The sequence below is a fragment of the Populus nigra genome, chromosome 4 (assembly GCF_951802175.1).
Source record: "Populus nigra chromosome 4, ddPopNigr1.1, whole genome shotgun sequence".
In the NCBI taxonomy this organism is placed as follows: domain Eukaryota; kingdom Viridiplantae; phylum Streptophyta; class Magnoliopsida; order Malpighiales; family Salicaceae; genus Populus; species Populus nigra.
The window spans coordinates 1612516-1683617 of NC_084855.1; the positions used below are offsets into that span (position 1 = coordinate 1612516).

General features: G+C 33.7%; 7 protein-coding genes across 12 annotated transcripts; 2 read left to right on the forward strand and 5 right to left on the reverse strand.

Moving 5' to 3' along the window:
• Positions 1–5647: 5647 nt before the first annotated feature.
• LOC133691945 (auxin response factor 5-like) lies at positions 5648–11771 on the forward strand. 2 transcript variants are annotated; one of them, XM_062112571.1, is made up of 14 exons: positions 5648–6379; positions 6585–6697; positions 7063–7161; positions 7278–7334; positions 7428–7580; positions 7663–7747; positions 7987–8077; positions 8389–8553; positions 8657–8779; positions 9046–9121; positions 9243–9378; positions 9461–10725; positions 10981–11171; positions 11295–11771. In XM_062112571.1, exons 1-14 carry the CDS (start codon positions 6274–6276, stop codon positions 11434–11436), a joined length of 2802 nt encoding a protein of 933 aa, XP_061968555.1. In that variant the 5' UTR covers positions 5648–6273; the 3' UTR covers positions 11437–11771. The 2 variants fall into 2 exon arrangements, with proteins under 2 accessions (XP_061968555.1, XP_061968557.1); XM_062112573.1 differs by lacking the exons at positions 5648–6379; positions 6585–6697 and having other exon boundaries at positions 7282–7334.
• Positions 9459–15015, reverse strand: LOC133691946 (probable methyltransferase At1g29790). 5 transcript variants are annotated; one of them, XR_009841766.1, is made up of 4 exons: positions 13597–15015; positions 12260–12403; positions 10855–11641; positions 9459–10768 (listed from the first exon to the last, which is right to left on the reverse strand). XR_009841766.1 is itself a non-coding variant. In XM_062112576.1 (2 exons), the coding sequence occupies exon 1, from the start codon at positions 14891–14893 to the stop codon at positions 13631–13633; it is 1263 nt and encodes a 420-aa protein (XP_061968560.1). In that variant the 5' UTR covers positions 14894–15015; the 3' UTR covers positions 9459–10768; positions 13597–13630. The 5 variants fall into 5 exon arrangements, 3 of the variants coding, with proteins under 3 accessions (XP_061968560.1, XP_061968558.1, XP_061968559.1); XR_009841767.1 differs by lacking the exon at positions 12260–12403; XM_062112576.1 differs by lacking the exons at positions 10855–11641; positions 12260–12403.
• A 2649-nt stretch (positions 15016–17664) lies between these two features.
• Positions 17665–18725, reverse strand: LOC133691386 (uncharacterized). The gene is made up of 3 exons (XM_062111869.1): positions 18488–18725; positions 18351–18416; positions 17665–17976 (listed from the first exon to the last, which is right to left on the reverse strand). The coding sequence occupies exons 1-3, from the start codon at positions 18533–18535 to the stop codon at positions 17929–17931; spliced, it is 162 nt and encodes a 53-aa protein (XP_061967853.1). The 5' UTR covers positions 18536–18725; the 3' UTR covers positions 17665–17928.
• Positions 18726–22038: 3313 nt separating this feature from the next.
• Positions 22039–25511, forward strand: LOC133690716 (uncharacterized). Its single transcript, XM_062110982.1, has 7 exons — positions 22039–22397; positions 22542–23156; positions 23383–23573; positions 23818–24053; positions 24199–24398; positions 24938–25063; positions 25162–25511. The coding sequence occupies exons 1-7, from the start codon at positions 22242–22244 to the stop codon at positions 25258–25260; spliced, it is 1623 nt and encodes a 540-aa protein (XP_061966966.1). The 5' UTR covers positions 22039–22241; the 3' UTR covers positions 25261–25511.
• Positions 25512–28306: 2795 nt separating this feature from the next.
• LOC133692142 (zinc finger CCCH domain-containing protein 6-like) lies at positions 28307–33179 on the reverse strand. The gene is made up of 4 exons (XM_062112861.1): positions 32833–33179; positions 29741–29944; positions 29530–29654; positions 28307–29451 (listed from the first exon to the last, which is right to left on the reverse strand). The coding sequence occupies exons 1-4, from the start codon at positions 32890–32892 to the stop codon at positions 28539–28541; spliced, it is 1302 nt and encodes a 433-aa protein (XP_061968845.1). The 5' UTR covers positions 32893–33179; the 3' UTR covers positions 28307–28538.
• A 2164-nt stretch (positions 33180–35343) lies between these two features.
• Positions 35344–40630, reverse strand: LOC133691164 (protein IQ-DOMAIN 32-like). The gene is made up of 6 exons (XM_062111536.1): positions 40202–40630; positions 39002–39388; positions 38687–38908; positions 38029–38109; positions 36269–37931; positions 35344–35762 (listed from the first exon to the last, which is right to left on the reverse strand). The coding sequence occupies exons 1-6, from the start codon at positions 40280–40282 to the stop codon at positions 35743–35745; spliced, it is 2454 nt and encodes an 817-aa protein (XP_061967520.1). The 5' UTR covers positions 40283–40630; the 3' UTR covers positions 35344–35742.
• A 19892-nt stretch (positions 40631–60522) lies between these two features.
• LOC133692007 (cytochrome P450 83B1-like) lies at positions 60523–62288 on the reverse strand. The gene is made up of 2 exons (XM_062112650.1): positions 61402–62288; positions 60523–61272 (listed from the first exon to the last, which is right to left on the reverse strand). The coding sequence occupies exons 1-2, from the start codon at positions 62284–62286 to the stop codon at positions 60643–60645; spliced, it is 1515 nt and encodes a 504-aa protein (XP_061968634.1). The 5' UTR covers positions 62287–62288; the 3' UTR covers positions 60523–60642.
• Between the last annotated feature and the right edge of the window lie 8814 nt (positions 62289–71102).

The following is a 71102-nucleotide window of genomic DNA, read 5'->3' on the forward strand; positions in this document are numbered from 1 at the left end:
GTTTGGCATTATATTTTCTACGTGATTTTTTTTAAAAAATTATTTTTTTTAAATTAATATATTTTTTAATATTTTTATATTATTTTAATGTATTTTAAAATAAAATTCTTCAAAAAAATCCATGCTCCAATCTCAAAAACATTATTTTTGATGTTTCCCTGGTGCTAGCAATTCATGAACATGGCATGGCCTTCTTTTTTTTCCTTTTAGGATTCACTTCGGTGCTTTCATTTCTCAGCCAGCTAATTTCATTTATATATGTTTGAAAGTGTAATTATGATTATTTTTTAAATATTTATTATTTAAAAAAATATATTAATAATATTTTTTTTAATTTTTAAAAATTATTTTTAAAATCAGCACATTAAAATAATTTAAAGATATTAAAAATATATTAATTTAAAATAAAAAAAAATTAAATTTTTTTAAAAACATTATAAAAGGACAGAGATACCTTGCAATTCCAATTGCTATGCAGTCAAATGTTCACTTCTGTCTTTTCGGTCAGGATTTCATTGCGTGGTTTGTCGCGTAAACAAACAAACACGCCCTAACATGTTATATTTTTTTATATAATTAATGTATTTAGATCATTTAAATCCTAACGCTGCTCGTAAATTTTGTATAAGGTCTGGGTTGTTTTTTATATTCAGATTAACTTTGATGTTTTGATTTAATGTTTAACATATGCTAATCCGTGATGATGATGATTTTTTTTAAAGGTGAATATATTTTTTATAATTTTATTTAAAAATCAATTATTCTGAGTAATATATTCACTTCAATTAAATCTATCAATCTATTAGTACCATTCATCTTCTAAATCATGGGGAAATAAATTATTTTACAGCTCTTATCGTCTTTTTCTTTTCTTGGAGGATCTCGGCATCACAGTCCAATTTTTTCATCCCTGCGTGAAATTTCATCAACCAACCAACCATTTTTTTTTTTTTGATTTACTATAAGTATTGTTGACACGTTTCTTAAAAAAAAAAATCTTGATATTGAATTTAAAATCAATTGCATAATAAAATGATATTTTTATTTTATACTGGGATGTAAATGTACTTGATTTATTCGAGTTGACATGTAAAACTTATAAAAATAATATTAAAATAAAAAATAAATTAAAAAGTTAAATCTCTAATTAATTCAATGTTCAATGATGAAAATAGTAAAAAAACAACACAAAATTAAAAAAAACACCATGCTATTTCGGGTGAGCCAACCAAACTTGCGACACTAGTTATGCATGCAATCTCCACATCACAATATTTTTTATCTTGTATATTATTATTTTCTATCTTGTATATTATTATTTTCATTTAATAGATTTATATGGAAATAAATTGTTTGCCAGTTTTTTTACAAGAAACATTTTTTAAAAGGAAATAAACCATGGTGGCAAGGACAAATCATCAATAAAAATAATAAAATTGTATTTTTTTTAGTTTCGAGTTAAAAAAAAATCATATCATCGATAACAAATAGATAGATTATATTTCTTTAAAAGCAAAGGACAAAAAAATAAATAAAAAATTAAAATAATAGCTCAGGCGATGTGGTTTAACCCATCGAAGTTGCGATTCTAATCATAAACCTGATCAACTTCAATAGAAAAAAATATATAAAAATTTATATACAACTTTAATATATTCTAAACAAAAAAGATAGAAAATGAGCCTAGTAGCTTGGCACAATGGCCAAGTGCCCAAGGCCTTTCAAATGAAAAATCGAGGCACGCGGGCTTTCAAGCTAAGCCCGCATGTCTAGGCCAGCTGTTTTTTCATTTAAAAGGGCATGCGATATCTACTAGAAAAAAAAAGATAAGTGACACGTTACTTATTATAGCAAATAATGTATTGTCTACCAGATCATTTCAACCAAAAAAACACAATACAAGCACCCTTATAATATTAAGAAATCAACCTCTCAATTTAGTAAACCAAAAAAAAGATCCAAACACAAAATCAAACCAAATAAAATATCTTATCATCGACTTAGATCTTATTTTCTCATGTTATATTAAGGCCTAAAACAACAATCACAAAACTCTATTCACCCAATGGAACCTATTAATGTTAATTTTAACCATTTTGATGGTCAAAATAGGTGTCAACAATGAGCTTCATTTCTCTACGTTGGAATTTAATAAGCTCTCTCCGTCATCTCACAAAAAAAGAAATGAAAATGATGGGGGGGGGGGGGGTTTGGCATGAAAATTGAATTTCAAAAAACTTAAAGGATTGGTCACCTGCTAAATTAAAAAGATGGGGTGCTAAACTATTTTGTTTATGCTTTTTACTTTGGTTATTTGTTTTTCAATTTCACCGTCTCTTAAAAAAAAGAACCAACTGGCTATTGTCTTGGACTTAAAAGGATTTCGATTGTGCATAACAAAAAACTAAAGACTAAATTGAAGTTTTTAAATACTATTTAATAATTGAGAGAGTGAATATTAAATAAGTGCATGGTAAAACCGCTTATCCCTTTTAGTTTATTTTATTTTAATTAATACAATCCTCAAGGATTTCATGACTTTACATGTGGTTTCACATACAATAACAAATATAAACAACAAAAAGGATTGTAAATAAACCTTGAAGTCGAATGACGCTGTGCACCAATGGAGAACAAGGACAGATCATTAATAACAAATAGTTAAACTGTATTTTTTTTTAGTTTCAAGTAAAAAAAAACATCATAAATAACAAATAGATAGATTATATTTTCTTAAAAAAATGCATAAAAAAATAAAATAATAGCTCAGGTGATGTGGCTTAACTCATTGAAGCTGTGATTCTGATCATAGACCTGATCGACTTCAATACATTTTTTTTATAAATTTATATACAACTTTAATGTATTCTAAACAAAAAGGGTAGAAAAATGAGCATGGTAGCTTACACACAATGGCCAAGTGCCCCGAGCCTTTGAAATGAAAAGTCGATGCACGTGGGCCTTCAAGCCAAGCTCGCATATCTAGGCCAACTGTTTTTTCATTTAAAAGGGCATGCTATCTCTGTTAGAAAAAAAAATAGATAGGCGACATGTTACATGTTATAGCAAATGATGTATAGTCTACCGACTCATTTCAACAAAAAAAAAACACAATACAAACACTCTTATAACATCAAGAAATCAACCTCTCAATTTAGAAAGCAAAAAAAAAAAAAATTCCAAACACAAAATCAAACCAAATAAAATATCTTATCCTCGATTTAGATCTTGTTTTCTTAGGTTGTATCGAGGCCTAAAACAACAACCATAAAACTCTCTTCACATAATGGTTAATGTTAATTTTAACCATTTTGATAGTCAAAATAGGTGCCATGAGCTTCATTTCTCTACATCGAAATTCGATGAGCTCTCTCCATCATCTCACAAAAAAAAAAAACTGAAAAATGATGGAAAAAAAAAGTTTGGCATGAAAATTGAATTTAAAAAACTTAAGGGACTGGTCACCTGCTAAATTGAAAAGATGGGGTGCTAAACTATTTTCTTCGTGTTTTTTACTTTGGTTATTTGTTTTTCAATTTCATCATCTCTTAAAAAAAGAAACTCGCTAGCTATTGTTTTGGGCTTAAAAGGAGTTTGATTGTGCATAACAAGAACCTAAGGACTAAATTAATTTTTTTAAATACTATTTAAATCTATAGTGATTATTGAGAGAGTGAATATTAAATATGCGCATGGTAAAACCGTTATTCTTTTTAATTTATATATTTTTTAATACAATCTTCGAGGATTTCATAACTTTACAAGTGGTTTCACAAACAAAAACAAATACATAAAACAAAAGGATTGTAAATAAACCTTGAAGTCAAACGACGTCGTGCACCAATGAATGCAAGGATATGACATATATATCGCTTAATGTTATGATGTGCCTTCCCTTATAAATTAAAGGATTATATAAATCATATTATAATGCCTCACCTTATAACTTGAGCTTTTAAATTAAGATAATTATCTGACATGATATAAGAGTATTATTGATCAATAAATCACGAATTTAAATCTACTACTATTCATTCTATTTAATAAAAATTAAACACAATATAACATAAATTTATACAAAATTCATCCATAATTTTTTTTTATCTCGCATGCGTGAGCAGTGGTCAAGACAATCAAACTCTAAAAGCATACATGGATGTAAAAGCACTTCCCTGTTCCTACCTTTTGAATTTCCAAACAATCAAGATTCCATAAACACATAATAAACAGACCAAAATTTGCCCTGATAGAATAGGTGAAATGTAAAGGTGATCAAAAAGCACGACAAGATCCATATAGTAAAAAGCCAAAATCCAAGGTTTAAAGGAGAGGAATGGAGTCTAGTACCCAAATTAGCCACCAATTATTAATTATTTAGGTTTCCAAACTAAGAATTTTATCAATCAAGTCATTATACTTAATCAAGGCTATTTGAGCGAGAACAAAAATATCTTGTAGTATGAATTTGCTGAAAGAAATATATACAACAACTAGCTTCTACATTAAGAAATAAGATACTGGATATTTATATAATCATTAACTTTAGGATTCATGAGATTAGTTGAGATATACGTAAATTAACTCAGACATTCGTATTAAAAGAAAAAAAAATCAGACAACAACATCACAAAGCTAAAAAATTCAAAACTCTCCATTGAACCTTAAATTAAGGGTCTATTTGGTAAAGTGATGAGATGTGGTTTAAAGTTGAAACAATGTTTTACTCAAAGTATATTTTTAAAAGTGTTTTGGACTATATTTATGCAGTCTTATTAAATATTATTTTTTAAAATATATTTTTAAATTATAATTATAAAAATCATCGCAATACCAAAATATATCTTAAATGTTTTATCCATGAAACCGTGTAAATGTTAAACTTCTCTCAAGAAAATATGATGCTGATTGCAAATAGAATAAAAATCACATTACTAATCCTAAATATATATCAACACAATCAATAAAAATATACATAAAATTTGTTTGGAAGTGTAGCCATGGTTATTTTTTAAAGTATTTTTCAAGTTAAAATACATCAAAATGATATATTTTTTTTAAAAATTATTTTTAAAATTAGTTTATTAAAATGATCAAAAACATATAAAAAATTTAATTTTTAACAATTTTTTTTTTAAAAAAACACGAATACTCTACCATACCATAGCAATAAACGTTCAATTAAGAGGTAAAGTCCCGTCATTTCATAACTCTGAGCTAATAACATAACATCTTTTGTTCATATTTTTCTATTCCTTGCACGTATAAAATATCACTATCTTGAAGAAAATTAAAAGTTCCACGTTACAAATCTGTGTTGATCGATAGGTGAAGGACTCAATTGATAAAATAGTTTGCTTGAGGACTACATTAAGAATCAATTAAACGTAGAGAGATTACTTTAAGGTTCTCCCCAGAAGAATACCCCTCGTAAATCCTTGTATTCACGTGCTAAAATGCGCCACCTTCACATTCTTTCTTCTCTCCCTCCTCTTTAAAAAAACTATTATTTCTTGTCGCTATCACTCTCTGCTGTAATTGATTTCGTGTTCTCCTCTTACTGTGATTTATTTTTATTTTATTTATTGCATCTTTTACTTTCGTTTTAACTTGGTCTTCCTTAAAACAGTTTAAAGCTGCGAAGAGAGAGCCATTTCCGGAAAGTTGGAGTGCAGGCTAATAGCATGCACCCTCTTTTTACTTTCAAGCAAATACGGCTGCCACTGCTTCACATTTACAGAGATATAAATTTTCTTTTTCTTTTTTGAATTTCTTGATGATGATAGATGGAGATCAGTGGTTTCAATGAAAAGTCGAATGAATAATAGCTACAAGACCACCACCACACTCATGCTTTTCTTCGCGTGCTTTGATGCATAAAAGCTTTCGGTTTTTGCCGTGTCAATAAAAAGCTCTCCTTTTCTGCCCCCACAACTTTAAAAAACTCTATCTAGTCTAGTGAATACCTTTTTGCTGCTGTCTTCCTTGATTTTGGATTATCAAGGACTCCCCACAAGAAGGTGTTTGTTTCTATCTTTTGCCCAATTGGATTGGTCGTTTTAGTGAATTTAAGATTCCTTGACATGGGCTGGTCTTAAAAGTTTAGCTTCTTTTGGAGGAACACAGGCTTGTGATTTTAATGCTGTACTTTTTTGTTGTTTGATGGGGTTCCTGTAATCAAGGGGTTTGAGTTGTTGAGGTAAAGATGGAATTTTTCTATTGAGGTGCTCTGGCTGTGTGGTAGACAGTACTTACCAACACAAAGAGAAGCAGAAGATGGGTTCTGCTGAAGAGAAAATCAAAACAGGAGGGATTATTAATGGAGCTCAAACAAATCTGCTCGAGGAAATGAAGTTGTTGAAAGAATTTCAAGACCAGTCTGGTTTGTTTCATGTCACTGAAATCCTTGTTTCTCAGAAGAGTTTTGACTTTTTATAATTGTTATCGCTTACGGGCTGAAATGATCCGGTAAAGGATGAGTCTTTAACACGAAGGCTTAACTTTCTGCATAAGTACATGTCCAAAAACAGTGCTCTTTTGTCCAAGTATGTGTCTTATGTTTTTGATTTTGTTGTGCATGATTTCAGGGACACGGAAGGCAATAAACTCGGAGCTGTGGTACGCTTGTGCAGGCCCGCTAGTTTCCTTGCCCCAGGTTGGAAGTCTGGTGTATTATTTCCCTCAAGGACACAGTGAGCAGGTTTGAATTTATCTCTTTCAATCTTGACCCTTTCTCCCCTTATGATTATTTATCGATACGAAGCACGTTCATAAGAGGTTTCTACTGTACTAAATTGCGTTATGGAGGTTGATCTCTTGTTAAGTGTGATGATTTTTCTTTTTTGACGAACCGGGTGACTTTTCATTTGCAGTGTATCAACCATACAATTCCAAAACACCAACTGATAGTAAATTAGGACTTTATTCTGGGAAGAGTGGGACCATGGTGGTTTTAAAAGAAATTGAAGTTAAACCATGATTCCAAGGTTATGGAAGCCTTGTTATGCTGCTGATTATTCAATCTTTGATTTGCTGAACTGAGGGGCATTTTATTTCCATGTATAGGTGGCCGTTTCCACTAAGAGATCAGCTACTTCACAGATCCCCAACTACCCAAATCTCCCTTCTCAGTTACTGTGCCAAGTTCACAATGTTACCCTTCATGTATGCCATTTTTTCTTCTGATTCTTCTATGCTTTTCTTTTGATAAATATGTACCAGTGTACACTCTGCCTGTTAGAAGATCAGTTTTTTACCTGTGATTTACCTTTTCCTGATAGGCAGACAAAGATACAGATGAAATCCATGCTCAAATGAGTCTTCAACCAGTGAACTCTGTAAAGCTTAAACACTGTCAATTCATCGAACTTCTTCCCATTTGCTTATCCCTTCATCCAGCCTCAAAACAAATGAATCTGACCTTCATGTAGGAAAAAGACGTCTTCCCTGTACCAGATTTTGGGCTAAAGCCCAGCAAGCATCCGAGTGAATTTTTCTGCAAAGCTTTGACCGCTAGTGATACAAGTACACATGGTGGGTTCTCAGTGCCACGCAGGGCAGCAGAAAAGCTCTTCCCTCCATTGGTAAGCTAATCTTGCTAATTTGAAATTACTTGCAAGCCCCGATGAAATAGGGAGCTGTTATATTAAATTTTGCTTGTCTCAGGACTACTCAATGCAACCACCATCTCAGGAGCTTGTTGTCAGGGACTTGCATGATAATACCTGGACATTTCGCCATATATACCGCGGTGAGGAGCTATCTGCATTGTAGTTGTAAACTTGTAATTTATTTGACGAAGACCTTATATTTAGAGAACCAGAAGTATGAATATCTTTGTTCAGTGGAAACTTTGGCCTAGAAGATGTTCTTCACCCCTAAAATCTAGTAAAATTAGCCCATAAAAATGATGGCATTTTTTTTTGTTTTACCTTAGCATTGAACTTGTTCTGGCTATGCTTCATCCTCCTTTCCCTTCCTTTTATGCAGGGCAGCCAAAGCGACACCTTCTTACAACTGGGTGGAGCTTATTTGTCGGTTCAAAAAGGCTTAAAGCAGGTGATTCTGTTCTGTTTATCAGGTAAGTTATACCATTCGAATTCAGATTTTCCTTGGATGCTGCAGAAACTTGTCTTCTTAAATTAGCTTTACAAAAATAACCAATAATTTATCAGATAAGTTCATTATTTTTATTTTTGAATGAATTCTCAATAGAAAAGAAGCTTCGGTTTTTATTCCAAGTGTTGAGAAGCTCTGCTATGCTATTTGACCGCATTTAATTGCATTTAATTGTTAAGAAAATTGTGTTAAACAATAGGTAATAGGTAATCTTCATGGATTTTGACAACTCACCATAATGATCTTAAAGCAACCCATCCTCTGTAATTTCAGGAATGAAAAGTCCCACTTGATGGTGGGTGTGAGGCATGCAAACCGTCAACAAACAACATTACCATCATCAGTTCTATCTGCTGATAGCATGCACATTGGTGTCCTTGCTGCTGCAGCTCATGCTGCTGGCAATCGAAGCCCATTCACCATTTTTTACAATCCAAGGTTTGTTAAATTTACAATCAAATCCTACTTGTCTTTGCCCTTTGCCCTTTTTATTTTGATTTCTGACTCTAATTAGTGGTTACCTGCTTTCTACAATTCACAGGGCATGCCCTTCAGACTTTGTCATTCCATTGATTAAATTCCGGAAAACTGTATTTGGGACTCAAGTCTCAGTTGGTATGAGATTTGGAATGATGTTTGAGACAGAAGAGTCTGGAAAACGCAGGTCATATTCTGAGTTCTGAGTCCTCTTATATCTTTAATTATGCGGGTATAGGTAATGCATCTGCACGGATGACAATCATGAATTTCAATCAACTGCTTAATTCATTAAGTAACCCCATTTAGTTTTCTGCATCGTGACAAGGACAGAAGCACATTCTATTTTTTCTGTGAAGTTCAAAGTCATCTATGTTTTAATTCCATGCTCAGGGCTCTGAACATTTATCTGTCTTAATGTATATTATTAACTGTCTGTAATCTATTCCACAGATATATGGGCACAATAGTTGGTATTAGTGACTTAGATCCACTGAGGTGGCCTGGTTCCAAGTGGCGGAATCTTCAGGTAGATTAGGCTACTTGTTGATCTGACCAAATCATTTTCTCTTGCAGTGATATTAGTATTATGTTATTGTTTCTCTGCTTTGCCAATTTGCAATTGATTTTCATATCTGTCTTACAAACAGGTAGAGTGGGATGAGCCTGGGTGTTCTGATAAGCAGAATAGGGTTAGTTCATGGGAAATTGAGACTCCTGAAAGTCTCTTTATTTTTCCCTCTCTGACTTCTGGTCTCAAACGACCCTTGCAGTCTGGATTTTTAGGTGAGCATTTTGCAAGTTTTTTTTTTTTTTTTCGGTTAGGAAAATTTGTTGAAAATTCATTTTATGCTGTTTGTCCTTCCAGGAGATACTGAATGGGGGGGTTTGGTAAAAAAGCCTCTTGCATTGCTTCCAGGGAGTGGAAATGCAAGTCTTCCATGTGCTTCAATGTCAAACATATATTCTGAACAACTGATTAACATGCTAATGAAACCTCAAGCTGTTAACTATCCTGGAATCTGTGGAACTGCACTACCAGAAGTATCTGCTGTGAAGGTGGCTTCATTAGATGTTAATAACATGCAGGCAGCAATTAATCAGACGCCTCAGCTAAACCAGTCAGGAATTACGCCCATAGAAAACCAAAACTATTCCCAGATCTGTCTAGACCAATCCAATGCCATGAACTCATCTTCATCAAAAGCAAATGTAGCTGGGAAGTCACTTTCTTTGAGCAAAGTTGAAAATCAAGCGTCAGTTGGAGTTGTTGATGGGAAATTCAAAGCAAAACCTGAGCATTTGCCAGATCAGTTAAGCCAACCAGCCTCAACAAGAGAGTGCATTGTGCAAAAACCAATCTCGTGTCCTATGACTCAGCAGAATGCCACAAATCATCTGGTGTTCCAAAATCAGAATCAGGGCCAGTCACAATTACAAGCCAGCCTCTGGCCAGTGCAGGCACTTACAGAGTCATCGCTACTTAATTCCCAGCAGATCCGTGCATCTCTAGCTGATGCCACTACACCAAACTGTTCTCTTCCATTTCTAGATGCAGGCGAATGGATATCACATCCAATGTCTATTGACAGTATGTATAGATCAGGACCGTTGTCTATGTTTGGATTACAAGATCCCTCTTTACCTTTTATGCATCAAGATGCGTGGGATCATCAGATGAGCAATTTGAGAATTTTATCCGAAGCAAACCAATTGATTCCTTTGGCTCAGCAAGAGCCATGTAGCTTCAACTCAGGTGCAGTGAAGGATTCATCTGACGAGAGCAATGATCAAAGTGGAATATATGGTTCTCTTAACATTGATGCTAGCAATGGTGGTGGTTCTGTGTATGATCGGTCTGTCTCAAGTGCTATTCTAGATGAGTTCTGCACATTAAAGGATGCTGATTTGCAGAATGCTTCAGATTGTCTAGTTGGCAACCTCAGCTCAAGCCAGGATGTTCAGTCTCAGATTACCTCAGCAAGCCTAGCAGATTCCCAAGCTTTCTCACGGCAAGACTTTCCTGACAACTCAGGTGGCACATCTTCAAGCAACATTGAATTTGATAATAGCAATCTGCTCCAGAATAACTCATGGCAGCAAGTAGCCCCACGTGTGCGCACATATACCAAGGTATGCATGATTGTGTTGTAAATAAAAGATCTTTGGTAACAATCTGCTTGGGTCATATACATCAGATTATTAGCATAATTATTCCAAAATGGAAGACTTTATCTAGTAAAATCATACCTTAAACGTTACCTTTGTTCAGGTTTTTAGTCTCTCTGCATGTTTGTGAGTGAGATTGAGGGCATTTGGATGTTTTTTTCCCATGATTTTATTACATTTCATCGAATGGTGGGTGCTAACATTGTTTATGGTTTACAGGTTCAGAAGACAGGGTCTGTTGGGAGGTCAATTGATGTCTCAAGTTTCAAAAATTATGAAGAACTATGCTCCGCTATTGAATGCATGTTTGGACTTGATGGGCTGCTAAATAACCCTAAAGGTTCTGGGTGGAAATTAGTATATGTGGACTACGAGAATGATGTTCTACTCATAGGTGATGATCCTTGGGAGTAAGTGTCCTTTTGCCCTTTCCAATTTCTTGCTGGTTTGCTTGTGGTTATATACATTCTTTGTGTGTAGATAGCAAAGAAGTCCTTTCTAATTCAAGGCCTAAGTTTGATGTGCTTGTGCAGGGAATTCGTTGGCTGTGTTCGCTGCATTAGGATTCTGTCACCTTCAGAAGTTCAGCAGATGAGTGAGGAGGGAATGAAGCTTCTCAACAGCGCCAACATCCAAGGCATCAATGCCCCCATCACAGAGGGTATCCATGCTTGATAAAACTTCTTCAGCCAAGTCATGCCCCCTCGCAACTAAATGGACGTTTTCCCACCTGGTGGAGAAGAACGTTATCGGAATGGTTCCTCCCCTGTTCAAACCTAAAGCAAGCTTTCCCGGCGAACTTATTTCATATCTCACCCTAGCGGTGAGGGTGAGTCATGTGGGCACATCCAATTCAGCCTCCACTTTGTCAAGGTCTATCCTGATATATGATTAGATATGTATGTTAGTTGAACTTATTATAATTAATGGGATGATGGATTATACATTCTTCTACAGAAGCCTAAGACATTACTACTAGCTTATAATATATTAACATGGTAATTAAGAGACATGTCTGTGTTGCTTTGCTTAATACATCACTTGAGTTATAGTAACTCGGGCTAGGTCCTGGAAGTTTCCAAAAAATTAACTCTTTTTTGGTGTGAAAAATAGGATGCTTACAGGCCATTGCAAACTCTGGACACGGTATGGCACGGTTGATTTAGTTAAGATTTTGTTTGATTTTAAGAAGAATTTTAAAACTGTTTTAATTAATCAAAATTAACCTGAGTTAATTATGACTGGAGTATTGAATTAGGTTAGGTTTAGAGCCTAACAATAGGCTATTAGGTGGGCCTAGGACTGCCGAACCAGTTGGAAATCGAAGTATTTTCCCTGACAGGACAGTAGCAGTTAATATCTTGCAGATAAGGTATTAAATTATCAAGTTGGAGGAGCTTCAAAATTTCTAAAAAGTCCCACCGTCGATTCATACATTGGCAGAAGAAAATTAAAGCAAAGCAAGGAAAAGAACCATGCAGCATTGATTATACATCACCTCGACGTTTGAAACCACTTGTGATGGACGGTGAAAAGGAGTAAATATAGTAAAACTCCTACGTCCCTCCCCTTATGGAGAAGCCAGCAAATTATGTCCAAAAAGCCAGCTCCAGCTGCCATCTGCCCACAGCATCTTTTTAACCTACCAAGAGATACCAGACTCGGAGGGTTCACAGATGATTTAGTAAATTTCATTCATTACAGGACACCTGAGAATTAATGGTCTTCCTAGAATAGTTAGCTTGCAGGGCCATGTTTTTTATTCTGTTCATGTATTCCATTGCTATATATTCAACTGCAATGGACAAGTGCACTTATCCAAGGGATTGCCCAAAAGCGCCGGACCATCGTACCCAATCTAGAAGAGGGAAACACAAATATTTGAATCGGGATAATGGCCTGTTTAGAAACGAGGTTGCAGCAACCGGTCGTTCCTAAATGAATTATGTTTTTCATTTGGAAACACATGAGAATAAGAGGTCAAGTTCAAGTTAAGCCCCTAACTTTTACTTCCTCTTTCCTTACAAAATTATCAAACGAGGCTAAGGGAGGTTAATTGTTAAAGAATTTACCATTTAGCTCGCTTTAACTCTGAAGCCAAACACAACTCAGAAATGAAGGGAACAGCTTGTGCACATACAAGAATGCAATGCCACTACCACAAAGATGAATTGGAATATTGTCAATATCCGTTTGCGAAAGGATACCAAAATCTTCCCTACGAATCAATATCTTAAAAGTGATTATCATGTTTCCCTATAACTAAAATCTAGAACTAGTACTTCCTAGTTCCAAGCATTATTACATTCATATGCTCTTGACTTCCCACATGAACTCTGGTACTCACATATCAAGTAGTCGGTGTGCTAAAGAGAAAAGTAGAAGGTAGAGAACAAGCCAGAAACTAGGTGAACGCAAGTCAAGACTTGTAACCACCGGTTACGCCACTCCCTTATCATTACCTAAGACAGTTTCCCAATTAGAACCCATGAAGATGGATAGTTATCAAATTCAAACTTGGAACTGCAATGTGAATGGAAAGAAACATCACGAACTTGCACTTTAAAGATGGATAGTTATTATACACTATGAATTTTCCATTTCCTAACATTTCTTTTAGCTTGGATAGTTAACTCCCCTAAAATACAGTAAAAGATAAACCAGTTACTAGATTACAAAGCACAAACATCATCTCCTAATGCTGGTTTACAGTTGAGAGAAGTAATAATTGATGCACTTATTGCATGTTGAAACGAATTTAAGAAAATGTTTGAGTCGATGAACTCACACAAAATGCTGTGTGAACAAAGCTAGAAATGGAAGCAAAACTCTCACCTCTTTCAGTTTCCTGTGAAAACTCCAGTAATCATCACACTCTTGCTGGCTTTTGTAGTACGGCAGACAAATAAACTTCTGATTTCCCTGACCCAGCTGTGTCTATCTTCTCTCCCACAACCCATTTCAGCTTCTTATACCCAAACCGCTCAATCAGTCGAGTCAAAGCTGTCTTCTTCTCATCATCTGCGCAGTAGAAGTTATCCAACCAAAACAATCCACCAGCCCTCAGAATTCGATCGATGTCAAACATTAGGAACTCCAGTTTTTCAGGTTTGTCCCCTCCATCCAATCCACTAGAAGCATGAATTAAATCGAAAACATTGTCATAGAAAGGGAACCTGTGATCTAAACTCAAATACAAAGGGAAAAGCCCTCTTGCTGCAATAAATTCACTAAATGGAGCATCCACATTCAAAGTATTAGTAATCACAGTCACATTTCTCTCTGCCATCCTAGCAGCAAAAGTCCCAGACCCACCACCAATATCAAATCCAATTCTAATTCCCCCACTTGCTAAAGCTAACACATCATCAATGATAAAATCATTCTTGCCTCGAGCTTTAACAAACCTTTGAGTCTCATAACCACTAGTAATATTAAAGCAACCAACACAATCCCTGCTCAACTTCTTTCTATTCAAGCACTCAAGATTCTTGCAACCAAGACCACTCCAAGTTAAAATCTTTTCACTAACAGGTTTCCAAAGAGAAACAGGAAAACGATAAAGACCCACCTTTTGAACAGACTTTGCAAAGCATCTCCTTCTGGGCAAAGGCTCGCATCCACGCAAAATCAACTTCTGGCCAAGGCTCCAATCACCAGGACAGGGCCCAGAAACCTTGTAAGCCATATACTGAGACAACAAGTCTGCAGATTTCTCACAAGAATGACCCACAGAAGCCACCATTTCAGTGATCCCAGTTCTTGAATCTTTGCCAAGAGGGAGTTGATGGTGTTGCAAAAACAATTTGAGCTCACTTGCAATATTCGGCCTTGAAATATCCATAGTTTCATAGCCCAAAAGCTCTTTCTCCATCCCGGCAAGCTTTTTTTGAGAAGCAGCGATCTCTCTTAGTATTAAAGAGACATGCTCAGAGATCAAAGATATATTTTTATGGGGATTGTGAAAGAGGTGAGTTTGATGGTCTTTTGGAGAAGATGTGAAGGCATATAATGCAAAAAGATTAGTGGTTAGTACAGAGAAGAGCATGAGAATGTTCACTGCTGATGAACAGAAACTTGCTCTCTTGAATCTGGCTGTTCCATCTCCTATTTTCAGCGACACTGATCCCATATTAGCCTCTTCTTCACAGAAAGAGAGGGAGGGAGGGAGGGAGTGTCGTTGTAAGTACTCGGAGATTGATGTTTGTGAAGTGAAGAAAGTTGTGAGATTTTTTAGTGCTTGATTAGTGAGGACAAAGCGGCTTTGGGGAGCAGGTTGTCGGTTGCAGTTATTATTTTATGTGTTTGTTAACTGTGAACATGTTTTTTAAAAATATTTTTTTATTAAAATAATATTATAAACCATTTAAAAACAGAAACTATATAACCAAAACTGCCACTGAGGATTTTAAAAAGTGTTATTATAATTATTTTTTAAAATATTATTTGTATTAAAATATATTAAAATGATATTTTTTATTTTATAAAATTATTTTTAAAATCAATTATTAAAACGATTCAAAATATAAAAAAATTAATTTTTTTTATAAAAATAATAATAATTTGAATTCCCAAGTGGAGTCTTTATCAATGATCTCGATATTTTTGGACTGGTTTTCCTAAGCCAAAATTAATTGATTTTTTTTTTTATTTAAGATTTTAGGACATTTGAATTCATGAATTCTTTTTAACACTTTCTTTCTACATTTGAACAGGGTAATGATGTGAAAAACAGATCTATCTTTATTGCTTAAAAAAGTGTTTAATTAGTTCTCTATTTGCAGTTGGTGACTTTAATTAATGAGGGCAAATGAAGATTAATCTTAATCTGATTTGAATGAATCCACTAATTTTTTTAAACAAAAGCAATCATTTTGTATATCATTGGCTGATTTTTTTCTACTTTGGTAAATGTTAAAAGATGGCATTGTTAAAAGAAGGGAAAGGTGTGGGAGTGGTCTAAACTAAGAGTTAAGGGGGACAAAAGATGATTTAGATCTGAGCATTAAGGTAAGGAGTAGAACTGGTCGGGATCTGTAAAGAGATTCCTTTTTCATTGGGCAATCTGGGCCCTCCACGTGTTCACACAAGGGATGGAATGCTCTCACTCAGGAGCTTATCACAGTCCGTAGAACAGCCTCGGTAAAGGAACGTTATGATACCATGGTCAAGGTCATCGACCTCGCTCTATTTCTTTAATTGTCAAATACAATCCATGTTTGTTGTTACAGTAATAATTTAATTATTTTTTAAAGTATTTTTTATTTAAAAATATTTTTTATTTTATAAAATATATTTTTAACATATAAAAATATGAAAAAATAATTTTAAATAAAAAAATTCAGAAATTTGGGAACACGGCTAGTCACGTTCCCATAGACGAACAATTGGGCCGAGGTATTATCGTAGTGCATCTTGGAACGACACGTCACCCCCAGCTAATTCATTTGTAAACGACCTCGCTGCAGTTAAAACGGTAGAAACTGCCTATTTAAATTCATCTAACTGTTCGTTTACTTGCTAAAAAAAAGTAATTTTTTTTTAAAAATAAATTTTAAAAACATAAATTCTAGAAAAATAAAATTATTTTTTTGATATATAATAATGTAATAGAAAATAAATTGAAAAACACTTTCCAGTATTTGATTATGTCATTAAAAATAAGCTGGAAAATAACTTATTAATGTTTTATTTTTTTCAAGTTTATTACAATAATAAGAAACAAATCTTACAAATTAAAAAGTCGAATGAGAATGCAATTGAAAAAAATAATTTCATAAATTATTTCAAATAAAATAAACAATAATAAAAATAATAGAGATCAAATCTAAAAAATAAAAAAATTGAAAGATGAAGAAATTAAAATAATAATAATTAACATTTCATAAATTACTTCAAATAAAATAAGTAACAATCAAAATAATGATTCTAAATTTGATAGATAAAAAATTTCAACTAAAAATAATAAGAGAAAAATAAATAACAATTATAAAAATAAAGACCAAAATCAATATAAAAATTAAATTCTAAGGGATGAAACTAAAAAACAAATACTTTGAGAACTAAATTTAATATAATCAGCAAATAATACGATATTTCTAAAATTTTTACAATTTCCGGAAAGTATTTTCCACCCAAAATAAAAGAAAAATACTTTTCTAGAATCAACCCAAATTTTTCTTTGACTGGAAAGTGTTTTCCAGTGACCGGAAAGTGTTTTCCATTAACCAACTTTTTCTAATGGCAAACAAACACAGCAAAATTTAAAAAATAGTTTCCTGAAAATTACTTTTCAATAAAACAAACCCAGCCTTAATTATAACTTAAAGGCCAAACCCATAATCAAGGAGAAAAAAAGTGCAATCGACATTGGGTTTTCCAAAACTGCTCACAAAATATGTTTAGATTACCGATAAAAAAGAAAATAAATAAATGATCAGCACCACTGAGCATCACAACCATTGTGAATAAACAACACTAACATTTCTAAGAGACCTCAAGCTAATTGTACGACTGGGATGATCCAGGCGAGAATGCTGATTCATGAATATGAAGGCTCACTTGATCTAGCAATGAATAGGTTATGAACAAAAAGGCGATCAAAATAGATACACTGTAAACATACAGGGAAGAGCAGAGTATCCAAAATCTTGAATCTTGATACATGCCCTTCCAAAAACCATTAAAAAAAAAGAGAAGGGGAAAACCTATCGAAAAAACTTGTTTCTGCCATTTACTTGGGCGTCAACTGGTAGAACAAAACCTTGAAACAGAAAAGGCCAAGTTCTTTGAAATACTTGCTTCAATAAGACAGCATAACTATAGAGCTTAAAGACGTGGTAATGAACAATAATTATCGAGGTAGGAATCACCAAGCACAACTGTTCTGTATTAAAAAGAAGATTGTAAAAGCCTCGAGATATGGTATATGAATCCAGAAATCTGCAAAACAATTGTTCTTCTACATGTTCAATTCATAGAAAACTATGTCTCACTTCCTCAGAAATGAAAATTAACAGCAGCCATTCTCGTGATTCATAAAAAAATTAATTGAAAAAACTCCAGATTCTCTAAATCAAGAGTCTCTTTTGCATACGAGTAATCCTATCCAATGTCAACCATTTGAAAGATCCATGATCATTTATTTCATCATTCAACACTATCTCCTCAGTGATGTGCCTTAGCTTCCGCCTTGTTACGCGAATTCACTTTCATCTGATAATCAAAGAAATCAATTTTTTTCTCTCAGAAATTAACAATCAGTCCCAACAAATCCTCAAAAGATGAATTCTCTTAACGAAATCGACAGAATGTAACAACAAACGGCTGCATCCAAGTTTCATCACGAATCAAATTTGAATCGAAACGTTAATAACTTACATACAACAAAATTTGCCAGATCAAGGCCAATTTAATCAAAATTTTCGCATAATTAGCTTATTGATTTGTTAGTGAATAAAATCTATTCATTTATTACTCCATGAAAACAACTTAATCAAATTGACAAGTATAAAATAAAACTGATAACAGAAATAGATCTGCCTAGCAAATGATCAATAAAATTAAGAAAGCTTAAACAAGTTAAGTACCTTGAGAATCTTGAGCTTCACACTTCCATAAACCAAGCCAAAACTGAATGCCGATGCACGCGCCACCTACACATAAATCAACTTTTTAAAGGTCAGGAATCGACCAGAAGGAAGAGAGTGGAGAGAGAGTTGCTCACCAGAGCGAGAGTGCTGGCGCCGGAGTAAGGACCTGGAGGTGGAGTCATTTGATTAGTTGGAGATATGATCAAGAAAGCCTTTCGAGAAAACCCTAGATCAGAACTCCGGTGAAGCTAGGTGGAAGGTGGACTTGTCGCTTCTGATTTTTTCTTCTGCGCGATCCCAATATCCAAATCTTCCTCTCGAATCGCTTTTTCAAGGGTCGGGTTGCCAACCTCAATGTCAAGTCACCCCCGCAAACATCAAACGCAGCGTTCCGATTTTTATATTTTTGCTACTTTATCTATCAATTAAGTGTCTTTGTTTTTGCGGTATTTTTAAATTTTACATTTTTTAAAAATTTAAATTATTTATTTATATTTTTAGATGTGCTAATATAAAAAATAAATAAATATATATAATATTTTAATGACGGATGAAATATTTTATATATATAAAAATATTTATTCTACACAATTCTTATAACAAGTGTAAAAAATAAAATTTAAAAGGCATAATTGAAAATAAAAATATTGAATTTAAAAAACGATAAGAAAAGGAGACCCAGGATCTAATAACTTGATAAATGTGCAAACTATGTCATGAACATTATTGGATGAAATAAGTTTTTATTTCTGTAATTTTTTTTATTTAATTATACACCAACTAGATGCAGGAGACTTTCTTTATATCAAACATCAATTTTTCTCTCAAAAAAATAAGATTGATGCCATGGTTTGAAATAAAAAATAGTTATATTTTAAAAAGAAAAATAACAACAAAAGAAGGGTTTTTTTAAAGTCAAATAAAAAAATACCTTCAAAAAAACAAACAATGAAATGATTTATTTTGAAAGAAATATTAAGGGGTTAAGAATACATCAAATTAAGAATAAAAAACAGAGCCATGCACTGAATTAAATAATATTCTATAAAATATCATAAAAGATTGTTAAAGATGTTATTTAAAAAAAACAACAAAAAAATTCAATGAAAAACCAAAATTTGAATGCTGGAATTGAAAGGAAAAAAGTTAAAGGACATAAAACAAACTTTAGGCATGTGTGCCTACCTTGGATGGCCCGCATACTTAGGTTAACTTTTTTTTCAAGGGGCGAACAATCCTTTTATTTTCAGACAACTCGTCATCTACTTTGATAAATGACACATTGCTTGTTTCTCCTTAAATTCTAGTATCATTGTAATTAGAAAGCTAGGGGAGTTTTATCTCCCTTAAAAACCTATTTTTCAACCAATATCTTATCCATAAATATATAGAAGACACCCTTAACATATCAATAAATTCATTCATGACCTAAAAAATTGCCAAAAAACTCGAAAGCAACATGAAATAAAAATATATATATTTTCGAGTCCATATCTTTTTTTAAGCATTTTCAAGGTGAAAAACACTTAAGTGAAACTATTCCTACAAATGAAACTCGTTGATATTAGAATCGATTGTTTTAGTGGTTGAGATCCATGTTAATGAAAATTTTCTTTCTCTATAGTCAAAATCCAACAACTTTTTATATTCTCTTTCAAATTAGAAACTGAAAAAACAAAGAAAATGAAGTTTTCATAGTTTTATATTATATTTTTTTAACGTATAAAAAAAGGATTGTCTTTTTATTAGAGAGGAGATAAAAGGTAACTATAATTTAATGGTGGTGCAATGTATGAAAGTTAGACATAACATTAGAGGTCTGTCTCTAAATGCGAATCCATTAAAATTGGTAATATAAGCTCAACATGTAAATATCTATAATATCAATAAAAAAAATTAGTCTAATCTAATATATCAAACTTACTAGGGTTTAAAACAAAAATAAATAGTCAATTTTATAATTTATAAAATATAAAATATTAAATTGGATATACTCGTGAACCAAAACCTAACAACCAAGTATAAAACTAAAACTCAAGGGTTTTCCAATAACTAGAATTGTCTACACACTCACATGATACTATAAACCTCCTGTGTTTTTTTTAGTTCTTCTTTTTAGTTCTCTAAGTTTAATTTTAAGTGATTTAATCTTAATTGAAAGCAAATTACTTTGAATTTCTTACCCAGTTGTGAAATTGGAACAAGAGGGATCGTAATGAAAAAGACGTGAAATATAGATGATGTGTAATAGATATTAGAAAAAATATACTTATATCCTCAAACTTTCAAGATAACATAAATTATACAATTTAGATCCCTTTAAATTTTTAAATTTATTTTTGATACACAAATTTATTTGTATTATTTTTAGTCCTTAATTAGAGACGAGAAAAAGAGGGGTTGTTGAATTCTAGTGACGAGAGAGAAAATCACCATTCAAGCCATTTTTTACCACAAAAATGATTTTTTTTTGTTTCCACGAGTTTCATGAGACGAGAAGAGTTTCATAGTGGTTTTTTGATACCTCAATATTTATTGAAAAAATAGTTATAGATCAAAAAAGATAAATCTAAACCGGTTTGATCTTGAGTTTTTAGACCATGTTTTTGGTATTTTGAGTTGATGCATTGGCTTGTGGGTGTTCTAAGGGTGTTAACGAGATGTGTTTTGAGTTTAAATGATTTAAAAATTATGTTTTTTGACCAAGAGAATCGTTGCACTGACTTTTTGGCCATGATTATGGTGGCAAAAAACTAGGCTTGCAAGCGATGTGTTACCCATGTATTTTTTTTTAAATAGTAAAGATGAACGATAAATCATCTATTCATTTCAAAAATAAATAAAAAAGGAACCATACCCAAGCCCACGAGCTTGGGCTTTAAAGCCCATCCCTGCACTTAAGTTTTTATTTTATTTTAATATAAGTATAAATTTATGATAAAAGGTTATTTAACTCGTTTGGGTCCACAATACTTGGGCTATTATTATTTTTTATTTTGATTGATATTTTTTTAATATGCATATTTTTAAAATAATTTTTAAATTTATATTTCAATTAATATCGCAAATTTGTGATGTTTTTATTTTCTTATTTAATCATTTTTTATTGAGATTTTTATAAGATTATTTCATATTTGTTTAATTTTTGAAGTGATTTTTCTAATTTTTCTATATATATTTTTTTATCTTTTATATAGATGAACTTTATTCTTGAAAATAAAAAAATATTTATTTCTAGATAATATTTATAATATGTGTAGTTTTGCATAATATATTTTTTATGTTTTTATTTAATTCAAACAATTTAATGTGTGTGTCTATTTATATTATTATTTTACTAAATACAAAAAATTATTTTTACTAACAAAATTTAGCAAACACAACACAATTGAATAAATATTCTGTTTTGCGAAATTAAATATCTTGATCTACACCTGATTCTTGATTTTTTCAGTTTGTTTTTAGTTATTGTTATTTTTTTAATTTATTAACAAACATAATTTTCAATTTATTTTATTATATGTATACATAATTTTTTTGATTTGTATTTAAAATTTTTTAACTAAAGAAATATATTGAAAAATAGCTGTATATATAACCTTTTTATATATATATATATATATATATACAAGATAAAAATAAGGGTAGCGCGGTTGACTTAAATAGTATTATTCAACAACATGAGCACTGGCAGGGTGATTCACACGCGACGTGGCAAGCAGCAAACAGATGATATGGATGCTTTTGCTTGCCGCTTAAAAATCAGAAATCGAGAAATACTATCACTCAGTTTTTCTAGACAACCAAACGGAAAGAGAAGAAAATCCACTCGTATTCTCACTTTAGAGAAACAAAATCTCAGTTGTTGTTTGCTTGCTTGCTGCCAGAATGGGAGCATCGTCTTCTACGGAGCAGAACGTATCACGTGAACAAAGGGAAGTGGAAAGTCTAGCAGCTTCCACCGGATCAATCTCCTTGCTTCAAAATGCTTTCTCTAAGCTTGCCGATCCACAAACAAATGCAATCCCTCTTCAATCTCTACAGGTACTTACAAAAACACCAAGAATAAATTATGGGTTCTAAATTATCTTGATAAAGAACCCAGCTTTTCTCTTTAAAAGCTGTATTTTTTTTCCCCTGTATTGCCCAATAATTTTTGGATAGTCATGTAATTTTAATTTGTTGCAGAAATGCTTCTCTTTGAATTATAAAAACAAAGAATGTGAAGCACTTAAAATTCCTGATTGCCATTTGGGATTATTGGATCATTTGGGTCCATCAATGGTAGATCTGTTTTTTGTTACTGATAAAGGAGGGGTCAATTGGGTTGAGTTTGTAAGAGGTTATTTGAAATGCTGTGGGAGGATGCCTGTCTCAGCATTACTTAAGACATTGTTGAGACTGTTTGCTGCAGCGGGAGTGAAAGCAGGAATTCCTTTGAAACTGGAGTTTGAAGCTATTGATGATGGTGATTATAAGGTAAGTGGGTTGCTGTTACCTATTGATGTGCTTATGTTTCTTTGGATGTGTTGGACTATGCTGTGGAATTCAAGAACTTGGAGAGTTTTGAAAGAGAGAGAGTATCTATATCTTCCGGATATTAGTCCTTTGGTGCTATCAGCAGTTGTTTCTTGTGCTGAGGGTGGCAGTGGATTGGAATTGTGGGATTGTGATATTTCAAGTTTAGGTGTACAACTTCCTGCAGGAAAGTTTCTTACATGGATGTTGACAACAGTGCCTAACCTCACGGAGTGTTTTACACAATTTGTCAATGCAAGACTGCAAAACTTCGCTATTTCAGAGGTATGTAATATTAACCAAATCACAAATTTTTTTGCTTTGATGTCATTTAAAGATTAAGGGGTTAGCCAGCCACTTATGATTTTTTTCCTGCTTAGATTATAAACAAGCAACTTGATCTTGCTTTCTGCTCATATGACATTTTACTAGCTCTATCCTATTTGACTTAAAAGTTTATGACTGGTTATGAGAGCTCATATGTGATATGATTTTCCTTCTCAATCAACAGCAAGATGTGCTGGAATCTTCAAACTCATCATCAAGAGAAATCTCTCCAGAAAAGGAGTGCAGCTCCTACCTTCTAACCTGTGGAAGAGCGTGGGGAATTTCCCTTACTATCAGGGGTACAATAAGTGAAGAAATTTTGAAACCGTACTTTCCTAGTGACGGTGATGCTAAAGATGAAAATCTTCTTTATCGGTTTGTCATCTTCCCTTCTGATCTTTTTTAGACCTAATTGCCTGTATTTTATGCTGCTTATCCTGCTGATGCCCTAAATAAATTTAATGACCAGTAAAATTGCTCGTAATGCTTCAGTTGCTACCACCAACCCATTCTCTCCCCTCCCCACTTTCTTTCAGGGTATCATGTGTCAGTTTTAGTTATTAATTTGCTTGCTACTGTATCAAATTTCACTCAGCATTTGTTTTCCAACGACTCTTAGGTCATCTCTCCATGGGAAGGGCTTGAACAGATTTTGGTCTAACATTGAAGGTTATCTTGGTCCGTTGCTCCTTCTAATTTCTGCTACTGGAGATGCACAAGAAGATAACACCAATATTAGGAAATGGATCATATGTGCACTCACGCACCAGGGTTTTGAAAACAGGGATATGTTCTATGGAAATTCTGGAACCCTATATGCTATATGTCCAGTCTTTCATGCATTCTCACCTTCTGGTATGTGATTTAAATGATTGAGGGGAGAGAGAGTCACAAATTCTCTTAAATTATTTCTTTTGTGAAAGTTGATAGGCCCAATTGGAATCCATGAAAAATGCTTCCATTTTGAGACCTTAGTGGCCAATTGTAAAACCATTGGCAGGGAAGGAGAGAAACTTTGTTTACAGCCACTTGCATCCTACTGGTAGAGTTTATGAGCCACATCCAAAGCCCGTGGGCATTGCATTTGGGGGAACCAATGGGAATGAGAGAGTTTATATGGATGAAGACTTTGCCAAAGCTACCGTGCGTCATCACGCTATTGACAAAACATACCATCATGGGCCCCTTTTCCCAAATCAGGTACCAGTGTGTTTGGCTAACCACATTACCACTATTGGTGAGCTTTTGGCTCCCAAATCTTAGTATTTGAAGAATGTGATCTGGCAGAGGAAGACAGCATTAGCTATTCTAATAGTGGAAATCTACCTTGCTTTTTGCCATGACCTTAGTTTGTGCGCCGTTTGTGGTTTCGAGTAATTTGTTCCTTTTTGATTTTCTGTTTTAAATTAACTTGTCTTGGTCTCTGAGTGCGTGCATGCATGCATCAGTAAGTATTCTTTATCAATAATTTTGTTAACCATTTTGTTTCTTTGATTGATTTGTGTTTTTCACTGTGGAATTTCTGAAATTTTTTTCTCACGGAAGGCAATCTCTAATCTAATTGTTTGTCATCTTCATGGAGATGATTTTGATCATATAAGATTGCCTGTTAGACAATATATGGATTGAATAGCAATGACAATAACATGCGTATGAACACTGGAAAATCCATATTAATAGTCTATGAACACGTTTAAAGGCTAACAACTTTGTTTCCAAATTATAAATCTGTACCGTAGGGGTTTCTCCCGGTTGAAGCTTTGATTTTAGAGGTTGAAGTTTGGGGTCTAGGTGGGAGGAAAGCAAGGGAGATTCAACTTTCATATAAGAAGAGAGAGGACCTTTTCACTGAACAAAGACGCAAGGTAATTAACCTGCCATACATAGAAGGCCTATGTTGATATTCAAATTCAAGAGTTGAATCTGACATATGAAAAAACCATATAACTTGTATTTTCGGCAGGTTGACTTGAAAACTTTTGCAAGTTGGGAGGACTCACCTGAGAAGATGATGATGGATATTATGGCTGACCCTAACAGAGTTCAAAGGGAAGACCGCTGAAGAAAGTGGACAGGAAGTTTTGATGGTGGCGAGGTTGTTACAATCATGTAGAAGTTAGATCTGGTACCTATACTATTCACATTTCTTGTTGTATAAATGTTGGTTGCACAAATGGTTAATAATGACGTAATGCATGAGTGCGGGTTGTGTTCCTGCCATCTTTGCCTCAAAGCATCATTTAGTAACCCATTAAAAAGTTATTTGCCATGAGAATATTTAAGGCAGAGTGACATTGCTATAATGTCTTTTTACATGGGATATCTCTGGACTAAAAATAAACTTATAGTTCAAATTCCATTTTCAAATTATAACATGAGCATTACTAACAAAAACTTGAAAAACTCGCAAAAACTTTAAAGGGGTTTGAGTTATAAGAACATTTTGCACCATTTATGCTTGCATTTTTGGTTGATTTATAGATTTCGGGGTTTCGTGTTTTTGTTTCTTAATTTAGATTTCAAAACTTAATCTTTTTTAGATTCGGTACTGATACTCTTCACATTTCTTGTTCTAAGTTGTATAAATGTCGTATGTCGTGATAGACTGGTTGTACACATCGTTGATGATGAATTAATGTTCGAGTACGGGTTACGTTCCTGCCATTTTTGGCTGGGCTTCAAAGCTTCATTTAGTAACAAATTAAAAAAAGTTATTTGCCATGAGAACATTTAAGAGGGTGACATTGCTATAATTTGTTTACACGGCATCTCCCTCAATTAAAAAAAAAAAAAAACTTCTGAGTTCAAATACCATTTTCAAATTATAGCTCAAGCATTACAAACAAAAATTTGAAAAACTCACCATGATTTAGAGAACTCTGTGAAAATTAGATTTAGATGTATTATTAATGTTATTTTACAAGTTTGGTTTCATTCAATCACTTTTCAACAATTTTTCAATTAATTCGTTTATTAGTAGAAAAACTATTTTTATAATTTTATTTCATTATTTATTAATTACATCTGGGGAATTTAAATTATGCTTTGGGTTGGCAAGAAAATAAAAAAAGGGTGCAAAATACTTAAAAGCACACCAAGCTATCACTATCAAATCAGTTAACAACGATATGCTAAAGCAATAACTACACATATCTCCTCAAATTCCCATTGCTTTTATCTCTACAAAATCCTTAGCACATACGGTGTCGAATATTACTAGAAGTGCATGTGAAGTTTTAGTTAGATTGGAAGATATAAGAACATTTTGCACCCTATATACTTATATATTTTTTGTTGATTTATAAGTTTATAGATTTATTGGTTTCTCGTTTTTATTTCTTAATTTAGATTTCAACTTAATCTTTTATCATCTTTGTAACAATTTGAATATTTAAAGATTAGTTCTCCAATTTGAATATTTCTTTTGAAAGATGAATAAGTGGAGCAACTTCTAACAACATGTAAACTAATGTTTTATTATACCATTAGTTTCCTCCAACATTTTATAATTATTTATTATTATCTAGCAACACAATTCTGTATAAGAAGTAAAGTTATAAACATGTTTTTAGTCATTAATTTAACATGTTAGTGATGATAATTAACGAGTTAATTTTTTGGTTAAAATTTATATAAATAAAAATCATTTTAAATAAAATGGATTTGACGAATATACCAAACTCAAAGAACTTAAACTTGATAATCAATCAAGTTCAAGGTAATGTAGGTTTGATGAATATACCGGACCCAAAGAACTTAAATATTATCAAGTTCTAAGGCTATATGCATAATCATGGACAATCCTCTATAATAAAAGTATTAAAGACATGATAAATAACCATATCTATACTCATGGATGTATACTAAATTTTTTAAGGAACTTACCATACTTACTATCTTATTAATGATATATAAAAAATATTTATCTCCCATTAATATCACCGAAAACAAAGAACTTTTCAGTCCTTCTTTTCTTTGAAAATGACAAGGTTCAAGGGTATAAATACTCCTTGAATTATCCGTAAAATGTTAGAACTTTTCATCTCTTAAGATAAAGATATATAAATTTCAGAGTATTAATTAATTTAAAATTCAAGAACAAATATGTTTGTTTTTTGAATTTAAAGTTCTTTTAAGTCATTTATTACCTTAAGTTATTTAATATCTATTTCATAAATATACTGATTTTATCATCGAAGAGTTTTTAAATCCTCTAACTAAAATTGTTTTTGCAGGTATTTAAATTTCTATCATAAATCTAGAGTTTTTTAGATTAAAAAGAAGAAATTTAAGCACTTGAATATATTGGTTAATTACTATTATAAATATTAAATAATTTTTTATTCGTATAATTTGAATTTTAGGATATTATCATATATGAGTATTAAACCTTTAAAACATGATCATTATCATTTTTATTGCATGTCAAAGTAATTAGAATACCCTTATTGTCGACTGCTGTAGGAAAAAAATCAGCTTGATGAACACTTACAATAATGATATAGCAGTACAAGTCTACAATGCGACGTGGGTTTGATGAAAGAGAGCCAGACTTTGATGACAAAGGTATCCAGGTTAAATAATTTCATCCCTTGATAATCCTAAGATATTTTCCTTTAATTTATATATGTTTTTCATTTTTATAGGAGATCCATGCTTGGAAAATATTTAAAGGAAGATTATTACAAGTGATGCATATATACATGGAATTGATTCGGATCTCTATTACATTTAATAGACATAACTGTCCACATTTTGCTTACGGTAAAAAGCTGCCCCATTAACTTCTTGGTTTATAATATATATAACTTATATTTATATTTATTTTTTTATATAAAATATTAATTTTTTTAATTTTTTTTAGGTTGATCATGAAACTCGGAACAAGGCTTTTTAACCGGGTCAACCCCAGCCTGGATTTAACAACTATGTTTTTATGGTGGTCATAAGAAAACGATAGGAAATGCTGGCTGTAAAATCTGGAATTGAATATAGATGGTTTGTGTTTTACCACTAAGCAACCTCTCGTGGTTGCGTTAACATGAGGTGTTAGCTGCGAGGTTCCAAACAAACATTGAGATGCGCCATTCAAAGGGCTCGAACACAAATTGCTCAAAAATAGCAACTCCATACCAACTTCAATGTAAGCTCAAGATAGATAGAAGAGACGTCGCATCAACCTCTAAGTATGATGGTTTCTGCCCATAATTTAATCTTTAACGTTCCACGATAGAGAGGAACTTTTTGCTGAACGATCAAACCAAAAATGAAATAGAAAGTATAAAAAGTTGAGCAGCTATAAGCCTTTTTTGTCAGATGAAAGCTACTTGAAATATTACACTAGCTACTGATCTCCCGATCCATTTTCATTCTCTTTGAGCTTTGCACCTCCGTTATGCCACTGCCCTTTTGCTGGGATGATGAATCATGTTGGTATGCACAATTGACTCCATTCCGGCATCCTCTTGAACTATTAAAGTAAATACAAGGCTTCATAATCTTGTGTTTCGATTCCCTTGACTTGGAATTAACTAAATCTTGGCTTGTTCCTACTTGGTGATTGTAACGGCTACCAAACTGCTGAGGTGTTTCTTGTTTATCGCCTCCATGCTGCTGAATCAAGTTCTTATAGTAATTAATGTCCTTTGCATGTGTCACTCCGGTAGGTGTTGATGGAACTCCTGGTGGAGGAATCCGTGCACTAGAAGGAACCCCCATTGGCACCCCGTTTGGCTGCGTGTAGAATGATCCACTTGAAGTCGCAGTTAAAGATGCTTGTGCACTGGATTCTGTTCTATTCATTTGAATATGTGCTGGATTGGGCAAAGTTACATGAGAAGTTAGAGGATCTGACAAAGGGGTATTGGGATTATTCTGTGCATTGGCTACAGCTCCATGATCAGTAACCAACTTCTCAATCAATTTTGGGTTGCTGAGAATTTTGAGGAGCAGGTCAGGGTCTATCAAACTTCCCTGCTCACTGCTTTTATTGACAGCAGCCATTGCATCGGGTTCGACACCAGGGAGAACTCCTGCAGTTGGTTTCCCATTTGGAAAGCTAGGAATGCCATTTTGAAAGGATGGAAATCCAGAAGCTAATAGCTGGGCTTGTGAATTCATTGGAACCATTGATGGTCCCATCACATCAGATGGTGCCTCTGTTGCATCTTCATCTTCAATGGGGGTAATAGGAATCAGGGGAATTTGATGATCACCATGCTGAGAGCTTTCCAGGTCCACAGAAAATGTGGAGCTGCATACAGACAACTTTTCAGTTCAAGAGGTAGATTTGAAAAAGAGAGAGAGAGAGGCAAATAGAGAAGTAGCAAACTTTGGAGGAATGGCAGATGGTCGGGGATAAACAGCTTCAAGCACTCTCATCTCCCTCTGATTTTGAACCTCCATCTCTTCGCTTTCTTCCCCAGCAACCAATTGCCAAGTCAAGTTCAAGACAAGCTGCGATAGTCCAAAACTTCAGTGCAATGATTGATATTAAAAACCAAAGGGATGGGCAATTAAAAAACTATAAAACTTTGACTTACCCTGGGCGGACATCTCCATTTTATCACAGGGACTTCTGACAACTTGATCTGCAACTGGCTTGAAGGATGGCTTCCTTCAAAGCCAGGTGGCAGAAAGTCATCAGTTCCAGCTGAATGTGTTGGCCATGATGACTTTGCTTGGAGGTGATCTTGAGCACCTGACCCGATTTGTGAAGGAGATTCCTCTGACAGGAACAGCCTTACCTGGTAAGGGGAGAAGCAGGAGTTCAATTTCTGGGCCCTTACAGCTACTGTTTAAATCCTTTATTAAACATCGGAAACTCCATGGAGCAATTGAAAAAAAAAGGGAACTAAAACACAAAAATCACAATGGAAGTTTTATTATACCAGAACCCGTATCTTCTTAAGTGAATAGAATTTCTAAAACCTTGTTTACTTCTGAAACTCCAAGGAGCAATCGAAACAAATGGAACTCGTACACAGCAATAACAATGCAAGTGTTAGTTTATACAGAAAATTAAGATCTTCTCAGGTGAAAAAAATTTACTGCCTTGAACATCATGCAATTCCTTTATGCACATCCTGAACTGGCCATCCAATAAATGGTGAACTGATAATGAGATGGATATTTCAAACCATCACTAAAGATGAATGCATGATGCTAGACCACAGTCAACAACCAACAAATGTTCAGTTTGTATGGAGACTATAAAACATGGGTGAATCATATATGCAGCCAATGACTTAGAAGCAAGAGACAAGAATGACACCGCAACAATTAGATAGTTGGATTTGAATGAGAGCTGAAACCACAGTGCCTATGTTTAAGAGGTTACATGTACTTCAAACTTGTTCTGTAAGTGAAGGTTTATGAAATCAGCTTGAGTCTCTACCTTTGTCAGGTAGAGCTTCGAATAATAAATTCAAATTTAAACACTCAAAAAAATATTGTTTAAACATTGGCTAAATCCCTTGGCAGTTTTGGAGAACAATCAATGCTCCTGAATCCATTTTGATTCCTTCATAACATGGTACACAGAGGATCCAAATGCTCCTGAATCAATGTTCTGCCACCAGTCTTTATTTTTTGTGTCCAGCCATAAGATACAATGCTCAGAAGATTGATTCTTTTATGAAGTAAATGATTTGAAAAAAGAAATAGGTGCACGAGGCAGCATCAAAGAAGAGAAGTAAAAGAGGGCCCCAAGGAGCGACATTGAAACACCAAGTAGAACATTTGTGTTTGAACTTTTGTCTCTGCGAAGATAGAAAAAGACAACTTCCTGGATCAGCAATCAGGGATCACTCAAATTATGTAAATAGATCTAATATCTATGGATGCTGCACACTAAAGTCCGTTGACAACTTAAATCAAGTCAGAGATTGGAGGTGCATAATGTGCCACAATCTCTGGGAACGAGGTGTTCATGGTTATTGGCTGTCAGCCAAGGACACAATTCCCTGATGCAGTCTGATTCTCTTGAATGTCTCACCAGTGGTTCTGTGGAACTTATGAGTCAATATACCATAGTTGCCTCCCTTCTTAAAGGAAGCTCTAGTCTTGGAGTTAGCCCCCCTTTCCAGATGAAAGAAAAATGAAAACAAATTTAGAAGGAAACCAATTAAGAAAAAACTGCTAAATTGCACCTCGCTATACTACTATAGCATAGACATGAGTACACTTTTAGCATAAGTTCCAGAGAAATGCAAAACCCTCTATCTCCATCATCCCACATGCATAGGAACAAATGCATGCACGTATATTTTGCCTCAAGATGGAATCTCTTTTATCAGTAATCTCATCACAAAATATGTTACCACCAATGCATAATAACAATATCAATTATAATCACTTTTAAATGATGCAGCCAGGAGCACTTTATGCATAAGTTGATTTTGCCAAAAAAGCAACTAGGTAAAAAATTCATACATTCACATATAAAGCAAAGAGTTTGCAGGCAACTATATAGCGAAATTCAAAGCATAAGGAACTAAAAAAGAAACAAAGCTGGAGATAAAACATTTTATAACTAAAAAGAAAAAAACTCTTGTGAACAATAATTCTTAATTCGAAACATAAAACATTTTCCACCATACCATGGTTAGCATGCACTTTGTGGATTTTGTTAAAACTTTGACAGTTTGATCTCCCAAGAAAAGCATATTTAAGACCGTGTATGCTTCCACATCATATGCCCCTCTTATACATTATCCCTTCTCAACCATTCTTAGCTGGTGCTGCCCAATCTCCGCAAACACATGTAATTCTAATTTTATTCAGGCAATTACCTTCTACTACAGCCTTTTTTTTATTTCATAGATTATTGTTATCAGCAATCAGAATTCTTTTGATGTGAACATGCAATAAAGGAAAGACCAGTCTTCAAAAATGCCTCAAGGCTTAAATTTCATAAATCTCAATCTCGTACTTGAGCAGCTTGCACAAAGAGTTGCAGTTCATGAATGTGCTTACTCCACTGTAATTAGATTGACAATCCAAATTGGAGAAGAAAAAAAACAACATTTTTAGCCAAGATAGCTTCAGTTTGTACTTGAATCAATCATACCTCATATCTATCACACAAACACAAGATACTTCAAAGAAAATCACCTTCATTACTGCATTCTTCTAGAGTTAGCAATACCCCTCAAAAGAAAGATACCATTTTTAACCACAAGCACTTAAAAAACACATAGATTACTAATTTCAGCTCAAAAGTAAATAACAAGATGAAAAAAAAATCACATTAAAAAAAAACTACTCTATCACTGCTGCTTTTCCTAACACAACAAGCTTCGTTTCAAATTAAATGTAATGGAAACCATGCTCAAGTATTGGCCTCCTGAAGCACAGAAATGCCATGAAAGAATCAAAAGTTCCATTACAGAATCCGATTACACACGCACTATCAAAGTAAGTGATACAAGCACAAACAACAGAGAAGCAAAGCAAGTGAGCAATCAAAAACACATTTCCTCCCAGTAAAATAGCAAGGATAGATTCTTCTTCAACTGCATGACATTGGAATTCATCAAGATTCTAACTTCCATGCTAAGCCAATGAATTCGACAAAGTACATCTTCTTCTTGTTAAAATTGATAAATTTCTTTGAAAAATTTGCAATTTTTACCTGACAAAGATTAACATCTGATGCCCAACAAACTCGTTTTGATTTCTTCAATCCTCGCATATTTACAAATCAACAAAAATTCTTCGATTCTTTCAATTTCCAATTTCCCCCACCATAAAATTAATTTTCGATTAGAGTGTAAAACTCCACTCCCGAGTTCGAAACCCTAAAAAAACTAGATTTACAACTGCATCGATATCTCTCCTTATCAGTTACTTACCCATTCCACGATTTTAAGCGATCGAAGAAGAGAGCACAGAGGGATCCAAGGGAACCCTAATCCTCTGGATTTTTTTCTTTCTTTTGAGTTGCCGTTTCTATATCGTTTTCTTCTTCCTTTTTCACTCTTCTGTTGTATCTATAGTATGTACGTACGTTCTGGTTTCAGCGCGTGAGTTGAGATTTTTCTTTTCCTCTTTTTTATTTTTTTTATATATAAGAAATGAGTACCTAAACTTCATTTCTGCTCGAGTTAATTATAACTTAATCATCATTAGAGTTTAATAAAATTAATCGATTGATTCTTGTGGCTTCAAGCTTTATTTTTAAATATTTATGTTCCTAAATTCATTGATAATTTAGTGTTTTTGATGATTTTATTTTATTTTATTTATTTTAATTTTTTTAACAAGTAGAGAAAATGAAGGAAGGGTGAACGAAAAAAGAAAAATAAAGTTTGAATATGTTAATAAAACATGAGTATTTCTTAAAGACTTACTTTCATTGTAATAGAAATATTATATTTAAAAAAAAAGAAAATAAAAAATAATTTTAACTAACAATTCTGAATTAAAATTGTTTAAAATTTTATTTATCACTGTTTCTTAAATTAAATCAAATCTTATTATGGGATGCTTTTATAAATATAAAGTAAAGTTATAAAACTCAATTTAGTTCAAGGCTTAAATATATGTTGGGTAAATCAACTTAGATTAACCAAAATAAATTTAAAACAATGTGGTTTTAAAAATTATTTTTTTAAGAAAATTTGAGATAATGTTTTGAAAATAGTTTTTTTAAAGAATCAAATTAGATTTTATAATAATTTTTACCATCAAATTATAAATTAATTTATTAATCCAATCATTTTTTATCATTTCCAATCAAGTTTGATGTAAAAATAAATCAGAACAAAATTTTGAATCCACAAGTTACCGTGTTGTCGTGCCGGCCCGGGCTGGAATAACACTGGATCAAAGTGTGGTTTCGCCGAAGAAAAAATTTACTGATACAAACCTGGGCAGTGGGGTGAGTACCACGTTAGTGAAACGCGATTGAAGTTTGATATGACCTGTTTTGGAAAGCGTTAAAGATTTTCTGACCACAGTTTCTATTTTTAATTTTTATTTTCTATCTTCTTCTTTTTGAATCGGACGATGAAAGGACAGTTGGCTGACGAAAGGTTAAGCTGTTGGTCTGGTCGGTACACGCATGGTTGATAGCCTGCCAGCTACTTTGCCACGTATGGTTTTGTTGTTTTTATGGCATTCTCCATGGGCTGGGTTATAGCTTCATGAAGGATCAGGCCCTGCTGCTCTGCAGAGCCTCACATGCCTTCAAGAACTTTTCTAGATTCAGTAGGAAAATAGATCGCCCCAGATTGAGCCCTCAGACAGGTGAAACACACCTGGAAAAACTATCATTATTTTCTCTTTTATGACAATGCTAGATTCCCTTAGAACTCCTCGAGTGATTATTGGGAGGCAGGATGTGGGTTTTTTTAATGAAATACTTGCTATTGTCATTTTACTTTGCTCACGGGAAGTTATCCTAGGATTTTTTCAAGCAATGTAGGCATAGTTGGTCAGTGGAATTGACCATGTTGGACAGACTTTGAATGTTTTGGGTCGCCTCATCTTTCATGTCACTGAGCTTTCGAGGATTTCAACTTGAACTTTTATTACCAAACCAAAAGGAAAGGTTGGAAGTCAAAAACTTATGTTACAATAAAGGTAAATTCACTGAGGCCTGCTGTAATCATTATACCTAACTTGAGAAATGACCCGACTCAAGTTTCGAGTTGCAAATTAACCTGTAAATTATTAGATCAGCCCAACTATATCCAATACAATATCATTTTAAATAGATTTAGAAAAAAAAAATTAAATTAACCTTATTAAGTTTATTCTAAGTTTTTCAGGTCAATCAAGTTGCTTAAATTTTACCAAGTTCACACAGAAATATGGTTCAGGAAGGAACCTAGCCCAGCTGGGCTTGGAGGAACGGTTCACCAAGTTGACTTGTTAAACCAGGCAGGTATAGTCACGTTGCCGGGCCAGGCTATAGATCCCCGCTGATGCACTAATTGTGCACAAGAAACATTACTGCCTTAGGATTTTCTCTCCTGTTTTAGAAACATTGCCGACTTAAGATGACAGAAGCACTTGATGAGAAGCGTATCCATGCCTCTCCGTCAGGACTCTGCATCCTTTCCGTAGAGGGAGTCTGCAAACCTGGAGGACTCCTTTTGTAATGGTGGAGAGAACTAAACGAGATTTTAACCTGCGTCTCTGCTGAAGAAATAAAATCTTTATTGAAAAAACCAGTGGTGGCCTTTGGAAAGCTCCCACGTCATTGTTAATGTCTCAAACTCCAGATACACATCCCACGACATGTTTAACAAGCCTCAACAGTATCACACAAAATAACGTTGAACAGACACAGACAGACCATACCTCCACAGTGGAGAGTTTGAGAAAATAATATAATTTTTTTTTTGGGTTCCAGTAATATACAAGAAGTCCTTATCTCCTCCTACCAAACTCCCAGTGTGCATAACTAAAGCGCCATCCAGTTGCAGAAAAATTGTATAAAACATGATAACATGCCGTCTTGTGGATCAACAATCAACTCTAGGTTTCCCATGGCAGGTAAAACACTGTGCTGTGCACATTAACACTTTCATTTTGTTCACCTCTGCCACTTTTTCTCTGTAACAAACAGAAATTGAGCAGTTAAGCACAGGAGCAATCAGTTTCGAGACAATTGTCCTAAGGTAAGGAGCAATGCATGCTCAGATTACAAACTCCCCACCACAACAGCATCGCATCAGCAAATGCTGTGAAGGTTAACTCAGGAGGCGAGTAAATAAATAGTGGATTACAGCATCATTGGCAAGAATCTATTCAGCCTGTCTTTTGGGTGAAAGAATTTCAAACCAAAATGAACCATCCCACAATAAACTGTTTCATGATGCATGATGGTCACCAGCCATTACCTATATTAAATGGATTCTAAGCAATTTATGCTAATAACAGCAAAGATGCTATAATAATCATAGTAGTACTGAACAATATCCTATCAAATCTTTAAAAATTTGCAGTTGGGAACTAAATAACATCCCCAATAAGAGTAAATTTGTTAAATGACAATGAAAACCTTTTCAACCACAATGCAAGACAGAATATAAATGAGTACAAGGAAGTTCAGAGAATACCATGAACAATGTGACTATCATTTCCCTTTGCACCCTGCTGTGCCTGAGACATTGACCGCTGGATGCGTGGAGAACCCTGCCTTCCATTTGCACCAGGTAAGGACTGCCTCTTCTTGATGAAATCTCTGTCCTGCACATCTGGGCTGGATCTTGGTGAGTTATTTGCGTTGAGTTTGGCTCTTGCTGATTCCGTGGCTTGCATGAAATGAGGGAGAGAACTGCTGCTGCTGCTGTCTCTTGGCTCTTGATCAGTGCTGTCAGGTTTTGTGGAACCAAATGAATTCCGCCTCTTCCCATTCTTTTGATCTTTGGACAATTGTTCCTCACTAGTTCCTGCACCAGAATCATGATTTGGGTTTGATGGAGATCTCTTACTTGCTGATAAAGACTTACGTTTTTGGCTTGAACTGCTTTTGTCAGCCCTGCTCTTTTTAGCTTTCACAGATAACTGACTTGAAGGTGTTCCTTGGGACTCTGGAACAGTTGCATGGCTTCTGGGAGAAGCTTCTGGGGATGATCTATATGCTAGACCACCAGTCTCCGAGTTCAGCTCTCTCTTGACATCAGATACACTTTTCTCTGGATTCATCTCCTCCTGTGCGGAATCTGCAACAACAATTGGATTCGCTGATTCACCTTTGGCGTCCTCAAGTTTCTCAGGCTGATCCAAGAGAGACAAAGTTGAAACTTGATCCTTGGATGAGTCTTTATCTTCTACATCTAAGTCTTTTGTTCTGTTAGGATTACGAGTTTCTTCCCCTGAAACCTTGGCTTCATGCTCAAGTTCTGCAGCTCCAACTTCAAATACATCAGGTGAATCAAGTGTGGAGGTAACAGAAAGTTCAGTGCCACATTCAGAGCCAACGTATTGAACCCTTGAATTATGGGGGACTGAGTTTTCCGCCATGTCAAGCTCCTTGGTCCTTGATTCTGTATCTATCCCAGATATTTCCGTGTTTGATTCAACTCCACTATCTTGATGTGAAGAACTGTATGATCTACTCAAACTGGCTGTTGTTGAACTCAGCCCCTCGAATTTTGTCTGGGCAGCAATGAATGCAGGATTGCTTGCCTTCCTTGATCCATATACAAATTTCTTTCCTTCAGTCTCCAATTGTTCAGGGGCTCCCCTTTTCATAGAACGTTTGGGTTGATCAGGTTGTTCACCATCTAATTCTAGCTTATGAGGAAGAGAATCGTTCACCCTCTTAGAATTTACTTCAGATTCTATAGTTTGATTTGGAAGAGAATTTATAGTTATTGAGGTTTCTTCTGCATCCGATTTATTACTCGTCTCAGGTTGAGGCTGCTCCAAAATATCTCCTGGTAAAGGAGAGTTTGGATGGCACACCTGAAACTTGAAGTCAAACGCTTCGGATTTTATCAGACTCTCTTCACTTTCAGATGGCAGAGCAATTTCCTTGATATTGGACTTTGAATCTTCCGACTCACAGAATTCTTCAGGTGGGACTCTAGTTTGCACAGAAGAGGTAAAATTCTCCCTCTTCTCTATTTCTAGTTGTTCAGTTATAAACTCTGGTTTGGGTGTTGGTTCCACTGATGAAACAGACATCCACCTCTCCAACCAGTTCCATGCAGAATTACGTTTAGACGAATCACACTTGATGTGGATAGGCTTGGTCTTTGGTGTCGATTCCATTAGCTTTAATTCAAAGCAAAAGGTCAGCATGTTTGATAAGTGACATGTATAGCACAAACACAGTTGCAAAATACACAGAATAGTCCCCATATTTCCGTACCTGACGAGCGAAGCTATTGCCGACCAGTTTATCAATGGAAGAGCATGTAGCATTTGGTTTGATTACTGAGCTTTCCTTCTCCTGAAAGCAAAACGAAAAGAAAGCTTGTATGAGACTGTCTGATGATTTGGGAAGAGAATTGCTGTCCATGAAGTATATAAACAGAGTTTTTTTTGTCAAAAGCATGAGAAGATGCCAGTTTTCTTTAACAAGAGGAGAGCAGAAAATTCTCCTACACGTAGCTTTCGTGATAGCTGTTACTTATAGCGAGCATAATGCAATTAACTAAAATGAAAAGGAAAAGTTCCGAAACATCACAAGTTAGTTCATTAATCTCCAACTCCAAACTTTGAAACACTGGTTTAAGATATCATTTCATACTTGCCTTCCAAGAATTCACAATTTTCTATTACATTCTGAAAATGTCTTTCAAATCAAAGCAACAGTAACCGAGTGAGAACAGTGAACTGACATGAAGAATTTGGGACGTCAGACAAAAGTTTTGAAGTACTAGCTATTTCATTTGGACAGTGGGTTGTGCCAGACCAGCATCATCCACATAACCAAACCATTTGTCAATTTGAACTCTTAAGCAGAAACCCTTGTAAAGGCAGTGCCCTTTGGTTAAAACATTCTTATTTAAGTTGAGTAGCGTTACCGAGGTCTTGGATATAGGTTTGCCATGCTTCCCACCAACCTCGTTTTCTACATATGAGCTCTTGGGTGACAAACGAGCACGGCGAGCACGAACAAGAGCTTGCATTTTAACAATGGCCTGAACACAACGTAGGGTTCCAATGGCATGCTGCCGGACAAGGTAGCCACGTACAGCAGCTTGCAACTTGACAACATTCTTAAGCTTGAGGAGTTCTTTTTGAGCCTGGAGGACAGTTCGAAGAAAGAATGGATTAGAATGATTACCAACAAGCAAGCTCCATAGTTAAACATTTCCTTAAAGCAAAAATAAAATTACCAAAAACCCCCTGACAGCAGCCTGTATGACAATAACAACAGACTCTTCCACACGATCATCAACTTCATTCTCATCCTTGGTGAAAACAATGGTCTCAGCTACTTCCTGGTCTGTTGAAGCAGACAGTGGTTTCTCCGACAGCTGCAGCTTGTCTGGCAGCTGTGGTTTCTCAGACAACTGTGGTTTCTCATCAGTGCATTGTATCACAGCATTTTTTTCCGGAGCAGTAGGGATGTCTGGTGGCTGGAAGTTTAGATGTGCGGGTTCTGGACTCTCCTTGTTCACAGAAGAAGGGGTGGTTTCTGAAATGATAGTGTTGCTGAGAACTCGATGACGGGCAGATTTCTTCCGGAAACTCCATCCGCGCTTGTCACTTGAACCATTGCTCTGAAATGAAATTTACATAACATCATCTAACTGATGCTACATTAAAACAGACTTCCTTTTTTTTCCAACTTTCAACTGTAACTCTTGATGGTGAATGGCTTACCGAAACCTTATAGACATACAAGCAATACGATTCGATGAAATGGGCATTTCAAGCAAGAAATATACATACATACATACATTCACACATACACATGCGATGCCTGATCGACACTACCAATTGCAAATTGCAACCATGATGCACATAATTTCCTTAAACCATCCATGAATTCTGTCATCCATATCTATAGATCTTACATGTATCCATCATACTTCAAACTTGATCAGTCAAAAACGAAACGCCAATCCTGCCTATAATGTTTGATAATCCATTATAGCATGCTACATTTACTAGTTTCAACTTTCAAATTAGATTGGCGTTAATAAACCTTGACTAAATCAAAGACGAAAGTTTCTAATCCTCGCGTAGACTTAATAACTTTGACTAAGGAACAAAAAATGGCTAAAAAAGTTCCTGCAACGTCCGACCTTCTTCTTCTATCCAGCTTCAACCAATATAGTAAATCAGATTTTTAACACCATTAATTACAAAACTTCACTGAACGAAAATTCAAAGTTTCTCGGATCTTCCGCACATTGTTCGTTTACCATTTCCAACAATTCTTCGGAACCAAACACATTAGTAATTTAACTAATAAATCACCACTCAAACTCAAAAATCAACAAGTTCCGGGAAAAGAAGAAGAAGAAGTGACTGAAAATAGAAAGTAAGCAGGGAAAAAACTAAGTGATTATTGTTGACCAATCAGGTACCTCAGGGAGTTCAAGATCATCTCTGTCAGCAGAATCGCTACCGCAGGTGATTATTTTCAAACAGGAAGTGGATCTTCCCATTTGTATGTTTTTCTTGTTTTTCTCTCTCTCTAAAAAAACCTCACTCGCTCACTCCTCCCTCGTCACTCGCTCACTCTGTTTCTTTCTTAGCCAACCTATATTCGATGTGGCTTGTTGGAAATTGTAGCCAAGAGAGACACGGACCTCAACATGTTCCTTAAATCGAGCTCACTCATGTTTTGGAATCCGTCATTTATCGACAACTCCGTTGGTCCTCTCTCTCTCTCCCTCCTCTCCTTGTGCCCTGTCCGTTTGAGATAAAGAGAGAAGCTTGAAAAGGCTGTCAGATCCTCTACGCTTTCCTTTTCTCTTCTTTTTTTAATATTTTTTTTATATTATTCAGCTCATGTAGCCGTTTGATCACGAGACTCGCGAGAAGTTATTTACGAGGGGATTTTCTTGCTAATTGGATCGTGATTAATTTGAAAGTTGCCGTTTTATTTACTCCATTAGCGTGTTGTTTGTCGTATTTGGTGTGTAATGGCACGCGTGATTGGTCCGGTATGCGAAAGGTGTGTATATTCGTGAACTGTATTGGTGTCTTTGACTTTTGTCTTTTGTAGACGACCTTTACATTAATTGCTTTCAAATTTGTAGCATTGGAGCCAGTAAGAAATTGAAACTCTCTAGTTTATCACCTGTTTTGATAACTATTTTTAATTTAATTAATTAACTAACTAACTTTGTTCTATTTAATTAATTAACTTGTTCACTGTAGGAGATACAATAAGAGAAAATTCAGTAAGGTATAATTATGACTTAGCTTTTTGACAAGAAAAATTATAAATTTCGATTAAAAGCATGATATCTTTTGATTTTATTATGTTTTTTTAAAATATATTCGCCTTGAAAAATGAAGTTGATATTTTTTTAGTGAAATTTTTTTATAATTTTGATGGGTTGATACTAGAAATAAAAAAAATCTTAAAAAATTTATTTTAATATATTTTTAAGTAAAAAAACATATTGTACTACAATATCAAACACATACTTACTAGTTCAATCCATCAATTAGATTTTATAACATGGATAAAATTTAATAGGTATTGTTTAAATAAATATAAAATTTTCATAACTTAAAATTCTTTTATATTCTTGATATATCTTATTTTTTAAAATTTAAATATTAAAATTAAAGTTCTTTTAAAATCTTTTATTGAAACTAGGTTGCTCGTGTATTTAAATAACTATTAAAAAACTATGGAAATCTTAACAAATAATTTGAATTCAATAGTATAAATTTTACAAACTTGAACTCCACAGTACAAGTTTTACAATTATGTTACATGGCTAAAATATCATATTTGACATGATATGTTGCTGTCTAATTTTTTATCAATATTTTTTTTATAAATTTTAGAATATATCAAAAATGCATTTTCACATGCTCTTTTTTTTTTTTTTTTTTTTTCCCATGTCTAGTGCATGCTTAAAATGTAGAAAAAATTAAAAAAAAATAATGTGAAATGTATTGCAAATATATCCTCCAAATACATCACGTCATGAACACAATCAAATGCCTCTTTCCACCCCCAGATGCCATTGCACAAACTTCCGGACACTAGGAGTTTGGGCACTTGCCAAGAGTTTATTGGCAAGAGCAGAAATTATCCTTCTGTGGATCGATACTCAATTGCACAACAAACATGGATGATGCATTTACAGTGACAGAAGAGTGTGTACGAAAAGTGCAGTGCCACCCACTACCCAGCCAATAATGTAAGTTATCGCGACGCGTGAGACGAATAACGTTGCTGAGAAGTTGACACTTGTCTGGACGAGTATTTGTTTTTTTTATCATGATAAATGTTTTTTTATTTGAAAAGAGTTAAAATAAATTTATATATATATTATTTTAATTTATTTTCAGTTGATTTTTTTTATAATCATCATGTACCACCCCATGATTTTAAATTTTTAAAAGGTGGAAGGTGAAAGTCAGATACTGACTAAAATATAATTAATAATTTAATCATTAAACTATAGGGATATTCTTCATGATTGATAGGAAATTTAATTTAATTTTATATTTAGCCATGTTTTATTTAAAGTTTCAATGATTCAAGATCCAGGTTAGCTTTGCTCTCAAAGTAACTTTTAGTTAGTTATTATTATTATTGTTATTTTAAATAAAGATAGTGTGATAAGAAGAAATTCTTTGTATTTTTTATTGTTATTAACTACATATTGAAAAAGGTGTGTTCCGTAAAATAAATCATATATTATATTTAACAATAAATGATAATAAATTTATTGATTACAACTAAATATCGAGTTAGAAAGCTAAAGTAAAAATATTATTTTTTATATTAAAAAAGACTGAATATCTATCTCAATTTAAAATTGAATCCTAAAATTTTTAATTGATTTAAATTATTAAAATTAAATTTTATCTTATAAAGTTGGGAATCAACTCAATGTCAAGACTTACTATCTTAGATAATTATTGTAATTCATAATAGATTATATTTTTCTTTTGTATTGCATTTTTATAGGGTTTTTTTTTCTATTATTTTTTTGTATTTTACATTGTCTTCTTGCTCGTTCATTTCATGATTCTAAATATTATTTCATGACTTACTAGGTATTAGTTATGTTATAATTATTTAATGAAAAAAAAGATACATTAAAAAAAGAGATATAGATGAAAAAAATGTCAAGGCTTGTCAAATAAAAAGCAAAATGATCCAATTAAAAAAAAACTAATAAAAAAAATCAATCTGAATTAAAAAAAAAAAAACAGAGCTAAGATGATTCACTGTTTCACCTCAAGTGTTTTAGTTACAATGAAACGACAATTGAGTTTGATTCTCGTAGAATTATAGGGGGAGTTGAATTTAAAAAAAAAATACGATGGAAGGATATTTTTTCAGTGCAATTTGCCGAGCCAAAATATTTGTCTTGTAATGGCTTCCATATCCAACAAACAATTTAGAGCCACGATGCTATGTAAAGTGACAACAGGGTAACCAAGCTAATTTGTCTTCACTCTCCACGTGGAAGAATAGCTGGATGGCACGTGTAACGACAAAGAGCCCATGCGATGTCTTGCAGCAGCAAGTGGGATTCCATAAAACAAATGATCGATGTCGGGACCTTACAAAATACGATGCTGTGGATCGGGCTTCTTCAGGGATTAATCAACAATCATTAATTTCTTAAGCCTCAATCAAATAGTTAGCACACAGTCAATTCAGGAATTAATTGCACAATGATGACAAGGTCTTTTCATCTTAAAACTAACTAATCAAGAAATGTCTAACCTAACCTTATCCATTTTCCTTGCAGCAGTCTTGAGAGCGACATGATTAATGAATGACTTATTAATTTAAAAAATAAATTTAAGAGAAAATTATAAATTATGAAAAAAATTCAACAGAAATTTTAATAGAGAGTTTTCAGTTCATCATATAAAATTTTAATATGTACTGATTAATGATTTATTAAAGTTAGAATATGAATTTGATATTTTATTTGTTTTTCTTGTTCTGGTTTAAAAAAATTAATTAAAAAAACTATAAATTATAATATTTTCTTAACAGATATTTTAAGAAAGAGTTTTTAGTTAATCGTATAAAATTGCAGTATGCATTAATTAATCAAATTCTTTTGAATCTATAATTAAAGTGAAACACAAATCGCGCCGCACTGAATCAAAAATAGAAACTTACTTTAAACGGGCAGAAACTATATATATATATATATATATATATATAACCGTTGTTATTTTGAGCCACAAAGCAATCAAGACTTGTTATTTCGAGGCAGAACGTAGTCGTATTAAGTTTTTTATGGTTAATAAAACATTTGATGTACATGAGGTAGTCGAACCTACCAATCCACCAAACCCCAATTTTTGGGCGTCAAGGTTTCTCACAACATTGTACATGGACGCTGTTTTGTAGCTGTGTGGTCTCCCTTCATGCCATGGGTCTCCTTCAATGAAGAAATCAATCACACCTACTACGTTAATACACATATATTTGAATGGCAAAACACCATTTTCACCCAGAATCCAAGCTTCCTAGTGAGATTTGAATCCCATCTAAAGCAAAGGCATTCCTTCACGCACCTAAATGAAAACTATTTCAGAATTCAAACTGGCAATTTAGGTACAACAGCACATGACCGCCCACCATTCGGACTTTCTTTCTTTCTTTGGAGGAGTGTCTTGTGGAGCCCCCTCACATGGTAAGACCCTGCTGGCGATGATGATGATGATGAGATAAAATGTTTCTTTCACCAGTTTGATCAATTAGCATTCGCTTGTTGTAGTGTACAATGAAATGATTCCATCATTTTCCTATCAAATTGCAGACCATCGATGGCATGCGATTTTTTAGACCCATGAATCAATTATTTAGTGCATTTTGATGCCTTGTGAAAGTAGAGCACAAAGAATACTATGAAAAGAGATTGATAAGGATCCTATAGAGTTATCTCGTCAAATATTTACTTTTGAAGAAGAATTATTTAAAAAAAAAAGAGTAAAAAAAACCTCGGCAAGGTTGGTTTATGGCCCATCACACTGGGCCTCTAGAAGGAACAACCCAGATACGTGGGCCTTTAAGCCCTAAACCACGCGTCTGGACTTGGTTTTTTTTTTTTTAATTTAAAGGACGGATGTCGAGTTTATTTTTCTCTCTTAAAATACGAAGGCTACACGTCACTCGCTAAGATAGATAATGCGTCGTCTTCTAACTCAAATCCCACCTATCATTGTGGTGGCTGAAAAACCAAGGTTATAAGTTTTTAAATAAACAATTTTTTCAATCCATCTAAAGCTAAAGACACTCAAAATCATTCTTAGAATATGTAGAAACCAATTTAGCAACACAATAAACAAGAAAAAAATAACACAAATCACAAAATCAAACTGAATAAGTTTTCTCATCCTTGACTCAAATATGTTTTTTAGACGATATTAAAACTTCAAATAACAGTCATAAGACTCCCCTCACCGAGTGATCAGAATAAGTGTAAACAATGATTTTTTCTCTTTAAACTAAAATCTGGTGAACTTATTTCTCTCCTCTCATAGAAAATGACTGAAAAATAGAGAAAATAAATTTTGGTATCAAAATTGAATTTCTAAAAACTAAAGAGACCAATCATCTATTAATAAAAAAAAAATAGGACTAAAATAAATATTTTTGTATGAAACTCAAATTTACCTCCTATTTTACCTTACCATTTTTACTTCGTTTCTATAACTTGTAATCCAACCTTTTATCTCATAAAAAAAAATAAATGTAGTTGGGTGGAAATTTTGGCTTAAAAAAGTTTAATTGTGCATAAAAAATAATTTAAAAACCAAATTATTTTTTTTAAAAGTTGACTATTCCAATTTACCGTTATTTGTGAGACAGCGCCCAATACAAATTTCTACGGTGAAAACCGCCCTAGTACATTGTTAATTATTTAATTGGCGGGGCTTTATGGCCTTAATTTGATTGATATTTAATAATCAAAACTACATTAAACATGAGGATTTAATCATTTTTGACCCCCAGGCTTATCTGGGCTGGGCCTAAATTGCAACATTTTGATGATTTCCATGACCCCTCTTCAAAGTCCCATAACATGTCTGTTTCTGATTTGGACATAAGTTTGCCGTAATTATATGCGATTAATGGGTCCAATCTGGTTGCATTGCATGGGGTCATCAAGCTTTTAATCCATTGCAGCAACAAGCATGTTTCGGGGGCGAGGTCACTGGTGTCGAGAGCAACTGATGCTTCCTCGCAGCTTTCCACATGCTCGACTTTACAAGCAAAAATGAGTGAGCATGCCCTCCCCCTCTCGCATCATTTTCCATGGAGATGCCTCACAACACTACCAACCAAACCCAACGGTCTAAAAATTAAAAAAAAATTCATGCAATACTTGCTGTGTTGCTACGCTTGACATGTGGGGAGACCCATTCAAACTCTAGATATTTCTTTTTTCTGATAGAATAGACCCATGACCATTCTTGATAACATGCCCACACACCAACGGGCTTATTATAGTGCAGAAAATTGAACGATTGGAAAACAAAAATTTGCTGAAAATGTTATCATTTTTTCACTGGCATGCAAGCTCTTTCCCCCCCATATTTTGCTTTCAATCTAGAGTTTGGTTGAAGGAACACTATTCCCATGTTTTCTCCCACCAATTCTATTTGTTTCAATTTGAAAAACCAGCTTTAATTTATCCTAGTGGGCAGCCGAATGGGAAGCAGGACCCAAATTCATAATCGAAGTGTTTTAGCGATGTGCAAAACACGAAAAGACACCCCAGGCCCACCGGTCACGAATCAGGCTAGAATTTTGTTGTCATAGAAAGAAAAACTCAAACAAATGCGATGCTCTAGCTGTCCAGTGAATACTAGGCCCAACTAGACTTCTGATTTTTTTTGATTTTTTTAAAATGAATAATTTTTTATGATTTTAGATTGATTTAATATTAAAAATAAATCTTAATAAATAAAAAATATATTTTAATATATTTCTATATAAAAAAATATTTAAAAAAGTATCTACACCACCATCATGGTCCAAGACTAACATTAACTACCTAAATATTTACAAGTCGTGTCTCCTGCCTTGCCAGCATCATCCTACCGTCACCACTTCCAGTTTGCTAGTTTTTTCAAAAACTCACAACAGCCCTTGAAAGTTTTGTCGGTTCGAATTTGCATCTTTTGTATTTAGACATTTGCCCCTAACAGTCTTGAAAGTTTTCCAACTTTCCTGTTAATTGGTGGGGACATTGGACAACGTGGAATTCACATAAAAACACATTACATTGTCGAGAGTGGGAGGGAGATGAGCCTTTTCTGTCCGCAGTTAAGAATCTTTTAACGGTAAAAAAAGTTAACAAAGCCAGCATCTTTTTTGGTGTTGAGAAAAAAATACCCTACCCCACAGCTCATCGCAAAAAAAATCAAACTGGTATTATTATATTTGTTTTGAGGAGTAGAAAAAACAATAAGCAAATAATTAAAATAATTCGTCATTGTTATTTGTTTTCCATGTTATGATGTTTTATTGAAGGAATGAAAGCGAAGATATGAAATTAAATTTGTTATTAAAAATATTTTTAAATGAATTTTTATAATTTCAAAATAAAAATTTCACAGAATTTCTACTTATCATAAATATTTCTATTTTTAATAATAATAATAACAACTAAAAGTTACCTCAACAACAAAACAACCGGCACCACTACTAATCCCAAAAGAAACAACTACAGAGTGTGACATTGGTGGAAACAAAATACCAGCAAAGATTTTAGTGTGTGTTTGGATGTGAGGTAACTTGTGTTTTTTTAAGTAAAAAACATGTTTTTTTTATAGTTTTTAAAAATATAATTTATATTTAAAAAATATTATATTAAAAAGAACCACAATAACTCCGAGCCAAACATAATTTAATTAGTTTACATGAATATATTGTCTGTTGGTTTGAAAGGAAAAGATTTTGAGCTGATACCATTTGGTTCTGGTCGAAGAATTTGTCCTGGTATAAATATTGGAATTGCCACCGTGGAGCTTTCACTTTTTAATCTTCTCTACAAATTCGGTCTTGCTATGCATTGGAGGGATGCTCTCTGCCTCGTGCCCAAGGCCTATGCTGTGATGGGCGACGATGCATAACGGAATTGTAGAAATCATCATGAAATCATGATTCTATGAATAAAACAGGAATTAACACATGATCAATGATTTGTTTTTTTTATTAAAAAAAAAAGGTTTGCGCGCTGTGTGTAAAAAGAATAAACGACGAGGCTCAACATGAAGATTGACTTTGAATGATTTTTATGCAAGTTCCATTAACTGTTTGCAAACTATATTTTTAAATAATTTAATTTTTTTTAATTAAAATTTAATATAATTTATATATTTTAAATCGTTTTAATATACTGATATCAAAAATAATTTAAAAAAAATAAAAAAAATCATTGACATATATTTCGGCACGAAAAATTATTTGAAAAACAACCGTTATCACACTGCCAAACATATTTTTCTAAAATAAAGGTTCTTTGTACTATTAGAGTCTATTCGGGATTGAATTAAAATTTTTTATGCAATTTGAAAAGTTTATGGTCTGAATTTTAAGATCTCTATCAAATTCCCAATAGCTGATATTCTTGTAATTAATACATCATGCAAATAAATGCCCTCTCTCTAGTTTTTATTTATTTTTAGTTCTTTTTTTTAAGTAGCAGTTATTTTTTAAAAGCTATTTTGTATTTTCATAATGTTTTAAAAAGATTACTATAATTTATTTTTATATTTATTTTATAAAAATAAGATTTATTTGCATGATGTATCATAAAAATAAAAACAATTTGTTCTTGGTAAGAAAAAATAAACTCTCAAATAAAAAAATAAGAGCACATAAATTAAAAAAAATTGGTGTTATATATTTGCATACTCAACTGTCTTTTGCTTTAAAAAAATATTAATTTTTTATTTATGTATTTAATTAGAATTAATAATTTTTTTTTGTAATTTATCAATTTATATATTGTTCTAATTTATTTATTAAACATAAATAGTATTTTATCTTCGTCAACTAAAAAAATTATAATGCAATACAGCACATTTATGATATTAATTTACTTTTTTTATTATATTCAAAATTAAGTTAGAATTCTCCCACGGCAGAGCACGGTGACAACAGTAAGCATCGATTAAAGCACCCATGTGCTTTACATGCATTAATTAATTTTTGATAATTAATTAATTATTTTAATCCGGAAAGATAATGGAATTTGGACTTATGTTAACCTTGACGCAAATTCAATTATACTAGAGTTCTTGCTATCAATTTTATAATTATTAAGCCTAGTCGGATTTGCACAAGCTAAGTTTTTTTAATTTTAAATTATTTTGAATACCAACCCAATCAAATCTAGATTATTTAATAGGTTGATTTATGATTTAATTAACATGAGTGAGATATGGCAAATCAAATTCAAGATTTGTTTTTTAAACGATATTATTTTAATTTTTTTGGTTTAAAATAATATCTTGGGATTGATCTAGATGATTGGATGACCTATAAATTGATTTGGTACGTATTTTAAAATATATTTTTTACTTAGAAATATATAAAAATAATATATTTTTTTTATTTTTTAAAATTTATTCTTGATATCAGTATATTAAAACATTTTAAAAATACTAAAAAATAATATTAAATAAAAAATTAAAATTTAAACAAATAATAATTTTCTAACCACACTACCGAGCATTATTTTAGCAATCTAATGACCTTACCTGTAACCCGGATCAGATTCTAGACCCTAAGACGAATCTAACATCCATGAAAAATAACATTAAACCTTTAAATTAAATAAAGATTGCATTAGATTCTCTTAAAATAAATAAATAAATAAATAAATAAATCAACAAACGAGGACTGTGGTCGCTCATATCATTGAATATGCAAGCTAACTTTTCCACGATAAGTCACGATGATTAAGACAGAAAGCGAACAGATATTATATATAATACCATAGCCATATCTATCAGTATTGAATTAAGAGAAAAAGTTCAGTAATTATTGGTGCTTTAATTAATGCATAAATGCTGCTGTCTTCCACATCTTTTCTTGTTTAGAATACCGTATCTCGTTGATGTACCCACTTAACTTGTGAATGGCATTGTTATCTGATTTAAATCTTCGTTTGGGGGGCTTGCTTTTAGTAAGATATTTTATACAATTTGTACTTAGTTTTTCCCTTTTTAATAAAATGTTTTAAAAAAATAATTGATCATCATCACCATTTCTATTTCCATTATTATTTTACTCGTTATAACCATTATTGTTATGTCATTACCATTAACTCCATTATTATCTTATCTTGGATGCCATCACTATCACTATTATTATTATAATTTTTTTTTATAATAGTCAAATTTTATTGATGAATGAAGAACCCTATTGAATCCATTATGAAGTAAACCAATAAGTCATAAGTGGATCTTCAAAAGAAAAATGAAAGCTAATGAAATTATTAATAAATATAAAGCTAGACTTTTATTAAAGGATTTAGATAATAAAATGTTGTGGACTATTTTGACACGTATCCACCTATGTCAAGAATAACTTTTATACAAAAATTAATAGCTATTGCAACTATTAATAAGCTTGATATATGTCAAATGTATGTAAAAACAACTTTTTTAAATGGTGATCTTGAAGATGAGGTTTACATGGAACAACCTGAGGGGTTTATTAAAAAAAAAAATCTGTAAACTTGTCAAATTATTTTATAGTTTGAAACAAAAACTTGAACAATAATATGAAAAGTTTGACAATGTTATGTTGTCAAATGAGATCAAAATCAACGAAGTTGATAAATCTGTTTATATGAAAAACACAAATAAAGGCTATGTCATTATATGTCTCTCTATATATGATATGTTAATTTTAGATAGTAATGTTCACATGATCAAATCTACTAAGAAAATATTAACTAACAAGTTTGACATGAAAAACTTAGATGTTACAGATATCATATTAGGAATAAAAATTTCTAAGACATCTAATGGATTAGTATTGTTCCAATTCATTATGTTGAGAAAATTCTCAAAAATCTTTCTAAATATGACAATAGACTGACAAAACACTTGTTGTTACCTATTTTAGGACCCTACATAAACAAAAAAAATCAGAAATAAAAGAGAAAATACAAAAAAAAAATTGAATTTTTTTTAAAGAAAATAGAAAAGTATATAAGTGAGAAGAATATACCAGAACGCCCAGGATGTTGTTGAAGACTAGTTGAGGAAGATCAAAATATATAAGATTGAAAAATTTGGCAGTGTATTTTCGACTGATAAAGGCCTCATTGACAAAGAAAATTCAATTTAAGGAGGGAAATTCAAATTGGATGTTTAAGGACTCAATTTAAAATTTTTCAAGGTTTAATTGAATTTATGAAGGGCTTAATTGCAAGAAAAATGATTTTTGAAGTCAATTTAGGCTTCAATTGGAAGAAATTAAAGTCTGGGGGTTGAATTATATTTTTTAAGAGTTAATTTGGTCAAATTAGGGGCTTAATTGCATAAATATTGAAGTTTGATGTGCAATTAGGGACTTAATTGAAGAAATCCAAAATCAAAGACTAAACTGGAAAAGACGCGTGAGTGTAGAGGTTGGAATTGACCAAATCAAGGGTTAAATTGAAGAAATTAAAAGTTTATTGATCAATTAAGGGTTAAAATACACTAATTCAGAACCAAGAGCTAAAATAAAAAAGACAGTCACCTTAGGGGCTGACAAATGAGTTTGACAGGTGTGAAATTACATGAAATTAAAAGTTTGAAAGTAACTATGGGTGCAATTGAAAGCAATTTGAATAACAAGGACTTAATTAAAATTTCCCAAATCCTAAGTGAAAACCCCTAAACAACGCGCCCTTTAGATTTAATGAAGAGAAGATGAATGATACATTGTTTTTCAATCGAGCATCTCTGTTTCAACAGTTTTGATTGATCGAGTTGGCAACTTTAAATGAATGAACTACAAACCTCCAAATTAAGTAAGGTTGGATTCAAATAAAAGGTGTGCAGTCCCTCCATCAACTTTTGATGGTCTTAGGTGATCCCTGACACTCGGTCATCCCTGACAATGAAATCACTATGCAAAAACCAATTTTCTTTTCGAGTGCTCACATTAAAAGGTTTCTCAGTGAGCTCTTATCAAGGGTTTACAACTCTTCTTTCAAGATCAAGAGGTCAGAAACGAATTCAAAACCTTTCAAAACCCTTGTAAAACTATAAATACCCTCTTGAGATCAAAGTTGAGGGGGAGGGGAAGGAAAAAAAGGGATAAATATGGAAAATATTAACCTGTAACCTAAGTGTAAAGGTCCAAGAACCTAACATAAAAATTTCCTAAGCTTTGAAAGAGGAGTAAGTTGTGAAAGGCAAAAACTTTTCAAAGAAAAGTAAAGAAAGAGAGAGTAGCTATTCTATATACCCTTGTGGCTTGCTTGAAGTGTTTTTTTTATTTGTTTTTGTTTTTGTTTTATGTTTATGTTTATAAACATAGAAAAAAGGTATGAATGCTTAATAAATGATGTTGTGTTCACTTTTTTGTTGATGTAATCTTTATTTATTGTATTGTTTTTAAAGTTTTTTTTAATGTTTTTGATATAATAATGTTGTTGTTTAAGTTGCCTTTTATATATATAGTGTTGTTTTAGTTTTTGTTTGACTTAAGCAATACATGTTGAAGTAAGGATGTTTCTCCTAGGTTTACTAGGTTTGTTCATGCATAAAATAGGTTTAAAAAACCAATTTTAAATCTATATTGTATGAATATGTTTTAAGTTGATAGTTTTTGGATTTGGTACCTCATGCTTGATTTTGATGTTATTTATTAGTTTTTTAGATTCAAACATGTTTGTGTATGGTAGTGTGACTGGTTAGAATGAAGAAAACATATTTTATAAGCCAAAAATGCCATTTTCTGGGCTTGACAGTGGCTGGGCAGTGCTAGGTTTATAGCTGGGTTTTTGGGCATGTTATTCGTGTTCTTGAGAAGAACATTGCCTTAGCCCCCATGTTTTGAACTATTTTTAGTCCATTTCTTTGGACAGAACCCTTTGTCATGTATGACTAAGAGATAACTTAGGGTTTATTTGCATCAATAACATGTTTTTGATAGGTTTTAATAATAGAGTTTTGGTTTTGAACCGAAATCTATTTTGATAAAGTCGTGATGTTTTAGTGATAATCGAAGTGAAAGGATGCTAGATTGTTGATCCTTGCATGATTTCCAACATATATGTACCCTTTTTTCTTATATATCAGATTTGGTCTTTTTTGGAACCCTTGTTGCTGGGTTGGGTTTAAGTGTTCTTCATGTTCTTGATGTTCTTTATCTTTTTTGTATATTTTATCCATTTTATTCAAGAATTTGACTTTTTATGTTTTTAGGTGTTTAATATATTTTGTTGGCATTGGTTTTGTTTTTTGGCTGTTTTCAAGTCAAACCAAGATTTTTTATTCGGTTTATGATCGAACAAAAAATTTTAGGTCAACTCAGTCAGGTCGACCGGTCGGGTCAAAGGTATAAGACCCTGTTTGATTTTTCATGTTATTCGTAAAGGCAGTTTTTGATTTAAGGATATGTTTAAAAAACACCTCATTTTGGATATTTTTATTTCAAGAAATAATTAGTTTTTGCCAAATAAAACCTAAAAAAATAATAAAAAATATTTTTTTTCTTGCATATGGACAAAAATCTTAAAATTATTTGAGCATCTTTTTAAAGAAAAATTTAAAATATTTTGGCATGTTTTAAGAAAAATATTATATGAATTTTACAACAAGTTGGTAAAATTCCAAAAGATTTTGGTCTATATTTAAAAATATTTAAAAATTATTTTTGGCAATAAAATATTATTCACTTTTAATATATGGATAAAAAATTTAAAACGGTTTAATATTCAAAATATTATTATGGATAATAATTTTATTACTTATTTTAATATAAGGATAAAAAAACCTGTATGAAGTTATTATCTAAAATATTACGGTGAATAATACAGTTCATTCACTTCTGATATAAGGATAAAATTCACAAGGAATTTATATGAAATATTATTTGGAATGACATGGTAGCAAAAATTTCAATTTCACTTCGAAAGAAGCCTCAACGATAATTAAAAATATTTCACCTTTCCAGACTGAGTTCTTGACCTAGAAAACCAGGGTTTGATCATCGTAGCAAACCCGTCTTGTTAGGATAGTAAAAATAGACATCATCAGACCATAATAAATAATAAAAAGTAATGCAGCTTATCTCAGGTAAGAGGTATTATAGATGTTAATACCTTCTCTTTACACAACCAGTTATTTGCCTAAAATCTTTGAAAAAATCAGTTAGGACCATGACGTTGTGCTCTTGCGATGAGGGTACATCAACACTAATGGATATAAATATACATCTATCTAAGAATAAATATAAGTACTGGATTCATTCGTCAGGTAAAGTTAGGTTAAATAACATTGATTACAAAGTTACATGAATAACATTTTAACTCCTTGTAAATCCCTTCCATCTTAATGAGTGAATTCTTTCATTTATGATAAATGTTTCTTGATGACACCATGTCACCGACAATCCATAAACATTATCTAAAGTGATTGCTAAATGCCAACAACATTATTTTAAGAAATAAGGTTCGCTTTCATACATTCTTGTAGTTTTTGACAAAAGATTGAATGAAACATGTGTGGTTGAAAAAACAGATAGATGGTAAATATTGGCTTAATTTATTGAATTGGTAGGAGAAACTACAAGATAAATGATTATTTATAATGGTAGGTAATTGGAACGTTCATGCATTAACACAAAATATAATATGTTTTATTTCATATCTAATTTCTAATATCGCAACTTCAATGAAATGAAACAATATTCTTTGTCTCCTGCAATCTTGTTTTTTTTCCAATTCTTATTGCTCATCAATTGCATTTTAAGCAAATAGATCTAATTATTGCGAGAAGAGTACTGTTTCAAATGAACTTGTCCAGATTAATGTATGATGTACCCTTTGGTCCAACATCCTTTTGAAGAGCCTTTTCCATTCCTTAGCCTTTTCCCTCATTTTCTCACCCTTTCCCCTTTCCATTAGCTCTTTCACAAGCATCCCCACTTCTTTCCTTTTAAGGCTATTATCAATTTCCATAGCAACTCCTTATTCATTGCTACCATAGCTACAGTTCATTGCTTGATCAACAAAGAAGGAGAAACACAACATTGGCACACCAATAGCTAGAGGGGACCAATGGAATAAACCCTAGATAATACAGTGCAGAGGGCATCCAAAACTTCTGACTCCAATGCATCAAAAGAGTGAAAATTAAGCAATTGCATGAATTTTAGTAGGAGTTTCAACAGCTCCCATGGCAAAGTGAAATACAAAATCATCTGGATCTGTTGTTTGAATAGATAGAATTTTTTTTTCAGATGAATGTCTTTCATACGTGGAACCCTATCTATATTAGTGTCAAGATTTCTTAGATAGCTCCTATCTGCAGGATTATTGATCTAACTCATATATTGTGCAGGATTATTGATCTAACTCATGTATCATGCATTATTTAATAACTTATGAAGTATTTTAAATTGATATGCATATCACATGAATAAAGAGATTTGCCATTTTTATTGACTTTCTAAGCTCAGATATTAGGGCCAGTATTGAAAAGAATTTGATAGAGGTCTTAAAATTCAGACCATCAACTTTAAAAATTGCATAAAAATAATAATAATTCAAGCCATAATGAACTTTAATGTAAAAACAAAAGGGTACAAAGAACCTTAAAAATTCAACGGAGCTTGCGTGAAAATCATTCGAGGTCAATCTTGTGAATTTCAGAGAAAAAAAGGAATTGCCAACCCTGTTGCTTATCAATTGAATTTGTCACAGCTACATTATATACAAGATTATTTTTCTATATTGTGCTAAGCTAATTCTGGAATAAGAGTTACAATAGGAATACATATCTTTGACATCATATGTTTCCTAATACATTACGTAAACATGAGATTTTATTGATTCTTTCTTAACACTCCCCTTTAAGTTGGAGAGTGGATGTCAAGAACTCCCAACTTGCGAATCATGATGGAGAAGCTCTCTTTTCCCAATGGTTTAGTGAAGACATCCGCAAGCTATTTTGCTGAAGTAACAAATTCAGTCGTGATCGAACCATCCTGTATTTTTCCCCGAATGAAGTGACAATCCATTTCTATATGTCTGGTTCTCTCATGGAAAACTGGATTAGCTGCTATATGTAAAGCTGCTTTGTTATCACAGTGTAGTAATGTTGGTTTCAGGTGCAATATCTGTAGGTCTTTCAACAATGATTTTAACCAAGATAACTCACAGCATGTACCTGTCATAGCTCTGTATTTGGCTTCTGTTGAGGAGAGTGACACTATTTTTTGTCTTTTTGTCCGCCAAGAAACAAGTGAAGAACAAAAAAAAACACAATAACCTGTAGTTGATCTCCGAGTCATTAGACAACCAGCCCAATCTGAATCATAAAAAGCTCGGAGAGACATACCATTTTGAGAAGAGAAAAACAAACCCTGACCTAGAGCACCTTTCAGGTAACACAACACACTCAAGGCAGCCTCCATGTGCGGTTTGCGTGGGGCATGCATAAATCAACTTAGCACATGTATAGAATACATGATATTCGGTCGTGTAATAGTCAAGTAGATTAGACGCCCCACAAGTCTTCTATACTGAGATGGATCTTTAAGCAAGTCACCTGCATCAGAGAGTTTTGTGTTTTGTACGGGTTTAACACCCAAAACCCCACTATCCTTCAGAATTTCCAAAGCATATTTTCGTTGTGAGATAGAAATATTTTTTTTTGATCGAGAGACCTCAATGCCCAAAAAATACTTCAAATCACCCAAATCCTTAATGCAAAAATAACTGTGCAAAAAGTTCTTGAGAGTGGATATAGCCTTAAGGTCATTACCTGTGATGAGAATGTCAACATATATCAATAATGCGGTAAAAGATTTACCATTGCGACATGTGAACAATGAATAATTTGCTTTAGACTGAACATATCTGGCAACTTGAATAGCTACAGAGAATTTGGCAAACCATTGGCGAGATGCTTGCTTTAATCTATACAACGACTTGTTGAGGCGATATACCAAGTTCTCCCCCTGTCGCTGAAGACCAAAAGATGGACACATATAAATTTCTTCATGAAGATCACCATGAAGGAAAACATTGTGTACATCTAGTTGATAGAGGGACCAATTCTGTGATGCTGCTAAAGCCAATAAACATCAGACGATAATCATTTTGGCAGTAAGAGAGAATGTGTCATGGAAATCAATAACTTCCAGCTGTGTGTAACCCTTGGCCACTAACTGAGCTTTATAACGCTCAATGGTGCCATTTGAATGACGTTTGATTTTGTATATCCAGTGACATCCAATGACAGTCTTGCTAGGAGGGAGAGATGTGAGGGACCAAGTCTGGTTAGTTTCCAATGCTGCGAGCTTAGATTGCATGGCATTATGCCATTGTGGAAGGGAGCCAGCTTCAGTGTATGAGCAAGGCTCAATGTCCTGACTAATGGTGGCAACAAATGACCTGTGCTGTGGTGAGTAGCGGTGATAAGAAAGGAAATTACAAAAAGGATACCTTATACCTGTGGTGGGACTGGACGATGAAGGCAGCGTTGGTTTGGGAGACTTTACTTGGTTGCAAACATAATCACGCAGAGCACGGGGAGGGCTGTAATGCCGCTGAGAACGACGCAGAGGCTGCACAGGAAGGATAGATGGTGATAAGGGCACATTGGAGGGAGATGACGAAGGGACTAGAGTGGAAGACGCTGAAGAGGGGACTGAGAAGTCTGCTGAAGGAAGATTAGAGATGGAAAGGGGAATGATTGGTGTGGCAGCTGTGGATTCAGTTGATGGTATGAGAGGTGCAGGAATGGTAGAGGGTAATTGATAGGGAAAAATGTGTTCATGAAAAAAAATGTCACGGCTGGTGAGAAATTTATGGGTGGTAATGTTGTAGAGTTTATAAGCTTTTTGGCCGACTGGGTACCCGAGAAAAACACAACGTGCAGCTCGAGGAGCAAATTTATGTGTAGCGTGCATTTCAGTGGCATATGCAAGGCAACCGAAAACTTTGTGATGGGAGTAATTTGGAACCTTGTTGTAAAGTTTTTCAAAAGGGGTTTTATGTGAAAGAAGTGGTGTGGGCAAACGATTGATTAAATGGACAGTAGTAAGGACATATTCTGCCCAAAAATACAAGGGGAGGTGAGCTTAAAAACGAAAAGCACGTGCAGACTCAAGGATATGACGATGTTTACGCTCGACGACCCCATTTTATTAGGGCGTATAAACGCAAGAGTGTTGATAAGTTGTGCCATGTTGGCAGAAAAAATTCTGCATAGAAAAAAATTCCCCTCATTATGGATGCGAATATTTGCGATGGATACATTAAATTGAGTTTTGACGAAGGAAAAGAAATTGATGAGTAAATTTTGTGTTTCATGTTTGTGATACATAAAAAATACCCATGTAAATTGAAAGTAATCATCCATAATTGTCAAAAAATATTTAGCACCAGAAAGAGAAGGAATTTTATAAGGCCCCCAAATATCGCAATGAATTAATTCAAATGGTCGAATAGAGGAAATTGAACTAGCAGAAAAAGGAAGAAGACATTGTTTTGAAAGTGTACAAATATCACAAGCGTCTTGGAATTTAAAAGGAAAATTGAGTAAAGTTTTTGCCATAAAATGTAATCTAGAGGAAGATAAATGCCATAATCGGCGATGCCACAAATCAGTGGAGGAGATGACATGAGAACGGGATGATTGGGTAGCAATGGCAGCAGATGTGGAGGGTTGGTATTTTGGTATTGGTGGTGTTGATGCTAATGCAACCAAGTAATAAAGTCCGCCTCGTTGTTTACCCAAACCAATCATTGTCTTCGTCGCCAAGTCCTGTAAAACACACCAATAGGGAAAAAAGGTTACTGAACAATTAAGTCCTCTTGTAATTCGACTTATAGACATCAAATCCATCTTAAAAGATGGCACACCAAGCACATTTTTTAGAGAAATAACATAATTCAAATGTAAAGTCCCAGTAGACGTAATTGGAGCCTGTTCTCCACTCGGCATAATAACTGGTGGCAAAATAGTGTTTTACCGACTATCGACAAGCAGATTCGGAGAAGAAGTGATATGGTCAGTGGCACCACTGTCGAGAATCAATAGATTTGGCATAATAATTGGTGTTTGTAACAAACCTGGAGTGGTGACCACATCATTGGCTTGAGGAACAGTGGTTTGAGCATTTCCAGTATTGTTCATGATAGACAATATTTGCTGGAACTGTAAATCAGAGAGTCCATTCATCTTTGAATGCTTCTCTTCTATCGTGGGACCTTCCTTGATGTAATTAGATGAAGGTTGTGCAGGTTTGTTGTAATGTTGACGACTTCCAGACTTATTGAATCTGCTGGCTTTGTGCTTTGGGTGACCTGGTGGATATCCATGTAATTTCCAACATGTATCTCGCACATAATGATCACTGTCACAGTATGTGCAGTGCAGTGGCTTACGATTAAAAGAATTGGAGTGGGAGGAAACCCCTTGACCTGATCGAAAAGCCAGAGCTGTGGGTGCATTTCGTTGAACCACCATGGCTGCGGTTTTTGTTGCATCATGTGTATCACCTAAGTTGCGTTGCTTTTCTTCTTGAACAATGGAAGCATAAGCCTAACGAACATCAGGTAAAGGATTGAACAGTAGAATCTACCCCCGAATTGCCTTGTAAGATTCATTTAATCCCATGAGAAATTGCATCAATTGTTGTCGCTTATGATCTGCTCCACAAGAGCAAACAGTTCCGTTATAAGATCCCAATTCATCCCACAATCCTTTCAGCTTTGTATAATATGCCTCAATTGTCATCTGAGCTTGAGAAACACAAGCTATGTCTCTCTCAATCTGAAAAATACGAGGAGCGTTACTTTGAGAAAAACGATCTTGAAGATCCTCCTAGACTTCTTATGCTGTAGTCGAATATATAACACTGTCGGCAAGTTTTGGTGTAATTGAGTTGAGAATCCATGATAAAATCATGTCATTGCATCTTTTCCATAAAGCATGATCGTCCGGTTGGTTGGTGGCTGATGGTATTTGTACTGTCCCATCTATAAATCCCAATTTATTTTTAGCATTTAAAGAGATTGTCATAGATCTATACCAAGTAGAGTAGTTATCACCATTGAGAGGTTTGGAAACAAGCACGGATCTCGGATGATCAGAATGGTAGAGAAAAAAAGAATCAAAGGCATTATTCCTGCCTTCTTTAGAAAATTGCTCACGTTCCATGGTAGTGAACAATCAGATAAAAATATTGAAGCAAGAGTTTGAGACAGAGACAGAAAGAGAAAGAGAAGGAGAGCTAGGGTAAACCGAGCTCTGATACCATGTGAATTTCAAAGAAAAAAAGGAATTGCCAACCTTGTTGCTTATCAATTGAATCTGTCACAACTATATTATATACAAGATTATTTTCCTATATTGTGCTAAGTTAATTCTGGAATAAGAGTTACAATAGGAATATATATCTTTGAAAGCGTATGTTTTCTAATACATTACGTAAACATGAGATTTTATTAATTTTTTCTTAACAAATCTTCATATTAAGCTCCGTCGTTTATTCTTATTATTACACACAGCATGCAAACCTTAAAAAACAAAAAAAAAACTACTGATCATGGGCTGATTTGTGTTTTATTCATGGAGTCACGATTTCATGATGATGTCCACAATTCCTTTACGCATCATTGCCCATCACAACATAGGCCTTAGGCACGAGGCAGAGAGCGTCCCTCGTACGCATAGCAAGACCGGGTTGCGTATGATCGACGTCTATGTCTTCCCTCTTCATCCCACCAGGCATTTCCCAGTCGAATTTGTAGAGAAGATTAGAAAGTGAAAGCTCCACGGTGGCAATTCCCATATATATACCAGGACAAATTCTTCGACCCGCACCAAATGGTATCAGCTCAAAATCTTGTCCTTTCAAATCAATAGTACTGCCCAAGAACCTATCAGGAATGAACACATACGGGTTCTCCCAAACTTCTGTGTCCCTTCCAATAGCCCACGCATTGACGTAAACTAAGGTCTTGGCTGGTATTTCGTACCCACCTACGGTACACTCCGTAGTTGTTTCTCTTGGGATTAGTAGTGGTGCTGTTGGTTGCAATCTCATGGTCTCTTTAACCACAGCTTTAAGGTAAGGCAATTGTTGAACATCATCTTCGTACACAAAACCTTTATCTCCTATCACCTTTCGAACTTCTTCTTGAGCTTTTCTCATTGCTTCAGGGTTTTTCATTAGAAGGCTCATGGCCCAGATCACAGTAGCAGCAGCTGTATCAGTCCCACCAACAAATATGTTCTGCAAGGATCAGGAAAATAAAATAAAATGTAAGCATGATATTTGAAACCATTTACAATATTCAAATCCAAATCATTTTGCTTGGGAAATGAAAATTAAAAGGCCGAATTTGAGTCGAACTTAGATTACCATTAGAATTGCTTTGATGTGATCAAGCGTTAGTTGAACTTTAAAAGTGCGATCCTTGTATATTTGAATCAAAACGTCAAGTATGTCCTCATGGTCGGGCTTTGGTCGCTCTGGATCTAGATGTTCATCAATGATTTCTTGGTAGAAAACATCAAACTCTCTGAATTTTTTTTCAAGACGATGGGCGCGTCCCGTGAGTCTATCAACCCATCCCATGTATGGAAAATAATCAGAAAGATAAAACATCATAAACAGGGCTTGAGTTTCATTAAGCAACGCATGGAACCTACTTCCTTTAATTCCTCCATCCTCGTACCTTTTTCCAAAGGCAGTTCTGCATATGGCTGTGCTTGTAAGAGACAGCATTGCTTCAGTCAAGTTGAAGGGTTTAGAAGCAAGAGCTGCTTTGGAAATTTTTTCAATCATATGCGATACCTCATCTTCTCTGTTGGTACGAAAACTTTGCACTCGTGTCGAGTTGAAGAGATGAACGACACATATTTTTTTCATCTCCCTCCAATAAGCACCATACGGTGAAAAGGCCAAGTCTAAACCATTGTAGGAAAATTTTTGCTGGCCAGTCAAGAGCGGCCTGCTACAAAATTCAAGATCATGGGTTTTCAGTACCTCTTCAGCCATTTTGGCTGAAGAGACCACGAGGGTTCGCTTGAAACCTAGCTTTAAGGACATGAGGGGGCCATATTTTTGAGATAGTTTCCATAAATGCGTTTGAAGGTTTGAGCTATCAAGCTGGTGCAAGTTACCTATCAAGGGAAGACCGTTGGGGCCAGGAGGGAAACGAGCTCTTTTAGAGATTTTGTTTTTCTTGAGAAGAAACAAGAAAATGATGGAGAGGAAGAGAATTATGAATATGAGTAATACCATTATGATCAGAGTATTTTTGAGCTGTGAATTCTGCGATACAAGCTTCAATTATATAGAGAGTGTTTGAGGGTGAGTGTATTTTTTATTTAAAAATATATTAAAATATTTTTTTTATTTTTAATAACTATACCGATCAAAACATATAAAAAATTAATTTAATTTTTTTAAAAAAATTATAAATAAAAAAACAGAGTCCAGTTGCACTCCTACACAGTGCAATAATAATAAAAATTTTTATGTAAATAGATTTCTATCATATTAGCTTTTATTACAAACATTTTATTTGTGTATATGCACGAACGTAATTGAAAATATTTACTTCATGTTTTGACTTGAAAATTTTCCTCAGCAATTATAATATAACAATAGCCTGTGTTTGAAATTGATCCATATATAACATTATTATTGCGTATTTGATGAGCAATAATCATGTTATAGAAATCATAACAATAGCCTGTGCATTTTGGAGGGCTGTTCAGTAAATTCATAATGAATATCTCCCGTCTAGATTTTATACTATATAGAAATCTAACCTCTTGCCTTTTATTATACCAAGAGAACGATACTACTACATACTATGGTTTTCAATTCCAGCCCGTTTCGTTTGAAATAGCTGGTATATCATGTTCTAATTTAAAAAAATAAAATAAATTAAAATAAATTTTATCTTGTTTAAAATCTTGGCTTATTTCATAAATTCTATCCAAATTCCAGTTATTTCTGCCTCAACCAATCATTTTAGCCAAATAATGTGTGTGTGTTTTTTTTCAATCTTATCTATCAATCCAATCATTGAATTAGATTGAAATTTTACAAGGAGCTACTGATATATTTTTATATCTCAAGTTAAAATATTAGGATAATAAAAAATTAGAAAGGCCTTGTAAGATTGCTGATGGTGTTTTCATAATTTTATTTAAATTTATAATTTAATTTTTTTCGAAAGGTTATTTTTGTGTTCTTTTTTGTAGATTTGATTTTTTTTTCATTTTCATTATTCAACAATAAGTTTATTGAGAATTGAGTTTCATATTTTATTTTGATTTGCTTTATTTGGGGTTATTATGGTCTTATAATCTAGGTCACAAATTTGAAAGGTTAACCCAAGTTGACCCGAGTAGATATAAAATGTTCTTGTTTCAATATTTATTTTTTAAAATGTCATCTTAATTTTTTTTAATTAAACTATATTTTTATCAGTCATCCAAGTTATCTTTAAACTTATTAAATCGATCGGATCATATTGGTTCAACTTTGACACAGCAAGAAAATTAACAGAGGGATCCTCACGTTCACCCTCAAAAGTTTATCTAGAATCCATCAGAAAATGAGAGAAAATCTCAAAACTATATTGAATATTTGGAATACACAGTGAAAGTATGGCAACGCTTACATTGTCTATTTATTCTACTTGAAACATGCATGATTAATTATACCTATTGAATGCCATTTACAATACTCATGACCTTTTCGTCTTCAGTATGCACCTATCAATTTGTGCTTTAAATTCCCCTGCCAAATGTTCTGCATCAGACTCCTCCACTTTAAAAGAACTCGCCTCTGAGTTATTTTCATAATAAAGAGCTTCATCTTCATGATACTCATACAAATCTGTAACATTAAAAGTGCTTAAAATTCTCATAGATGCAGGCAGGTTAATAACATAGGCATTATCATTGATCTTTCTTAAAATCTTATAAGGTCCATACTTGCGCGGCTTCAGCTTGCTGTAGGTTCCAACAGGGAATCGCTCCTTTCTGAGAAAAACCATCACATAATCTCCTTCATTGAAAACTTTAGCACGCCTATGCTTGTTTGCAGCAGCTTTGTACCTAGCATTGGTTTTTTCTAGCTTATCTCGCACTTCTTCTTTAACCTCAATAACATCTTTAGCCATATGCTGAGCGCCTATGCTAACTCCATGAGCTTTAGGAAGTTTTACCAAGTCAACGACATGGTTAGGAACTGGAGTATATACCAAAGAGAAAGGAGACTTTCCTGTGGCACTATGAACTGCGTTATTGTAAGCAAACTCCACTTGTAGCAAGGCATTGTCCCACTTCTTTGATTTATCAGTACATATACTTCGAACCATGTTGCCAAGCGTTCTATTAGTCACCTATTTCTGGCCATCTGTTTGTGGATGTGTTGTGCTGCTACGTTTCAAGGTACTACCGAAGAGCTTCCATAGAGTACTCCAGAAATGACTTAGAAATTTGGTGTCACGATCAGATGTAATAGTTTTGGGTACACCATGCAAACCATAGTTTATGGGTCAATTCGGGTCAACCCGGAAAAATTAAAAAAATATTTAAAATTTAATATTTCATATGAATTTTTTTTAAAAAAATCCATGTTGTAAATAATAATATTTTAAAAAAATTATCTCACATTAAAAAATATTATATTATATTTTTAAATTAGAGTATTTTTTTTCTAAAAAAACATCTTATGACTTAGACTAATAAGCACAGGAGCAAATATAATCACAGGAGCAAAGATAAAGCTAGCTAGGTCACATCAAGGGTGAGGAAGGAATACACCGTATGCATTATGTCGTTTGTTTTGTACGGGCTCTTAATCTCATCACCATCTCCTCACAAAGTTTATCTACCCTCTCTGGCTTCATCACAAGCAACCAAACACCACACAAACCCAGAAATTAAAAACAGTCTGCTACCTGTTGCCTCTCTCTCTCTCTCTCTCTCCTAAAACTGTGAGTTTGGTCCCTTTTACCTTTAATTTCCTTCAAGTTACAGTCATCAATCGTCACTCCCCAACTCGATCAATGGGTGCTCATTGGTCTTCTTGAAACTCCCTAACTATCGCAGCTTTCGATTGGGGGAGCCTCGAGCATCCAGTATATGACATTAAGGACTATTCCTCCATGGAGTAGTCCACTCATAGAACAAGCATGTAAGCGAAGCAAGAAAAAGGCTTTTCATTTTTTAGATCTCTCATTTGGTCAACAATACACATTCTTTTATTCAATAAATACATCTCATGCTTGAAACGAGTTCAAGGAGGAGGGCGGTCAGGGGGCACATGAAGGAGCTGCACTTTTCAGATCTCTTATCGGGTCTTGTCTGGGTTTGCCCGGGTCTCCCAGGTCATGGGTCGACCTGCCAGGTTTTGCCGGGTTATTGTCCTGGCCGGTCTTTTATTAAATCCGAACCGGTCCAACCAGTAGGTCGACCCGCCGGGCCGGGCCAGGTTTAATAACTGTGATACAAACGCACCACCTCTCTAAAAAATAGTCTGGCTATGTGAGTAGAGTCAGAAGTCTTTCTACAAGCTATAAAATGTGCCATCTTAGAGAATCTGTCAACCACAATAAACACAGAATCAACCCCACTTTGGGTTCGAGGAAGCCCCAACACAAAATCCATGGACAAGTCTTGCCAAATATTGCTAGGGACCGATAAAAGCATATAAAATCTAGTATTTTGAGTTTGTCCCTTTGACACCTGACAAACATAGCAATTTCTCATAATTTTGCCAATGGTCTTCTTCAACTGAGGCAAAAAATAACGTTCCTCAATTCCTGCAATTGTTTTGTCTCTTCCTAGGTGCCCACTTAAACCGCCTCCATGAATATCTCAAATAAGCTTCTCTCGTAAGGATGAGCTGGGAATGCATAACTTGTTGCCTTTAAACAGATATCCTTCTCTCATGTGGTAGTCTGAAATAGGTTGACTTTGAACACACTTCACCCAAACTTCTTTGAAATCAAGATCAGCTTCATATAACTCCTTTAGAAATTCAAATCCCACAATCTCTTGTGCTAAAGTAATCAACAAGTCTGCTTTCCGACTCAAAGCATCAGCAACACGATTGGGAGATCCAGATTTATGCTTAATTACAAAAGGAAACTTCTGAAGGAAAGTGGCCCATCTGACATGCATTCTACTCACACTCTTCTAGCTGTTGATGAACTTCAAGGCTTCATGATCAGTGTAAAGAACAAATTCTCGCTGCACTAGATAATGCTCCCATTGTTTCAACACACGCACAACTACATAAAATTCTTGATCATAAGTACTCCACTTTTGACGGGCTTCACTTAATTTTTCACTAAAGAATGCCAATGGTCTTTTTTCTTGAGACAACATAGCTCCCACCCCCAATCCACTTGCATCACATTCGACTTTGAATATCTTTTTGAAGCTGGGAAGGGCCAACACTGGTGTAGTGTTAAGCTTTTCTTTAATCAACGCAAAACTTTATCTTGTGCTTCACCCCAATGAAACTTCCCTTGTTTGAGACATTCAGTAATAGGGGCTGCAAGGGTACTAAAGTTTCGTACAAAATGCCTGTAAAAAGTAGCAAGGCCATGGAAACTACGTAACTCACTTACAGTCTTTGGAGTTGGCCATTCTCTGATTGCACGTACTTTGTCTTGATCCACATGAATTCCATCTTCGCTAACAATATACCCTAAAAATAGCAGTTTATTTGTAAAGAATGTGCACTTCTTCAAATTAATATAAAGCTTATTCTCTTTCAAAACATCCAGAACCTGTCTTAATTGCACCAAATGTTCTTTGTTTTTACTGTAAATTAGAATATCATCAAAATACACAACTACAAATGACCCAGTAAAAGGACACAAAACCTGGTTCATGAGTCGCATGAAAGTTCTTGGTGCATTTGATAATACGAATGGCATTGCCAGCCATTCATACAGACCCTCATTGCTCTTAAATGCCATCTTCCATTCATCCCCTGGTTTAATTCGAATCTGGTGATAGCCACTGCGCAAATCAATTTTTGAAAACACCTTGGAACCCTCAAGGACATCCAACATATCCTCCAATCGTGGAATTGGAAATCTATATTTGATGGTGATTTTATTAATGGCTCTACTGCCAACACACATACGCCAGGTGTTATCCTTTTTTGGCACTAGCAAGATAGGAACTGCACAAGGACTCATGCTCTCACGAATAAATCCTTTTTCCAGCAGCTCTTCGATCTTCTCCTTCAAGATAATATTTTCCTTTGGGCTCATATGATAATAGGGAAGTTTAGGTAGGCTTGATCCAGGGAATAAATCAATCTGATGTTGAATATCTCGCATAAGAGGAAGTTGTGCTGGTAAATCCTCAGAAACTAGATCTTCATACTCGATTAAAATTTCCTGCACTTCTTTTGGAACATTACTTGAAACAACATTCGTCACCATAAGCCCCTTAAGAACAATTGGATACATGAATCTAACTTCTTTAATAATGTCTTCAAACTCGTGGCTATTCCTGGAAATAGCTAGAAAATTTAAACTTCCAGCTTATGGTTTTTTTAATTTTCCAGATTGATCAACATGAGCAAGTGCAATTTTATGAGAACCCCACTCAAAGATAAACACATTATCACGCCTTTATGGGTAGCATCAACATCAAACTACCAAGGCCTTCCAGTAATACATGGCTGGCATCCATATCAATTACATCGCACCAAATCTCATGTTTGTAATACTTACCAATAGAAAGAGGAACTTTGCATACCTCTGTCACTTTCACTGATGGTCCTCTCTTTACCCACCCTAACATATAAGGATTCTTATGCTTCTATGTTGGAAGTTTTAAATAATCAACCAGCTTTTGTGACACAAAATTCTCACAGCTGCCACCATCTACAATCAATGTGCATACCTTGTTGTCAACAGAACATAAAGAATGAAATATGTGATTCCTCTATCCTTCTTGTTTTGGCGAAAGGAGAGCTCGTTGTAGCACCATGCTGAGCACTTCATCTTCTTCAATAGCAGTACGATTCATCATCAAATTAACAACCTCATTATTATCTTCATATGCAAACTCAGGCCCATCATAATTTCCACTATGATCATCAGCTTCTTCGGTTCCTTCTACAAGGTTCGCTTGCTTCCGCTTTGGACAGTTATTGGATCGGTGGCCAGACTGGAAACACCTATAGCAGACATCACCAGTTGCTCTAGCGTATGGGCCATGGTTTGGTCTCTGATTTCGATTTCGATTTATATAATTGTTCTGGCTGCTCTCTCCTCTGTAATTCTGCCTTTTATAATTATTTCTTTGGATCTGGTGGACCTCTTTCTTCTCCTTGTTAGGAATATAAGAATCTGCTGCCTTCCTCGGGTAATTATTGTTGTTGATATAGTTCATCTTTTTCTCCTTCTATTCACATTCCTTCAGTTCTTTCTCTAACTGTTGTGCCTTCATAGCCATATTTTGAGCCTCATGGATGTCCCAGAAAACTTGTAACCTGATTCTATCTTGTATTGATGTCGTCAATCCATTTACATATCTTGATACCGTCTGCCCTTGAGTTTCATTCAATGAATTTCTCTCTGCCAACTGTAGGAACTCATGAGTACAATCCTCAACTGCCCTACTTTCCTGGGTACAATTATGGTAGAGGTAATAGAGATGCTGCTCATAATCTATTGGAAGGAAACGATCCATCATTAATTGTTTCATCCTACGCTATGTCCTGACCGGTTGTTTGGCCTACCTCTATCTTGACTTCTGCAAATTATCCCACCATACAGCTGCACTCCCTTTTAAGCAAAAAGCCGATATCTTAGTCATCCTCTCCTCTGGTACTGATATAATCTCAAAAATCTCTCTACCTCTACAAGCCAATCTAAAAATCCTTTAATGGATAGATGACAATTAAAATAAGGGATGTCGGCCTTCATCCGATAATCTTCAATGGGTTGTTGATTATTTAGATTACCAGCAAATGCGTTCTCGGGACGTTCCATCTCCTCCTCAGAATTTGATTCAATCTCCTCCCGTTGACGATGACCATCGCAGTTGCCTCTGCCACCACCACGTTGGTTATCTCGTTCATTGTTGTTGTTGTTTCCCATGTTGAGAAGCAATTGCCGAATCTCTTCAACGCTCGTAGCAAGAGCGTCAAACTCTCTCTTGGAAACTGGTTCCCCACCAGGAAGGGGTCGATCATTGTTCGGGTCATTCGCCATCGAGCCAAGGCAATCCCTCTCTAATAGCAACTGACGCAACAAAAAAATTAACAGCGGGATCCTCACGTTCACCCTTAAAAGTTTATCTGGAATCCACTAGAAAATGAGAGAAAATCTCAAAACTGTATTGAATATTTGGAATACAAAGTGAAAGTAAGGCAACGCTTACGTTGTCTATTTATTCTACTTGAAACATGCATGATTAATTAAACCTATTGAATGCCATTTAAATCTCAGCGTACAATACTCATGACCTTTTCGTCTTTACTATGCACCTATCAATTTGTGCTTCAAATTCCACTGCCAAGCGTTCTGCATCAAACTTTTATTTTTTTATTTGTGTTTGAAATTTGAATTGTATAACTTAAATTTTTGCTATATTTGGAATTGAATTGCAATTATATTTGTTGAATATATATAAATAAATAAAGTACAACCGAAACATAAACACTTTAAAATTAAAACATATTGTTTCAATTGAAAAAATCAAATGCCAACCAAAATAAAATTAACAACCTGCATGGATACCCAATTGAAAAGACAAAATGCCAACGAAACGAAATTCACAAAGTCTATGCATAATCAATCCATTCATTAACATTAAGGCCAGGCTCCCGTTACCTGCTACATGGTTTTTTTTTATATATATAAATAATAATAATAATAATGCATATTCAGATACGACTTTTCATCCCAATCAAGGACATATATAAATTGATAAATGGGACCAACAAAGTGAATTTTCTCCCTCAATAAAAACTTGCGTGGGAATCTTCATGGGGCCATTAAACTAGAAATGGTGTATAATAATTCAGTACATTTTATTGCGTGTAATTTATGATCTGACGGCATGAATTATTAATTATTATTATTATTAAGGAAAATTAAAACATGGGAGAATACTATAGCTTTTTTTTTAATGAAACACTATGGATTGTAATGGATTTTTTTGTCTTTTAGGATATGTTAATGATAAATTATTTTTATATGATCCTGTCAATATTGAATCTTGTCAATGTTAAATTATCATCATGTAATCTTGTCAAGGTCCAATATTCGTGTAAGTTATTTTCTCCGATGCTGAATTATAGCATCAATCCTCAAATCTCGAGTCACTCGGCGTTCCAATCTAGAAAAACAGGATTGGGTTGTGTATTTATATCTTTATTTTTATATTTTAAAAATATTTTTATTATTTTATTTTTAAAACAATACTTTAAATTACCAAACCTTATCAAATTTTCAAACAAATACTTTAACATGGACTGCAGTGTCTTTGACAAGGAAAATAAAATTTTTTGGTCGTACTGGACAGGTTTCCTACCTTAGGTCATGATGTTGAAATAATAATAATAATAAAACTATAAGGGTGATTTGTTTACTTTGAGTATATTTGGTATTGCGTAGTTGCTGTGGTTCTGGTTTAAAAAAAATTATTTTATAAAAAATACTTTTAGTTGCGGTTGGTTTGAAAAAATAGGTATTTGGTTAAAACTGTGGTTGAAATTGAGGTTGAAGAAAAAGTAGTTTAATGTGTTTGGTTAAGAATGTTTTTGAAATTGAGGTTATAAAATAATTTTAAAAAATATAAATTAATATTGATGGTTTTTAATTTAAATATTGTGGATTTAACTATTGCGGTAACATTATGAAATAAATCATACTTTATATAAATTTTTTTTATTGTTCTATTAAACTATCTACAATTCCATTACATACAAAATTTATCTGACAAGAATTACAGTTTTCATAATTTTTTAGCGTGTAATAAAATTAGATAAAATATTATTATATATAAAATTCACTCTAAACTAGTTTTTTTTAAAAAATTAACAAAAAAAAAACTTAA

Bases quoted from the DNA above. Each gene is read 5' to 3' on its own strand.
- LOC133691945 (XM_062112571.1), top strand. From the start codon at position 6,274: ATGGGTTCTGCTGAAGAGAAAATCAAAACAGGAGGGATTATTAATGGA. The intron at 6,698-7,062 runs GTTTGAATTTAT...TTCCATGTATAG, and splicing joins CTCAAGGACACAGTGAGCAG to GTGGCCGTTTCCACTAAGAG. The intron at 11,172-11,294 runs GTAAGTGTCCTT...GTGCTTGTGCAG, and splicing joins ATAGGTGATGATCCTTGGGA to GGAATTCGTTGGCTGTGTTC.
- LOC133691946 (XM_062112576.1), bottom strand. From the start codon at position 14,893: ATGGGATCAGTGTCGCTGAAAATAGGAGATGGAACAGCCAGATTCAAG.
- LOC133691386 (XM_062111869.1), bottom strand. From the start codon at position 18,535: ATGACTCCACCTCCAGGTCCTTACTCCGGCGCCAGCACTCTCGCTCTG. The intron at 18,417-18,487 runs GTGAGCAACTCT...ATTTATGTGTAG, and splicing joins GCGCCAGCACTCTCGCTCTG to GTGGCGCGTGCATCGGCATT. The intron at 17,977-18,350 runs GTACTTAACTTG...TTTGATTATCAG, and splicing joins TGAAGCTCAAGATTCTCAAG to ATGAAAGTGAATTCGCGTAA.
- LOC133690716 (XM_062110982.1), top strand. From the start codon at position 22,242: ATGGGAGCATCGTCTTCTACGGAGCAGAACGTATCACGTGAACAAAGG. The intron at 23,157-23,382 runs GTATGTAATATT...CTCAATCAACAG, and splicing joins AAAACTTCGCTATTTCAGAG to CAAGATGTGCTGGAATCTTC. The intron at 24,399-24,937 runs GTACCAGTGTGT...TCTGTACCGTAG, and splicing joins GGCCCCTTTTCCCAAATCAG to GGGTTTCTCCCGGTTGAAGC.
- LOC133692142 (XM_062112861.1), bottom strand. From the start codon at position 32,892: ATGCGAGGATTGAAGAAATCAAAACGAGTTTGTTGGGCATCAGATGTT. The intron at 29,945-32,832 runs GTAAAAATTGCA...TCCCCTTACCAG, and splicing joins CAGATGTTAATCTTTGTCAG to GTAAGGCTGTTCCTGTCAGA. The intron at 29,452-29,529 runs GTTTGCTACTTC...GTCTGTATGCAG, and splicing joins CCATCTGCCATTCCTCCAAA to CTCCACATTTTCTGTGGACC.
- LOC133691164 (XM_062111536.1), bottom strand. From the start codon at position 40,282: ATGGGAAGATCCACTTCCTGTTTGAAAATAATCACCTGCGGTAGCGAT. The intron at 37,932-38,028 runs GTACGGAAATAT...TTTGAATTAAAG, and splicing joins GCAATAGCTTCGCTCGTCAG to CTAATGGAATCGACACCAAA. The intron at 35,763-36,268 runs GTATTCTCTGAA...TGTTTGTTACAG, and splicing joins TGATAGTCACATTGTTCATG to AGAAAAAGTGGCAGAGGTGA.
- LOC133692007 (XM_062112650.1), bottom strand. From the start codon at position 62,286: ATGGTATTACTCATATTCATAATTCTCTTCCTCTCCATCATTTTCTTG. The intron at 61,273-61,401 runs GTAATCTAAGTT...TGATCCTTGCAG, and splicing joins ACATCAAAGCAATTCTAATG to AACATATTTGTTGGTGGGAC.